This window comes from Salmo salar, chromosome ssa05 (assembly GCF_905237065.1).
Source record: "Salmo salar chromosome ssa05, Ssal_v3.1, whole genome shotgun sequence".
Taxonomy (NCBI): Eukaryota; Metazoa; Chordata; class Actinopteri; order Salmoniformes; family Salmonidae; genus Salmo; species Salmo salar.
In genome coordinates, this window is record NC_059446.1 from 40,157,375 (window position 1) to 40,229,463 (window position 72,089).

Below are 72,089 nucleotides of genomic sequence, written 5' to 3' on the forward strand. Positions count from 1 at the left end.
ACGTTTCGACAGCGAAGCTGTCTTCATCAGGGTATCATCACAAACACTGCGAGATGAGTCATTTATATAGTGTCAAGACACACAGGTGTTTGTAATCATGGCCAAGTATGGCCTAATATCATTGGTTAACTCAAATATAAAAAAAAAATGGCATACAAAGAACATACAAAAAGACAAACAAATGGATAGCATACGATCATAGCATTTGTAGTCTAAAGTGTATCTAACAAACAATTACAATGGCAAAATCACAATAATACGTATCTCAGAGCACCGTAGCACCATTAGGTGCAAAAACTTGACTGGCGGCTCCGGGCAGTCGGGCCGCTCTGGCGGCTCCGGCCAGTCGGGCCGCTCTGGCGGCTCCGGGCAGTCGGGCGGCTCTGGTGGCTCCTGACTGGCGGGCGGCTCTGGCGACTCCTGACTGGCGGGCGGCTCTGGCGACTCCTGACTGGCGGGCGGCTCTGGCGACTCTTGACTGGCGGGCGGCTCTGGCGACTTGACTGGCGGGCGGCTCTGGTGACTCTTGACTGGCGGGCGGCTCTGGTGGCTCCTGACTGGCGGGCGGCTCTGGCGACTCCTGACTGGCGGGCGGCTCTGGCGACTCCTGACTGGCGGGCGGCTCTGGCGACTCTTGACTGGCGGCGGCTCTGGCGACTTGACTGGCGGGCGGCTCTGGCGACTCTTGACTGGCGGGCGGCTCTGGCGACTCTTGACTGGCGGGCGGCTCTGGCGACTCTTGACTGGCGGGCGGCTCTGGCGACTCTTGACTGGCGGGCGGCTCTGGCGACTCTTGACTGGCGGGCGGCTCTGGCGACTCTTGACTGGCGGGCAGCTCTGGCGACTCTTGACTGGCGGGCAGCTCTGGTGACTCTTGACTGGCGGGCAGCTCTGGTGACTCTTGACTGGCGGGCAGCTCTGGCGACTCTTGACTGGTGAGGCTGGGCTGACGCACTAGACGCCTGATGCGTGGGGCTGGTACTGGACGTGCCAGCGTGGAGACACGCACCTCCATGCTAGTGCGTTTAGCGGGAAACACCGGACCGTAGAGGCGCACTGGCGGTCTTGAGCGCAGGGTTGGCATCACCCCTTCCGGCTCGATGCTCACCTCGCCCTGGCACATGTGGGGCACTGGTACAGGGCGGACTGGGCTGTGCGTACGTATAGGGAAGATAGTGCGCACCTCAGCGAAACATGGCGCCCTCCACCTCATACGCTCCTCCATGTAATCACGGGTAGCTGGCTTACGGCTCCTCCTTGGCCTAGCCAAACTACCCGTGTGCCCCCCCAATTTTTTTTATTGGGGGTGCCTCTCCGGCTTCCTCGCCAGCCGTGTTCCAGCATAATGTTCACTCCCTTTACCTGCTGCCTCCGCTCTCCTGGCTGCCTCCACCTGTTCGTTGCGCTCTCTCTCCTCATAGAATCGCCTCTCCGCTCTCGCCGCTTCAATCTCCCACTGCGGGAGGCGATAATCCCCAGCCTGAGTCCATGGTCCCTCTCCGTCCAGGATTCGCTCCCACGTCCATTGGTCCATCACGTTGAACTCCTGTGGCTCCTTCCTCTTCCGCTGCTTGGTCCTTTTGTGGTGGGTAGTTCTGTAACAAGCGTCGTCAAAAATGGACCAAGGCGCAGCAGGTATGTGGATACTCATATTTTTTTATTTAAAAAAAAGGAGTAAAGTATCCACTGGACAAAAACAATAAAGACGACAGCAACAGTCTTGCAGGCACATACAACGCAGTGCAAGGACAACTACCCACAACCCCAAAGAAAAACACACACTCCTATATAGGACTCCCAATCAAAGGCAACTCAACACACCTGCCTTCAATTGGGAGTCCCAATCACCAACACAACCATTCACACACACAAAACCCCCTGCCACATCCTGACCAAAACTAACACAATTACGCCCTCTGCTGGTCAGGACGTGACACCGTTATACTTACAGACACCATTCAAACAGTTTTATGAACTTCAGAGTGTTTTCTATCCAAATGTAACGGCTGTCTATGGAAGAAGTGGACCAAAATGCGGCGGAGTTAGGGTTCGTCATATTTAATGTCATGAACACTATGCATTTACAAAAACAACAAAAACTGACAGCCAACACAGTCCTGTCAGGTGCAACCACATTGACAAGCACAATTACCCACGAAACACAAAGGAAACGTAGGCAACTTATGTGTGACTCCCAATCAACCACAACCCTCTACAGCTGTGCTTGATTGGAAGTCACACGGCCAAAATCAATGAAACAATAAAAAACACACACTCAAAAAAACAAATGTTCCCACACACAGGGGAGAAAATACATACGGCGTCCAACAACGTCGACACGAACACAAGCCGTCTCACAAGAAACAATCATTAATCCCGCACGAACAGGAGCGGGCCAGCTAAACTAAATAGCCCCTCTAATGGCTAATTGACCACAGGTGTCACAAAATAAAAAAAGGGAAAAGCAAAAGGGAATCGGTGGCAGCTAATAGGCCGGTGACGACGACCGCCGAGCGCCACCCGAGCAGGAGGGGGCGCCACCGTCGGTGGGAATCGTGACACCAAATCTACTAATAATATGCATATTCTAGTTTCTGGGCCAGAGTAGTAACCTGTTCAAATTGGATACGTTTTTCATCCGGCCGTGAAAATACTGCCCCCTAGTCCAGACAGGATCGGCAATGGAGAAGGTGGAAAACTTCAAGTTCCTCGGCGTACACATCTTTGACAAGCTGAAATGGTCCACCCACACATACAGTGTGGTTAAGAAGGAGCAACAGTGCCTCTTCAACCCCAGGACGCTGAAGAAATTTGGCTTGGCACCTAAAACAAACTTTTACTGATGAACAATTGAGAGCATCTTGTCAGACTTGTCGGGCATCTTGTCGGGCTGCATCACTGCCCCGAACTGCCGGAGTGGCCAGACTGCCCCGAACTGCCGGAGTGGCCAGACTGCCCCGAACTGCCAGACTGCCCAGACTGTCCCGAGTTGCCAGACTGCCCAGACTGTCCCGAGTTGCCAGACTGCCCAGACTGTCCCAAACTACCAGACTGGCCCGACTGCCCCCCGGCGATGCCAGACTGGCCCGACTGCCCCTCGGCGATGCCAGAGTGGCCCGACAGCCTGGAACGGCCGGAACCAGAGCCACCTCCAGATATAGCTGGGTTGGGGAGGGGGGGTGTAGCACAGTGCCGTCGTTGACGGCAGCCACCCTCCCTTCCCTCCCTTTAGTAGAGGGGAATTTTGTTTTTGTTGTTTGGGGTTGTTTTTTTGTTTTTTTCTTCGTTTTAAGGTGCTTCCGGGGTTAGCACCTTTAAGGGGGGGTTACTGTCACGTCCTGGCCAGTATAAAGGTTAATTAGTATTGTAGTTTGGTCAGGACGTGGCAGAGGGTATTTGTTTTATGTGGTTCAGGGTGGTGTGTTTTGTAAAAAGGGTGTTTGATTTAGTAATTCCGGGTTTTGGTTTATGTTTAGGTATTTCTATGTGGAGTCTAGTGAGTGTATGTCTATGTTTGATTAATTGGGGTTGGGACTCTCAGTTGAAGGCAGGTGTTGTCTATCTGCCTTTGATTGAGAGTCCCATATAGTAGGGTGTGTTTGTGTTTGCTTTTGTGGGTGATTGTTCTGTGTTTCGCCTTGTGCCTTACCAGACTGTTTTTGTTGATCGTTCGTGTTTTGTTATTTTTGGCTTTCGAAGACTTTAGAAAGGCAGGGCAGGATGGATTTAGGTTTGTAACAGTTTGGGTCTAGAGTGTCTCCCCCTTTGAGTGTCTCCCCCTCTTTCCAATCTTTAGGAATCTCAGATGATACGAAAGAGAGGTTGAACAGACTAGTAATAGTGGTTGCAACAATGGCGGTGGATAATTTTAGGAAGAGAGGGTCCAGATTGTCTAGCCCATCTGATTTGTAGGGATCCAGATTTTGCAGCTCTTTCAGATCATCAGCTGTCTGGATTTGGGTGAAGGAGAAGCGGGGGAGGGGGGGGGAGGGGGGCTTGGTCCAGTTGCTTCGGGGGGGTGCAGAGCTGTGTGCCGGGGTTGGGGTAGGCAGGTGGAAAGCATGGCCAGCCGTAGAGAAATGCTTATTGAAATTCTCTAATACTTCCAAAGTTGTGGCAAAATGGCTTAAGGACAACAAAGTCAAGGTATTGGAGTGGCCATCACAAAGCCCTGACCTCAATCCTATAGAAAATTTGTGGGCAGAACTGAAAAAGCGTGTGCAAGCAAGGAGGCCTGCTAAGCTGACTCAGTTACACCAGCTCTGTCAGGAGGAATGGGCCAAAATTCAGCCAACTTATTGTGGGAAGCTTGTGGAAGGCTATCCGAAACGTTTGACCCAAGTTAAACAATTTAAAGGCAATGCTACCAAATACTAATTGAGTGTATGTAAACTTCTGACCCACTGGGAATGTGATGAAAGAAATAAAAGCTGAAATAAATCATTGTCTTTACTAATATTCTGACATTTCACATTCTTAAAATAAAATGGTGATCCTAATTGACCTAAACCAGGGAATTTTTACTCGGATTAAATGTCAGGAATTGTGAAAAACTGAGTTTAAATATATTTGGTGTATATAAACTTCTGACTTCAACTGTATATCTCAGGTTGGATGTCAGCCCACCACCTCGACGTCAACCTCGAAAAAATGGAACTGATCTTCCTCCCGGGGAAGGCCTGCTGCTCAAAGACCTTTCATCACCTCTCATCACGGTTGACAACTCCACAGTTTTGCCCTCCCAGAGTGCAAAGAACCTTGGCGTGACACTGGACAACACCTTGTCATTCTCTGCAAACATCAAAGCAATGACTCACTCCTGCATATTCATGCTCTACAACATCCGTAGGGTACAACCCTACATCACACAGGAAGAGGTGAAGGTTCTAATCCTTGTACTTGTCATCTCCCATCTGGACTACTGCAACTCTCTGTTGGCTGGGCTCCCTGCTTGTACCATCAAACTCCTGCAACTTATCAAGAACGCGGCAGCCCACCTGGTTTTCAACCTTCCCAAGTTCTCCCATGTCACCCCGCTCCTCCCTCCGCACACTTCACTAGCTTCCAGTCGAAGCTCGCATCCATAAAAGACCATGGTGCTTGCCTACGAATCAGCAAGAGGAATCTCCCCTCCCTACCTTCAAGCTATGCTCAAACCCTGCACACCAACCCGAGCAATCTGTTCTGCCACCTCTGATCTCTTGGCCCTCCCACCCCTATAGGAGGTAGCTCTCACTCAGCCCAGTACAAGCACTTCTCTGTCCTGGTAGCCCAATGGTGGAACCAGCTTCCCCCTAAAGCTAGAAGAGCAGAGTCCCTGCCAATCTTCCGAAAGCACCTGAAAACCTACCTCTTCAATGACCATCTTAAATAAATCCCCCTCCTCACCTACGTCTACATGACGTGTACATGTCACGTGACGTGAACGCGTCGGCAAATTTTGATGACTTAGAAAAACTTGGCTGCATTGACAGTCAATGTTAATTCATAGCAGTATCCTATGGCGCTATGAAGACGTTAGATGACTTGGTGAGAGGTATCAGTAGCTTCACTCAGCTTAATTTTGGCATGAATCACTCTCCATACGAGATAGCCAAACAGCGCCCATCTGTCTTACTATATGTAGTACAATGTATCTGATCCTGACTGGCCAGAAATACACAGAAAACATTTTTTTTACGCAACATGCAACAATTTCGATGATTTTACTGGGTTACAGTTCATATTAGGAAATCAATCAATGAAAATAAAGTCATTAGGCCCTATTCTATACATTTCACATGGCAGGGAATACAAATATGCATCTGTTGGCCACAGACACCTTAAACAAAAAAGTAGGGGCATGGATCAGAAAGCCAGTCAGTATCTGGTGTGACCACCATTTGCCTCGTGCAGCACGACACATCTCCTTCGCATAGAGTTGATCAGGCTGTTGATTGTGGCCTGTGGAATGTTGTCCCACTTCTCTTCAATGGATGTGCGAAGTTACTGGATATTTGCGGGAAGTGGAAAATGCTGTCGTACATGTCAATCCAGAGCATCCCAAACATGCTCAATGGTTGTCATATCTGGTGAGTATGCAGGCCATGGAAGAATTGGGCCATTTTCAGCTTCCAGGAATTGTGTACAGATCCTTGTGACATGGTGCCGTGCATCATGAAACTGAAACTGAACTGAAACATGAGGTGATGGCGGCGGATGAATGGCATGACAATGGGCCACAGAATCTCATCATGGTATCTCTGTGCATTCAAATTGCCATCGATAAAATGCAATTGTGTTCGTTGTCCGTAGCTTATCCCATACCATAACCCCACCGCCACCATGGGGCACTCTGTTCACAACGTTGACATCAGCAAAATGCTAGCCCACACGACGCCTTACACACTTCTCTGGCAACAGCTCTAGTGGACATTCCTGCAGTCAGCATGCCAATTCAAATCAAATCACATTTTATTGGTCACATACACATGTGGAGCAGATGTTATTGCGGGTGTAGCAAAATGCATAATAAAAAAATAAATAAATAAAGCATGCTCTCTCAACTTGAGACATCTGTGTCATTGTGTTGTGACAAAACTGCACATTTTGGAGTGACCTTATTTGTCCCCAGCACAAGGTGCACCTGTGTAATGACCATGCTGTTTAATCAGTTTCTTGATATGCCACACCTGTCAGGTGGATGGATTATCTTGGCATAGGAGAAATGCTCACTAACAGAAATTTAAACAAATTTGGAACCTTAACCTTATGTATGGAACATTTTGGGGAACTTTTATTTCAGCTCATGAAACATGGGACCAACACTTTACATGTTGCGTTTATATACTGCTCAAAAAAATAAAAGGAACACTTAAACAACACATCCTAGATCTGAATGAAAGAAATAATCTTATTAAATACTTTTTTCTTTACATAGTTGAATGTGCTGACAACAGAATCACACAAAAATAATCAATGGAAATCCAATTTATCAACCCATGGAGGTCTGGATTTTGAGTCACACTCAAAATTAAAGTGGAAAACCACACTACAGGTTGATCCAACTTTGATGTAATGTCCTTAAAACAAGTCAAAATGAGGCCCAGTAGTGTGTGTGGCCTCCACGTGCCTGTATGACATCCCTACAACGCGTGGGCATGCTCCTGATGAGGTGGCGGATGATCTCCTAAAGGGTTCTCCTCCCAGACCTGGACTAAAGCATCCGCCAACTCCTGGACAGTCTGTGGTGCAACGTGGCGTTGGTGGATGGAGCGAGACATGATGTCCCAGATGTGCTCAATTGGATTCAGGTCTGGGGAACGGGCGGGCCAGTCCACAGCATCAATGCCTTTCTCTTGCAGGAACTGCTGACACACTCCAGCCACATGAGGTCTAGCATTGTCTTGCATTAGCAGGAACCCAGGGCCAACCGCACCAGCATATGGTCTCACAAGGGGTCTGAGGATCTCATCTCGGTACCTAATGTCAATCAGTGTTGCTTCCTAAGTGGACAGTTTGATTTCACAGAAGTGTGATTGACTTGGAGTTACATTGTGTTGTTTAAGTGTTCCCTTTATTTTTTTGAGCAGTGTATATTTGTTCAGTGTAGTATGACATGCCATACTGTTTTTGTCCAGACAGCATGAGATACATTGTCTACACATTCTGACACAGTGGGGCGCTGTTTTTCACTTGATCAGATGCTGTATCTGAGATTGATGCATCTTTCTGTCAGTGCGCGTCTTGGTCAAATACAGTATCAATATTTCTGTATTTTATATGGACGGGCAAGGAGTTATGGTAGGGTGGGCCCGCCCTGCACTTTGCCATTATGGGGTATTGTGTGTAGATGACTGAGGAAAATAATCTATTTAATCCATTTTGAATTCAGGCTGTACTGCAACAAAATGTGACATAAGTCAAGGGGTATGAATATTTTCTGAAGGCACTGTACAACTCTTTCATAAAATACGGTATATGTTTTAACTTGTTTTCTTTTGGAAGGCAGATAAGGGGTTTTTATCAAAAGCAATCATGTGAAAACACAGACTCCTACTTATTACTCCACGTGTTTAACCTACGTCACTTCTGTTTTGAGCAGACTTTTTGCCAGAACCAGGCACCAGGCTCACGCCTGGGAGGCAGCCCGATTTCAAATAGAATGTAATCAACGCTCACCCGATTCAATCCCATCAATATCAACACAGGAAGTAAACCAGTAATTCAAGCCCAATATGCTGATAGGTTGCATGATCTCAAATCAAGCAAACAACCTAGTGTATGAAGAACATAGCCATCTGCTGTATAGTTCAGCCCACCCCCTCATTATGAGTAGGATTAGTGTTCATGATTTGCTCATTATAAAGAACAATGAATGGTACAGCCAAGAGTAATTAAAGTTGAGACATGAATCCTGTGACGTCATAACAGTTTGATTGACAGCTGTTGATTCTTGAACACACCCCTGAAGTTTCACATAAACATTAAACCAAAGCCAAAGATGTGTATAACTAAACCAAGATAGACCACACCCTGTCGTTTCCAATGGCAACAAATTAGTCATAGTGGGCAGAACAAGAAAGGAGGTGGGAAGAGCCAAGCACGACCTAGCGAGATCCTATTTGCCTGTTCTAGCAAATATCTGCATATTTCCGTCAGGGAACGCCTACTCTGTGAAGTGCGCGTCTGCATTAACTCAATTCGCCTTTGCACTACTTGTAAACAACGCACTTTTTAAAAACTTTGGCAAAGGGAAAAGTCTACAAAACCTAGTCCACTCTGTTCAAAACAGATTGTAGTGTTGGGAACACAAAACTATATTGAGATCAAATGTTTCATCGATTAGAAAATTTGCAGAATGTCGGCCAAAATCAAGCTCTTTCCAACTTCTCCCACTGCTGGCCACTGGGCTTCCTCTCACTACCAAATTTGGTAGTGAGTGGAAACGCCAAGCGGAGGCTTCACATTTATATATCCGGTGAAATATCTGTCACATTGTTCCATCTGCGCCAAAGCCGTCCTGGTTCAACCGCAGATGGTGCGGTCCATCCAAGAGCTAACCAATAGCATCAAGCGTTGTTATCACACAGAGAGAAAAAAACCTGACAGTCGCCATGATGCTTGTTTGCTCCTTGTGATACAGCAGCGGAAACGGGAAAGTAGAAACAAAAGAGAGCACACACTCGCCCTCGCGATACAGATTGGTATGCGTTTGCAGGTAAAATCAACACAAGCGACAAGTTGCTTTGGGTGAAACAGATCCACAACTCAATTGTTTTCAATTATTGCTGCATAGGTGTTTCATAAAGTGCCACTTATGCATATATGAAGTCGGACAGGTTCGAAAAATATAGATACCTAGCTTAGCTAGCCAACATTAGCTTTCAGCGGTGTTTTCCATTAGGAATAGCCAGCATAGTTACGCTAGCTAGTTAGCCATAAGTGAGCTAGTTAGTTGCTACTCTGTCAGCCTAGCGTGTTATGGTCAGTTACATCTAGAATAATATGCAACCGTTAATATCTTCTCAATTCATTGGTTAGGTAACTATATCAGCTAACTATAATTCTCACGAAGTTATTTTGTAGCGGACGGCCGTTCGTTGGCTAATTTGCTAGTTAGCCCCTAACAGTAGCTAAAATTCTAAGCTATCTAGCTAAGTCCATTTTTCCTGACCCGATGCCGGCCTCAACGCGCCACCCAATTGTCTAACTAGCCGGTCAGTTTGTGTTCTCTAACTATTTAGTGGTGATTATTCCTCTGTGAGGCCTGTTGTGTAGAACTAACGTTAGTTGGCTGGCTAACTAGATAACCGAGCTGTTGCAATGAGTATTATAAGTTGAACTTTATTGATTTCCCTCGCTACTAAGTTGTAAAGCAATGCATTCTCATTGAACCGGATTTATTTCTGCAGTTAGTATCAGCAGTTAGCCAATAATATGGCCAAATCTTTGAGCCTCATTTCCAGAAGTTGTCAGAATCAAGCGAAGCCCTCTTGAAAAGTTACGTTCCTCTTTGCATGTTTGTAAAGTACCTATAAACCTGATAAAGAAGAGTCACTTTCAAAATGTCAGTTTTGTGCAATGGATATTTAATTGCGTTTGACATGCATGTTATCAGTGGATAGATATAATGTTCAGTTACTAAAAAAGCTTTTCCCCAGTGTTACAGCAGGAATGCCCAAGGAAAAATATGAACCGCCAGACCCCAGGCGGATGTACACTATCATGTCAACTGAGGAGGCAGCCAATGGAAAGAAGTCTTACTGGGCTGAGCTGGAAATCACAGGTGAGCATTGCACAGGCCCAGTGGCTGTGGAGGGGTGCTGTTCTCATATTAGGACTCAGCAAGTGAGGATGCTCTAGTCTAGGCCAGTTTATCAACCATTTTTGTTCAGTGACCAGCATTCTAGTGCTTAGAGGATAAGGTCCACTGTTTTATTAGCCTGTATATTGGTTTGACTGGCAACTCCAGCATGATTGTTTACTCATGTATTAGATAGAAACAAACCTGTATCTGCTTTGCATGAAAAGCCACCACAGAGACATGACTCAACTGTGTGTTTATCTACCCCTCCACATCTCTCTCTCTCCAGGTAATGTCAGGAGCCTGAGCCCATCTCTGTGGACTCTGACCCACCTCACTGCCCTACATATCGCTGACAACTGTCTGTCACGCATCCCACCCGACATTGCCAAACTACACAACCTGTTATACCTGGATCTGTCTTCCAATAAGATCAGGAGCCTGCCGGCAGAGCTCGGCCACATGGTGTCTCTCAGGTGAGCCGCTGGGAACCGCACTTCCCAGTATTCTCTTTGTTCTAAACTTGTCACTAGTTGGTGCCTGAGAATAACCGTTGCTTGTTGGGCTCACAGAGCATTTACTTTTGCCTGTATAGATCACTGGTCAATGTGTTAATTGTTTATGGGAAAGTTGAGGAAGGGGCTGTATTGTCACAGGGGCTAGTCTCTGACACTTGCGTTTCCCTGTGTCCGTCCTCAACAGGGAGCTGCTTTTAAATAACAACCAGTTGCGGGTTCTGCCATTCGAATTGGGGAAACTGTTTCAGTTACAAACACTGGGGTTGAAAGGTGAGTGTGGCTTATCGTCTTGGTAACCATTCCATCCTGGAGACCCCATTGTAGATCCCGTTGTATTTAAAAAAAAAAAAAAAATGTCATTCAACGTTGTCTTCGTTCCTGTTCCTATCAGGAAATCCACTTGCACAAGAAATTATGAGCCTGTACCAGGAGCATGATGGCACGAGGAAACTGCTGAACTACCTGTTGGACAATCTGGCAGGTTCAATCAAATGCAGTAAGTCACCCTCTGTCTCTCACATAACGTTTTAGCAAAAATTACTAATGGCTAACATGGACAACTCCTCCTGTCCCCAGCCCCCACAGAGCAGCCCCCGTCCCGGTCGTGGATCGCACTCCAGGAGCCGGACCAGACGAGACCTTCTGGTGAGAGACCAGCAGACAGTCCCTGTATACACGCGCACACACACGGGCTGTTTTCCTAAAGAAATTAAATCCGCTAAGTGTTTTGTTTCCTTGCCGCGATACTGTTAAATTCCTGGCCCTAAAATAAGAATACAGTGAATAAGGTTCTATATCCTATGTCTCTCCCTCCCTGTCCTCCCTCTCAGCGTTGTTCTCAGTGATGTGCTACAATGTGCTGTGTGATAAGTACGCCACGCGCCAGCTCTATGGCTACTGCCCTTCCTGGGCCCTCAACTGGGAGTACAGGAAGAAGTCCATCATGCAGGAGATCATGAACTGCAACGCTGATATCATCAACCTACAGGTATGTGGGTAAACCTCGACCCAGTGGTAAACAACTCCTGTCGCAGTCATTTTGGTTTCTCTCTGGCAAGTCATTGATCAATGAACCTGATTTCCCTGGTACATGTTTTGGGTACATTAAGTCATCTGTCCACTTTAATGTATGGATTTTGATTTATTTTCCACAGGAAGTGGAGACGGAGCAGTACTACCAGTATTTCCTGCCAGAGCTGAAGGAGCAGGGCTACGAGGGCTTCTTCAGCCCAAAGTCTCGAGCCAGAACCATGCATGAGTCAGACCGCAAACATGTGGACGGGTGTGCAGTTTTCTACAGGACAGAAAAGTGAGTGCACCGAGGAGCACTGTCAATGCTTTCTTTTCTTTTTTCTCCACACAATGCTCAATGTCAGACACTAGCTAAGTTTCCATCCAAATGGTGACAGATTTTCAAGTAAATATTCTAAAATGTGCATAAAAACAATATGCACGTTTTCCCACGAGTGGTGTTTCCATCAACTGACTTGTTGCTAATAAAAGTCTGTGTATGATGACGTAAAAAACACTTGCAGTTAAGTTCCCACGTACCGAAAACCCAAAAAAAACAATCGAAGTTAAATTTAACTCTACAGATGGTTTTGTAACAAACTGTTGTGGTGATATAAATATAGCAAACTTGACCAATCTGGTTTTGGCGCATGCTCGCTCGACAACAGTTTGCTGATAAAGTGGATAGCTTATGTGGATGAGCAAGATCATTTTATTTGATAATTGGCAGCCAATTACAGATCATGTCACCAGCGTTCAAATAGCCTACCCTAGATATTTAGCCTATTGGAGATTTGCATGATCACCGTGCACTTAACCTCTATGGGCTAGGTGGGACGCTAGCGTGCCACCCGTGGTGCACTCCATCAACAGCAGGTGCATTTCAAGAGCGGCAAATTTGAATCCAAATAAATGTCAAAATTCAAATTTTTCAAACATACAACTATTTTACACCCTTTGAAAGATAAACATCTCCTTAATCTAACCACGTTTTACGATTTCAAAAAGGTTTTACGGCGAAAGCATAAATTTAGAGTATGTTAGGACAGTACATTTACAAGAGTTGTGTGTAATGTTTTGTCAATTCAAAGACAGGGTCACCAAAACCATAAAACCAGCTAAAATGATGCACTAACCTTTTACAATCTCCATCAGATGACACTCCTAGGACATTATGTTAGACAATGCATGCATTTTTAGTTCTATCAAGTTCATATTTATATCCAAAAACAGCGTTTTACTATGGCATTGATGTTGAGGAAATCGTTTCCCTCCAATAACCGGCAGTCAAGTCAGCGTCACAAATTAAATAATTAAAATGAGAAAACATTGGTAAAATATTATATTGTCATTTAAAGAATTATAGATTTACATCTCTTGAACGCAATCAACTTGCCAGATTTAAAAATAACCTTACTGGGAAATCACACTTTGCAATAATCTGAGCACTGCGCCCAGAAAAATACGCGTTGCGATACAGACTAGACGTCATGTTGGGGAGATCTAAAATCGAAAATACTATGTAAATAATCCATTACCTTTGATTCTCTTCATCAGATGTCACTTCCAGGTATCACAGGTCCATAACGAATGTAGTTTTGTTCAAAAAAGCTCATCATTTATGTCCAAAAATCTCCGTCTTGTTAGCACATGATCTAAGCCAGCCGGACTTCTCGTCATGAACGAGGGGAAAAAATATATTTACGTTCGTTCAAACATGTCAAACGTTGTATAGCATAAATCATTAGGGCCTTTTTTAACCAGAACATGAATAATATTCAAGGTGGACGAATGCATACTCTTTTATAACGTATTGGAACGAGGGTACCCAACATGAACTCGCGCGCCAGGTGTCTAATGGGCCATCATCGTTCCATGGCTCTTGTTCGGTCAGATCTCCCTCCAGAAGACTCAAAACACTTTGTAAAGGCTGGTGACATCTAGTGGAAGCAATAGGAAGTGCCAAAATATTCCTCAGCCCCTGTGTTTTTCAATGGGATAGGTTTAAAGGTAATACAACACATCAGGTATCCACTTCCTGTCAGAAAATGTCTCAGGGTTTTGCCTGCCAAATGAGTTCTGTTATACTCAGACACCATTCAAACAGTTTTAGAAAATTTAGGGTGTTTTCTATCCATATGTAATAAGTATATGCATATTCTAGTTACTGGGTAGGAGTGGTAACCAGATTAAATCGGGTAAGTTTTTTTTTATCCAGCCGTGTCAATACTGCCCCCTAGCCCTAACAGGTTAACCGCCATGTGAAGTTCATCATAATTGATTTCATCTGCCTAATAAACCTAATGCTTTTCCACATTGTGGTGGTAGGTGTTTCTGCCACCATATCTCACATAATGAATTTTAATAACACAAACATCCCACCATGTCAAACGAACAAATTGTCAGTTGACAATTCTAAAATTGTACTGATGTTTCCTGTTTCCATCAGCCCTGTTGTGATTTTTTTTTTTTTATGCGTCAGGTAATTCATCCGCATGAAATGGTTGGATGGAAACCTGGTTACTTATCACATCTTGCTTCGTCTGTTTCTCTGCCCATCTCTCTTCCCCCTTGCCTTCTTCCCTCAGGTTCGGTGTGGTGCAGAAACACACGGTAGAGTTTAACCAGCTGGCCATGGCTAACTCTGAAGGCTCTGAGGCCATGCTCAACAGGGTTATGACCAAGGACAACATCGGAGTGGCCGTACTGCTGGAGGTCCGCAAGGAAATGATGGAGGAATCCTGTGAGTGTTATGTCCCTTTTCAAACCATAGACCCTACACCTAGTTATGGCCCTCTCCCTTTTCTCACCCTAGACCAGTGATGGGCAACTTTTGATGGGGGTGGGCCACAAATCTGAAGTCATCATGAGGGGTCGCAGTGGCAAGCGGGACTTTGAACCCACATCATACCCACACATGCAGTCAGAGCCAGCCCTAGCATTTTGGGGCCCCTAAGTTAACTTTTGTTGGGGGGGGGGCACCCACCCACCCACCTTGCTAGCAAAACATTTTAGCGGCCCCCGTCCTGACATTTCCAGCAGTTCTACACATTTTGTCATGGGGTGGAGAGAAATGTTTGCAGTGATATGAGTGACTTAACTAAATCAATGTGGGCCCCCTGGTCAGTAATTTGACCATGATAACTACACGTTTAGATGGCTGCCTAAACTAATTTAACAATCTAAATATTTTTTTGCTGACATGGGCTAATTGAGTGACTGACATAACAAGAGGAACTGCTGATGCACAACCAAATTTCAAAATTGCACCTTGTTTTCTACTATTCTACTATTCTAACTCCCAACATTAGGTTGAGACCCCGACTGAGTTCCAAAAAATTGAGATATATACATACATACAGTACCAGATAAAAGTTTGGAAACCTACTCATTCAAGGGTTTTTATTTTCATTATTTTCTACATTGTAGAATAACAGTGAAGACAACACTTTGAAATAACACATGGAAACATGTAGTAACCAAAAAAATGTTAAACAAATCTAAATATATTTTACATTTGAGGTTCTTCAAAGTAGCCACCCTTTGCCTTGATGACAGTTTTGCACACTGTTGGCACTCTCTCAACCAGCTTCACGAGGAATGCTTTTCCAACAGACTTGAAGGAATTCCCGCATATGCTGAGCACTTTTCCTTGACTCTGCGGTCCAACTCATCCCAAACCATCTCAATTGGGTTGTCGGGTGTTTGTGGAGGCCAGGTCAAATAGTAAAAAGAAAGAAACCCTTGAATGAGTAGGTGTGTGTGTAATATAAACACAACCATTTTGATAAGTTAAAGTTCATATAAGGAAATCATTCAACTGAAATAAATTCATTAGGCCCTAATCTATGGATTTCACATGACTGGGCAGCAGAGTATGTGAGCGAGGAGCGTGCCCGATTTTGACTGGAGTGGGGGGAGAGATTTCTGAAGGCTGGAGCATCAGCCTTCTTGCCCGCTCCAGTAACGCTCACTTCACGAGCAAGAGGCATGCCCGCCCCAGCATTCATTTGTAGTCTACTTGTGCTCCTAATAGCCCATTGCTTTAGCTACAGTCATGGAGTTCGCTAAATATTTTCATAAAGAAACTGACAAAATGCTAAGTCAAGGTGACTTACAAAGCTGAGGAGTGAGTGCGGTGATGTAGTGTCCACTGTTATGTGTAAGGCTTGGATGACACCTGCTGGTATGGTACTAAACTGTTAAGTTACAGACTGGATGCCATTGTTCTACATGTGGGATATGGAAGTTGTTACACACTGGTTACATGAAACATCCGCAACTAAAGAATCATTGTTGAATATAAAAAGACACTTATCCCAAAAGCTTGATGGTGTACTTACTACGTGCACATGCTAAAATAAAGGAATGAGGTGGTTAGATAAATGTCATTGTATCAAAGTACACTGCTCAAAAAAATAAAGGGAACACTTAAACAACACAATGTAACTCCAAGTCAATCACACTTCTGTGAAATCAAACTGTCCACTTAGGAAGCAACACTGATTGACAATAAATTTCACATGCTGTTGTGCAAATGGAATAGACAACAGGTGTAAATTATAGGCAATTAGCAAGACACCCCCAATAAAGGAGTGGTTCTGCAGGTGGGGACCACAGACCACTTCTCAGTTCCTATGCTTCCTGGCTGATGTTTTGGTCACTTTTGAATGCTGGCGGTGCTTTCACTCTAGTGGTAGCATGAGACGGAGTCTACAACCCACACAAGTGGCTCAGGTAGTGCAGCTCATCCAGGATGGCACATCAATGTGAGCTGTGGCAAGAAGGTTTGCTGTGTCTGTCAGCGTTGTGTCCAGAGCATGGAGGCGCTACCATGAGACAGGTCAGTACATCAGGAGACGTGGAGAAGGCCGTAGGAGGGCAACAACCCAGCAGCAGGACCGCTACCTCCGCCTTTGTGCAAGGAGGAGCAGGAGGAGCACTGCCAGAGCCCTGCAAAATCAAATCAAATCAAATCAAATTTATTTTTATATAGCCCTTCGTACATCAGCTGATATTCTCAAAGTGCTGTACAGAAACCCAGCCTAAAACCCCAAACAGCAAGCAAAGCATGTGAAAGAAGCACGGTGGCTAGGAAAAACTCCCTAGGAAAAACTCCCTAGAAAGGCCAAAAACCTAGGAAGAAACCTAGAGAGGAACCAGGCTATGAGGGGTGGCCAGTCCTCTTCTGGCTGTGCAGGGTGGATATTAAAACAGAACATGGTCAAAATGTTAAAATGTTAAAATGTTCATAAATGACCAGCATGGTCAAATAATAATAATCATAGTAGTTGTCGAGGGTGCAACAAGCACGTCCGGTGAACAGGTCAGGGTTCCATAGCCGCAGGCAGAACAGTTGAAACTGGAGCAGCAGCACGGCCAGGTGGACTGGGGACAGCAAGGAGTCATCATACCAGGTAGTCCTGAGGCATGGTCCTAGGGCTCAGGTCCTCCGAGAGAAAGACAGAAAGAGAGAAAGAGAGAATTAGAGAGAGCATATTTAAATACACACAGGACACCGGATAAGACAAGAGAAATACTCCAGATGTAACAGACTGACCCTAGCCCCCGACACATAAACTACTGCAGCATAAATACTGGAGGCTGAGACAGGAGGGATCAGAAGACACTGTGGCCCCATCCGATGATACCCCGGACAGGGCCAAACAGGCAGGATATAACCCCACCCACTTTGCCAAAGCACAGCCCCCACACCACTAGAGGGATGTCTCCAACCACCAACTTACCGTCCTAAGACAAGGCCGAGTATAGCCCACAACGATCTCCGCCATGGCACAACCCAAGGGGGGGCGCCAACCCAGACAGGAAGACCACGTCAGTGACTCAACCCACTCAAGTGACGCACCCCTCCCATGGACGGCATGGAAGAACACCAGTAGGCCAGTGACTCAGCCTCTGTAAAAGGGTTAGAGGCAGAGAATCCCAGTGGAAAGAGGGGAACCGGCAAGGCAGAGACAGCAAGGGCGGTTCGTTGCTCCAGCCTTTCCGTTCACCTTCACACTCCTGGGCCAGACTATACTTAATCATAGGACCTACTGAAGAGATAAGTCTTCAGTAAAGACTTAAAGGTTGAGACTGAGTCTGCGTCTCTCACATTGGTAGGCAGACCATTCCATAAAAATGGAGCTCTATAGGAGAAAGCCCTACCTCCAGCCGTTTGCTTAGAAATTCTAGGGACAATTAGGAGGCCTGCGTCTTGTGACCGTAGCGTACGTGTAGGTATGTACGGCAGGACCAAATCGGAAAGATAGGTAGGAGCAAGCCCATGTAATGCTTTGTAGGTTAGCAGTAAAACCTTGAAATCAGCCCTTGCCTTAACAGGAAGCCAAGGAAGCCCTCCATGTGCTCGCCAGAGGTAGCCTGACTGCCATTAGGTACCAAGATGAGATCCTCAGACCCCTCCAGCAGGCCACAAATGTGCATGTGTCTGCTCAAACGGTCAGAAACAGACTCCATGGGGGTGGTATGAGGGCCCGACATCCACAGGTGGGGGTTGTGCTTACAGCCCAACACCGTGCAGGACGTTTGGCATTTGCCAGAGAACACCAAGATTGGCAAATTCGCCACTGGCGCCCTTTGCTCTTCACAGATGAAAGCAGGTTCACACTGAGCACGTGACAGACGTCATAGAGTCTGGAGACGCCGTGGAGAACGTTCTGCTGCCTGCAACATCCTCCAGCATGACCGGTTTGGTTGTGGGTCAGTCATGGTGTGGGGTGGCATTTCTTTGGGGGGCTGCACAGCCCTCCATGTGCTCGCCAGAGGTAGCCTGACTGCCATTAGGTACCAAGATGAGATCCTCAGACCCCTTGTGAGACCATATGCTGGTGTGGTTGGCCCTGGGTTCCTCCTAATGCAAGACAATGCTGGACCTCATGTGGCTGGAGTGTGTCAGCAGTTCCTGCAAGAGGATGGCATTGATGCTATGGACTGGCCCGCCCGTTCCCCAGACCTGAATCCAATTGAGCACATCTGGGACATCATGTCTCGCTCCATCCACCAACGCCACGTTGCACCACAGACTGTCCAGGAGTTGGCGGATGCTTTAGTCCAGTTCTGGGAGAAGATCCCTCAGGAGACCATCCGCCACCTCATCAGGAGCATGCCCAGGCGTTGTAGGGAGGTCATACAGGCACGTGGAGGCCACACACACTACTGAGCCTCATTTTGACTTGTTTTAAGGACATTACATCAGTTGGATCAGCCTGTAGTGTGGTTTTCCACTTTAATTTTGTGTGACTCCAAATCCAGACCTCCATGGGTTGATAAATTGGATTTCCATTGATTATTTTTGTGTGATTTTGTTGTCAGCATATTCAACTATGTAAAGACAAAAGTAGTTAATAAGATTATTTCTTTCATTCAGATCTAGGGTGTGTTGTTTAAGTGTTCCCTTTATTTTTTTGAGCAGTATATTTATAATTAAAAAAAGTCTGATCTCTTACTTTTTGTTATATTATCAATACAGTGGGCCATAATTAGGTTTTTGCCCGATAGGCCTGGAATATTCCCACATTCAAGGAGCTTTCTGTTTTGATTGAGTTATTTTGCCTAAAAACAATTTAGGTCTACCTAATAGAAAAACACAAAAACTCTGCCTAGCCTGGCAAGAGTGGCCAAAAGGGTGTTTAGCGTCCCCAGTGGCTCTGCAAGTGTGGAGAGGATATTCTCCGCTGCTGGCCGGCTCTCGCATGAGCCTAAAGCCACGGGCTGGCCAAGCTCGTGATTCTGAAATTGAATTCAAAGGCACTAATAAGTAATTTGTATTTAATTCTAAGTAAGTCACAGCCTATGTGCGATTTACGGACTTATGACTTCATAAAACAAAATGTTTAAATGCTTTGTGGTTTATGTCCCTACCATAATTGAAATGATATAGCCTAAATTAATTTTCATTCCTCCTTAGGCTCCCTTTCTGGCTCCTGACCTATTTAAAGTGTATATGCTGTTTAATGACATGTAGCCTTTTTGAAATTGTTAGTCTTACGTTCACCTTTTCATGTTTATTCTTTATTTTCATTCAAATCTATTATGGTATAGTTTCAATACATCAATCAATTGGTAGGTCCAGGTAGTCACAAAAATAAAATGGTTTTGGTTAAATTATTATTTTAATGAATGGTGCGAATTTGGGAGCAGGATTTTTTTTCTTCTGTAGGCCTGGAGCGGTTTTTAGCGGAGAGTAGGAAAGGACATGGAGCGCCTTGAGCAATGAGCGGCCAACTGCTGAACTTGACTCACATAATCTTCTGGGCAGGGGTGCAAGCATGGGGGGGGGGTCCTGAGAAGGCATAGACCCACCCACTTGGAAGCCAGGCCCACCCACTAGGGAGCCAGGCCCAGCTAATCAGCATGTTTTTCCCCACAGAAAGCTTTAATACATACAGAAATACTATTGAGCACCCCTTCCCCTTCAGACGATCCCGCAGGTGAAGAAGCCAGATGTGGAGGTCCTCGGCTGGAATGGTTACATGTGGTCTGCGGTTGTGAGGCCGGTTGGACATAGTGCCAAATTCTATGGTATAGAAATTAACATTAAATTCTATGCCAAAGGCTCTGGTGGACATTCCTGCAGTCAGCATGCCAATTCCACTCTCCCTCAACTTGAGACATGTGGCGTTGTGACAAAACTGTATATTTTAGTGGCCTTTTATTGTCCCCAGCACAAGGTGCACCTGTGTAATATCATGCTGTTTAATCTGCTTCTTGTCATACCACACCTGTCAGGTGGCTGGTTTATCTTGGTAAAGGAGAACTGCTCACTAACAGGAATGTAAACAGATTTGTTCAAAACATTTTGGGAGAAAAAGCCTTTTGTGCGTATGGAACATTTCTGCGGTCTTTTATTTTAGCCCATGAAACATGGGACCAACACTTTACAAGTTTCTATTTTTTAAATACATGGGCCTACAAAGGGGGGTTGCCCATCGCTGCCATAAATCCTAGACCTTGCTATGACACTATCCCATTCAGGGCTCAGCATATTTTTTTTTAGGATCCTAATTAGCTATTGCGAAAGCAGCAGCTACACTTCCTGGGGTCATCATAAAACATGATATGATGCATAACAATAATAAACAAGAACAGCTCGCGGACAGAGCTACATACATTTTTAAAACAGCGCACAGCCTACATATCGATACATGCACACTAAATATCTAGGTATCTACGTTAAAGTAAACACGCTTTGGAAATGCATAACGCCATCTAACGAGTTATCAAATAACGTTACCGGTATAAGCAGTTCTTAGCCAGCCAGCTAAAGTTAGTTATTTTAGCCTGCTTGCTAGCCAACCACCACAGTCGACATATATCTAAGTAGTAAGCTAGAGAACAACTAGTCTAGCACTGGCAGGAACCCACAACACAACAAAAAGCCAGCAGATATAGTAGAGAGCAGAGACTTACCGATTGACAGCTGAGTTGGCCACCAAGTCAAGGGCCAAGGAGAGGCCTTCAGTGGGAGAGGTCGATTCACTGGCTGAGGGAGTCCGCTGTTCCAATAGTGATATAGTGAGGTAAATCCACATTGAATTTACCAAGTTTATCGCCATCGCTGCTGATACTTGTACCTGTAGGTTGGTAGAAAATGGAGGTTGAAGGCTTCAGTCACGCTCGGCACAGTACCTGCCTGGTTTGTCAGTCTCATTCCGAATTCTACCTTCCACTGGTTATACTAAGCCATCAAAGTCGTACAGTAGATATGCGCATGGTTCCCACACTCCAATCTGCTTGCTTCAACCAGACAAACTGGTCCCACTTCAAATGAGTAGTAACCCCATCCTTGTGGGTTTTAGTGTACTAGCTTCGACAGGCAGAAAACCACTACAACGCTCACTCGCTCGACTAACACTTTCAAACGCACAGGAAACAAGGAGATGCAGTTTTTTGCATGAATTTATGTTTTTTACTTTGTGGATGTACATAGTAGCTCACCAGCGCCAACACTTGGTTTGGAGTGTAATTGCATGTTAGCTGCTAGCCATGCTAACGTTAGCCAGCTGGAACTACCTAGGTAGCACTGGTTCTCCATATGACGTTGATAAATAGTGTCTTGTGTGTAGTTCCGAACATAACTTAATAAATATGTAAAATGCTAAAACACAACTGTGTAGTTAGTTGTAGTCATGATCTACTTACCTATAGCTAAGTCTTTGACCAGTTACTTTGAGTAAAAACTCATGCTTCCTACCATTTTTAAAGTCAAATGTTTTATGTTACGGTCCCCACTACATCAAGAAATACTTACATACATGTAATTTTGTGCCTTCGAAGCCTCTCATTGGCCAATGTATAGCATCAGCAATCCAGAGTTTATATACATACTCTTCCGTTCAAAAGTTTGGGGTCACTTAGAAATGTCCTTGTTTTCGAAAGAAAGGACAGTTGAAAACTTGTGCTGATTTAAAGAAGCAATAAAACTGGCCTCTAGACTAGTTAAGTATCTGGAGCATTAGCATTTGTGGGTTCGATTACAGGCTGAAAATGGCCAGAAATACAGACCTTCCTTCTGAAACTCGGCAGTCTATTCTTTTTCTGGGAAATGAAGGCTATGTCATGTGAGAAATTACCAAGAAACTGAAGATCTCGTACAACGCTGAGCACTACTCCCTTCACAGAACAGTGCAAACTGGCCCTAACCAGAACAGAAAAAGAGTGGGAGGCCCCGATGCACAACTGAGCAAGAGGACAAGTACATTAGTGTCTAGTTTGAGAAACAGACACCTGGCAGCTTCATTAAATAGTACCTGCAAAACACCAGTCTCAACGTCAACAGTGAAGAGGTGATTCTGGGATGCTGGCCTTCTAGGCAGAGTTGCAAAGAAAAAGCCATATCTCAGACTGGCCAATAAAAAAAGATTAAGATGGGCAAAAGAACACAGACACTGGACAGAGGAACTCTGCCTAGAAGGCCAGCATCCCGGTGTCGTCTCTTCACTCTTCAATGCTGATGCTCCAGATACTGGACACTTAAAAAAAAAATATTTAAAAAACAAGGACGTTTCTAACTGACCCCAAACTTTTGAATGGTAGTGTAATTCATTTACATTTATGATACAGTATCTACCAGTAAATGCTAAGGCAACAGTGCAAACTATGTATTTAGAAAGTTTGGTCTGAAGTCTTGGTTAAGTCTTCGGACAATTCAATTATGCTCTGAGAGAATACAATTTTTCTAGACTTTCCCAAAACACTTTCCCAATTTAAATGTTGACTGCAAAGTAGATCTAACTGGCAGAGTTGTATCATGATGATTTAGGTCAGCATTTGTTTTGCATACTCTGCCATCACATGCATGTCACTCTTCATTGTGCAGTAGGCTACAGAAACACAGAAAGCCAAACAACGATCTCTCAGTAGGTGGCAATTGAATTAAAGGGCACCTACACCCTCCCCCAAAGGTATCCCGATGTGGTGTAAGCATTGTGGACATCCATTGGGAAAATGTTTCTTTTTAAGTGTTATTTTTTATATTTTTTTTAATAAAAACTAGGGGAACATGGAAAACCAAAACTGGGGAAAACAGTATTTAGCAAAAGATTAAACTGATTTCTTAGGGCCCTAAAACTGTCGACTGACTGTTTAAAATCGTAAAAAATAACACCCTTTTTTGAGATTAAGTGCATAAATGTTTTCCAACAATGTAGATATATTGTCAAGTTAAAATGTTATTGCGTATGCTAGTGATGTACCGATATTACATTTTTGGCCCAATATCCGATATTTTCCTTGCCCCCCAAAAAACTGATACCGAAAACAGATATTTACAATTTTTGCGGCCTTTTTAAGCATTCTAGTACCGTTAAATAGTTAACAAACAAAGCGGTCTAAGGCACTGTGATACAGCCTGGATTCGAACCAGGGACTGCATCGCCGTGCAAGAGGCGTCACTGCAGTCCCTGGTTCGAATCCAGGCTGTATCACATCCGGCCGTGATTGGGATTTCCATAGGGCGGTGCACAGTTGGCCCAGTGTTGTCGGAGTTTGGCCGGGGTGGGCCATCATCGTAATTAAGTTTGTTCTTAACTGACTTGCCTAGTTCAAGGTTACACATACACACACTGACCAATAAGTTATTTTGTTGGCATTTACATATTTAAAAAAATTAAAAAATATCACCTTTATTTAACCAGGTAAGCCAGTTGAGAACAAGCTCTTATTTACAACTGCGACCTGGCCAAGATAAAGCAAAGCAATGCGATTTTAAAAACAGTTACACACAAACAAACGTACAGTCAATAACACAAAAGAAAAATTGAAATACATGCATACATAGAAAAGAGTCGACCCGAGAATTGAACTCTGGCCATAGACTGTCAGTCCGGACAACAGGTCATCCGATTTGACACACTGAACTCTATCTGAGAAGTAGGTAGTGAAGCAGGCGAGGCAGTCATTAGAGAAACCAAGACTGTTGAGTCTGCCGATAAGAATGTGGTGATTGACAGAATCGAAAGCCTTGGCCAGATCAATGAAGACAGCTGCACAGTACTGTCTTTTATCAATGGCGGTTATGATATTTAGGACCTTGAGCGTGGCTGAGGTGCACCCATGACCAGCTTGGAAACCAGATTGCATAGTGGAGAAGGTACGGTGGGATTCGAAATGGTCGGTGATCTGTTTATTAACTTGGCTTTCGAAGATTTTAGAAAGATAGGGCAGGATGGATATAGGTCATAATAGTTTGGGTCTAGAATGTCTCCCCTTTTGAAGAGGGGATGACCGCGGCAGCTTTCCAATCTTTGGGGATCTCAGACGATACGAGAGGTTGAACAGGCTAGTAATAGGGGTTGCAACAATTTTGGCGGATCATTTTAGGAAGAGAGGGTCCAGATTGTCTAGCCCAGCTGATTTGTAGGGATCCAGATTTTGCTGCTGTTTCAGAACATCAGCTGTCTGGATTTGGGTGAAGGAGAAGCGGGGGGGGGGGGGGTTGGGCAAGTTGCTGCAGAGGGTGCTGAGATGTTGGCCAGGGTAGGGGTAGCCAGGTGGAAAGCATGGCCAGCTGTGGAAAAATGCTTATTGAAATGATTGTAGATTTATTGGTGGTGACAGTGTTACTTATCCTCATGTCAGTGGGCAGCTAGGAGGTGCTGCTCTTTTTCTCCATGGACTTTACAGTGTCCCAAAACTTTTTGGAATTAGTGCTACAGGAAGCAAATTTCTGTTTGAAAAAGCTAGCCTTAGCTTTCCTAATTGACTGTGTGTATTGGTTCCTGACTTCCCTGAAAAGTTGTGTATCGCGGGGGCTATTCGATGCTAATGCAGAACGCCACAGGATGTCTTTGTGCTGGTCAAGGGCCGTCAAGTCTGGGCTGAACCAAGGGCTATATCTGTTCTTAGTTCTACATATTTTGAATGGGTTATGCTTATTTAAGATGGAGAGGAAAGCACTTTTGATGAGCAACCAGGCATCCTCTACTGACGGGATGAGGTCAGTATCCTTCCAGGATACCCGGGCCAGGTCGATTTAGAAAGGCCTGCTCACTGAAGTGTTTTAGGGAGTGTTTGACAGGAGGGGTGGTCGTTTGATGGCAGGCAATGAGGCGGTGATCGCTGAGATCCTGGTTGAAGACAGCAGAGGTGTATTTAGAGGGCAGGTTGGTCAGGATGATATCTAAGAGGGTGCCCATGGTTAGGGATTTAGGGTTGTGCCTGGTAGGTTAGAGATGGATGGCCGGCGATCAATTCATATATGGTGTCCAGAGCACAACTGGGGGCCGAGGGGGGTCTATAACAAGCAGCAGCGGTGAGAGACTTGCTTCTGGAAAGGTGGATTTTTAAAAGTAGAAGCTCAAATTGTTTGGGCACAGACCTGGATAGCCTGCAGAGTTCTGTCATACTATCTCTGCAGTATATTGCAACTCCGCCCCCTTTGGCAGTTCTATCTTGTCAGAAAATGTTATAGTGAGGGATGGAAATTTCACGGTTTTTGGTGGCCTCCAGGTTGGCGGAGTGTGCTAAAGCAGTGAATAAAACAAACTTAGGGAGGAGGAGGCTTCTAATGTTAACATGCATGAAACCAATGCTTTTACGGTTACAGAAGTCAACAAATGAAAGTGCCTGTGTAATGGGAGTGATGCTGGGGGCTGCAGTGCCTGTGTTAACATATGCCCCCATTACCAGTAAAACATAATCAAAACCTATTTCTTTCACTTACTTGCTCTGCTGTTTGTTCAGTCGTTTCATTCTCAACCAGGATTTCATGTCAAGCAGTGAAGTTTCAGCTCTCTGTGGCCTCTCTTCCTCGGTGCGCACTGTCACTGTGTCAGTTTCCATCTTGTCTAGCTGTGTTTGTAACATTTCATGTAACCCTGTTTCTTGTCTGCATCAAAGTAGCGGTCCTTGTACATAGCATCGAGCATGGTGACTACACCGTAAAAAGAGAGTGCCACCGAATCGCTTTGTTGAGCAGGCGTTTCAATGCCATGACAGAGGGTGTCTCATGTGCTGCAGGCGCAGTTGATGAGCTTATTTCTCGAGTCAGTTGTTTGAATGGAGATGGCTAGTGTGTTCATGTTACGAAATCCTAGACGACCTACTGTGCTGTCAGACTCGGCATGCTCATGGGGCTGATATTGCTGGTCCAAATGTCAGTTGTGAAGCTAATGTTAAAAAAAAATTAAAAAAAAATGATACCAGTGACGCTATTAATGTGTAACTCCGGTAGGGCAACATCTGAAAGGTAGCGCCCTTGGAAGTGTGTACCGGTGCTTAACCAGTAGGAAAAAGCCAACATCACCCACGACAGAGAAAGGTTGATTGTCAAGGGAAATTAATTCCATTATCTTGTCATAAATGGATTTTGCCTTCGAGTTGTCTCGCTGAAATTCTTTTAAATGACTGCTCGACTTGACTGCTTGATCCACACAGCAGATATTGTGGGCTAGGTTAGGAATGCGGTGTTGCCCGTGTAGCGCAAAATTTTACGTGGCTTCATTAGGTCATGTAGCTTTGACATCGGTTTTGCACATCGGCGTTAAACTAGACATAGGGCCGATGTTGCCATTTTTAGCAAATAGTTTCTGATTCCGATAAGTTCACCGATATATCGTGCATCCCTAGTATGGAGGGTAGGTTATTATAGGCTACTTGATCATCCTGCAAAATTGAGAAAATGACCTGATATAAAAATTATGAGCATATCATGTGCTTTCCTGTGAGATCTTGTCCCGGCCCAGTATTTTCTTCATTTGTGCCAGTAGCTTTCAGTTGCCACTAGCCCAATTTTGCCACTGGCACATTTAACTGAATGTCAAGCCCTGACATTTGTCACCCTAGCCCCTGCACCTGGCTTTTGTCTGGTTCTTATTCATTTGGTATTCGTAGAACTGAAAGGACTGAACATGTTTAGTAATATGGTGGGTGAATAATTTGGTGGATATCCACATGGCTTAGAAATGGTCTCTCCCAATCGGTTTTCAAGGGTGTACCACAGCACCTTATCTTCATCTCACTTTAAACCTAGAACTTCAAAAGGGCTGTTGCTGCACTTTTCTGGCATGAGTGTCCCATGGCTGTGCTCTGCCTTTTTTAAAGGGCAATCAGCAGTTTCTACATCCATTTTTGGACTTATAAATGAATGATATATTCCTCAAGAATCAATGGGTACATGAGCTTAGTTCAAGTGTTGTACCCCATCAGAAGCCAAAAATAAAAACAACATGTGAAGTGTTGGTCCCATGTTTAATGAGCTGAAATTAAAAAATCCCAGAAATGTTCCATACTCTCAAAGCTTATTTCTCAAATGTTGTGCACACATCTGTTTACATCCCTGTTAGTGAGGATTTCTCCTTTGCCAAGATAATCCATCCATCTGACAGATGTGGCATAGAATCTGATTAAACAGCATGATCATTACACAGGTGCACATTGTACTGGGAACAATAAAAGGCCACTCTATACTGTACAGTTTGGTCACACGACACAATGCCACATATGTCTAAAGATTGGAGGGAGCATGCAATTGGCATGCTGACTGCAGTAGTGTCTACCAGAGCTGTCAGAAAATGTTATGTTAATTTCTCTACCATAAGCCACACCAAACGTTGCTTTAGATTTTGGCAGCATGTCCAACCGGCCTCACAACCGCCGACCATGTGTATGGCGTCGTGTGGGCGAGCGGTTTTCTGATATCAAAGTTGGGAAGTGCCCAGTGGTGGTGGGGTTATGGTATGGGCAGGCAGGCATAAGCTACGGACAATGAACACAATTGCATTTTGTCGATGGCAATTTGAAATGCACAGCGATACCGTGACGGGATCCTGAGGCCCATTGTTGTGCCGTTTATCCACTGTCATCACCTCATGTTTCAGCATGATAATGCACGGCCCCATGTCGCAAGGATCTGTAGACAATTCCCGGAAATTGAAAATGTCCCAGTTCTTCCATGGCCTGCATACTCACCAGATGTATCACACGTTGAGCATGTTTGAGATGCTCCGGGTTGACGTGTACAACAGCATGTCCCAGTTTCCATCAATATCCAGCAACTTTGCACAGCCATTGAAGGAGAGTGGGACAACATTCCACAGGCCACAATCAACAGCCTAATCAACTCGATGCGAAGATGTCGCACTGCATGTCGCATTTATATTTTTGTTCAGTGTATTGTCAACAAAGTAAATGTTATAAGGAAAACTATAGCCTCAGCATGGTTAAACTATAATCTTGGTATCATGGATGGCAGTACTTGCATCCATGGCTCTGTTTTATGATTTAAGACATGTTCCATTTATCTAGCTTTTTCCCAAAACAGTGGTGGTGACTTTTTTGTTTCTACTGCTTATTGACCATTTAAAGTAACCCCAACACATTTATTTTTCTCTCCCTTCTCTCCAGCGGGGAAGTCTCTGCACGGCATGGAGAAACAGCTCCTCCTTGTGGCTAACGCCCACATGCACTGGGACCCGGAGTACTCCGATGTCAAGCTGGTCCAGACCATGATGTTCCTGTCTGAGGTGAAGAACATTGTGGACAAGGCCACTCGCAGCCTCAAACTCTCCTCTGTCTCTGGGGAGACCAATGGCATCCCTCTTGTTCTCTGTGCCGACCTCAACTCTCTACCAGACTCTGGTGAGTAGCTGGGTTAGAAGGTGTTAGATTCTAATTCTGAGTAAAAACTCACCAGACACTATGAAAGCTCAAACCAAGTTTATTCTTCCCATTGGGTCAATACAGCTGCATTAGACAAAGACATGTTCACAATAGTTGTGGTATATGAACCCCACTTTGGGTGGAGTTTCCTCCTTCTCCCTAAACATTGTATCTTAGTTTCCTGCCAGCAATGAAGTGATACTGGCAATAAACTTTTCTTTCTCCCTTAACGTGTCCTGTCTTCGACCCTCTTCATCACTAATCCATGGCCCCCTATCAATGCTGCCACGTGATCGTTTTCCCTGCACTCAGCACATTCCAACCTTAGTTGTACACACCGTATACCTTCCTCCTACAGATAACCATTAACTTCTGGTGTAGACCCTCTAAACCTAAGCACTCAATAGGATACCTGATAATTAACCCTATCCCAAGTTTAGGAGTTAGTACCCAGAATCCATCAAAGGGAAAGGTATAAGCGATAAATATAGTGATGGGCCCACTAGCTGCCTGCTTGGCTTGGTGATGGTTACTTTGAATGAAGGAATTAACAGACACTTATGGGTTGTGTTCGGTAGGGAAAACGTTTTGCAATGGAAAAGGAACATCTGTCGTCATTGGACAAGTTTAGGTAGCACATTCCCCTATACTGAACAGGACTCATGTAAACCCCTACTGTCCCCTTCTCTCCAGGTGTGGTGGAGTACCTGAGTCAGGGTGGAGTGGACTGCACCCACAAGGACTTCAAGGAGCTTCGCTACCTTGACAGCCTCACCAACTTCAACTGCAATGGCAAGAATGGCAACTCCACGTCCAACTCCAGGATCACCCACGGCTTCAAGTTGAAGAGCGCCTACGAGGACAGCCTGATGCCTTACACCAACTACACCTTTGACTTCAAGGTGAGGGAGCGGCACAAACACAGGCAGACCTGAAGCAATGTCGCTGACACCGTCTTCTGACAGTGCTACAGATTGCTGTTTGTTCTTGTCCTGATTAATCAGGAAATCCTATTTTTACGACATTGAAATTGACCCATCGTCTTTTCCGCAGCATTACACCTGCTTTGCAAAGGTTTCATGTACTCTGACATTTTGTCCAGTGTGTCTAATTGTTAGGCTTGATGTTCTCTGCCTCAGTCATCAGCTTTTCCGTTAGCCGAAAATTTACTTTTGTACTGATTTAAAATAAGTATTATCTCTAAATTACATTCAGCAATGCACGGAAGTTGGTTCAGGTTGTTTGTCTTTCAAACGCATCATCTCTCTACTCTTCCTGTCTGCAGACTTGCAGTATTGTATCAACTAATACCGGCCCACAAGTATTCAGTTATTGAGCAATAGTTTTGCTAATTTACAGAAATGTCATACAGGTCTACCGAGGTGGTTGAGTAGTTGGCTTAGAAATGCTGAAACATTTGCAAAGCTAGCTAGATAGCTACTGTGCCAAGGAATGGATCGCAGACAAGTGGAAAAAGACATTGACACTAAAATGGAGGATATTGCCAACCAGATGACAAATGAAGATGTGCAAGGAGCCAACGCTCACTTTGTAGGGTATCATTCCTGCTTGTTTAGCTCAATCATTGCAGTCAATTTGGCAGTCGGCACTGGGCATTCCTTAAAAAGCAGTATCCTGCACGTAACAACATTCAAACCGTTTTTTATTTGATGGCCGGTTTGCCCTCGTAATTAAAATCTGTTTTGTGAACGCTGTCACTCATCTCTGTCTTCTCTCTCTTGTGCTCTCTTTCTCCTCAGGGTGTGATTGACTACATCTTCTACTCCAAGCCTCAGATCAATGTGCTCGGCATCCTGGGTCCCCTGGACTCCAACTGGCTCCATGAGAACAATATCAGCGGCTGCCCGCACCCCCACATCCCCTCTGACCACTTCTCCCTGTTTGCCCAGCTGGAGCTGCTGCTGCCCTGCACTCTGCCCCAGGGCCAGGCCAACAACCAGGTCAACGGCATCCACCTGCCTGGAGGACGCAGGTAGTGATGAGACAACCCCATTCCAGGGATGCTGTATGCTATAGCAGTGTGCAGCCTCTAGCCCTCCAGCTCTTCTCTCGTTGTCACTTGGAGGAAAGAAGACAAGACGGAATACACAACCAACCTGTAAAATAAGAATCAGCCGTACAGTGAGGTCTGGCCAACAGGGATTTCTGTTATATATTTTTATTTTCCTCATTGTCGTTTTCCATTTTGTTTTCATTTAGAAATTGTCAATCCTGTCTGTTGTGTTTTGGATTCCTACCCCCCCGTCATACTTACACATAATGCTTTTGTAACTCTTTAACAGATAGAAAGGATGCTAGCTTCGAATATCACCATATCCCCTCTGGCCCCCGTATAGCTATTTAGATCTTTAGCAATATCACCTGACTCTTGTTGTCTTTGACATGACCTGTGCAGTCTTGAACAATGGCACAAGAAATACCTTGTATCACTCGAGAGCTGTGGACACCCTTCACAAGGCAAGGAGAGAAAGGACACCATTTCTAAAGCTTACAGCTGATAGTCTGTCCTATACCAATCTTAAACCAGCAAAAATGGCAGAAACAGAAATGTCTGTCTCAGCCAAGGCTAAGAGTGGGCCTTGTCTTTTCTCTCCCCACTGAGATCGATGTGACGGTATATCTATCTTCCATATAAGGCATAATATGGTGTGCCACTCCTCCTTTCTGTGCTATAGGGCCAATCTCTCTGTGGGTCCAAAATTGTGGTGCTCACCTGGTGCTTAGTGGTGCTCACCAGTCCATTACTATTGAGTAATAGAACCTAGTCAGTTGTCTCCCTCTCCAAGTGGTGCAATAGGAACTAACCCCACTGGTGCATGTAGACTGTCACTGCTGAGGGGCAATTCCACGGTAACTGACACTGACTCCGATTTGTAACTTTAAAATGTATGTCAAACAAAAACCAATGATTGCAAAGTTAAACAAACATACGACTCTATGCACAAGGACTACTTTTTAACAATTTCCACTGAATTTGACAAAAACACATTTAATTGGAACCGTGCAGGTGCAAAGTTTGGTAACAGAATGACGGTTTGTGCCATCGTTCTGTTACCAACTTTTCATCTCCACTGTTCATCAAGTAAATGTTTTTGTTCAATCTTCTGTGGGAATTGTTGAAAGTAGTCCTTGTGTGTAGAGAGGGTTTGTTTGACATATGTTTTTAAAGTGAAAAATCTGGCTCTCTGTTCCTGTGGAATTGCCTTGAGGTGTTTTTAGATGTTGATGATTATTATCCTTTTAGGAAAGGATGACTGCAACCACCAAATACACTTGTCTTGACCTGTTGTATGGAAGCAAGTAAGCTCTAGTTAGCGGAGGCTTGTTGGCATGCCGGTCAGGCATAGTGCTAAAGAAATGTATCTGTATCCTCTGGATTGGAACAGATTTGAATGATTTTAAGTAGTTGAATAACATGTAATTAGTGGCCAGCTACCATCCCCTTTTGCACACTGTTTTTCCTCTGCATGCGTACGTGACAGAGTCATTGACTTATTCTTGTTAATAGGACTTCATTTGGACCAGGGAAGTGCAACTCCAGTCCTTGGGGGCCGGAGTGGTGTCACACTTTTTCACCATCTTTAGCCAACACAGCTGATTTTAAACTAATTGTGTTTTAAACTATCATGATTAGTTGATTATAGGAGTTGGGTGTGATAGCTTGGGCAAAATTGTGACTGCAATCAGGCCCCCCCGAGGACTGGAGTTGCCCATCCCTGATTTGGACCATATACCACCTTTTGTAATGGGGTAGGGGATTTTGGCTGAGGGGCAAGGCAACGGAGGAAATTCTCAACTAAACATTTTTCAGATTTGTTACTTTTTAAAGAGGGAGGGCAATAGCTGATGTACAGGAGTTTAAACCAGCAATCCTCTCACTGTCACACACGTGGACATACGCAGAGATCTTGTAGCACTGTCTCTTGAGGCCAGTAGTGATTTCTTTCCCTCAGCCATAAATTCCGTACTCTACAGCAGTGGGTTTTTTTCACAAGTGTTTGTACAGAATATAAATCTAGATTGTCTTTACACGATTGTATATGAGTCACAAAAGACCTGTTTTCTGGCAGGGTTTTTTTGTACTATGAATGAGTAAATTATGATCCAATTTGAAGAAAAAAAAGACAGGATTGTATTGTAAACTATGGCAATTTTTTTTTATCCAGTAAATGTTAAGATGAAATTGAAATGACCAGCTTGTACAAAAGACTTAAGGGGTTGTTCCAGCCGTTCGCTGCCACTACTTTGCACTCCCGCCCTAGGTTAACTGTTTTTATGTATCAGTATTGCTTGTTTTCCTGTTATGATTTGAGAACATGTTTCTCAAATTGTAAATAAATCTACTGACTAAATATGATGCATCTTCAAATCCATTCTATTAACAAGCCATTGGTCCATACTGCTGCCAGCCTGCCACCAACTGACCCATTCATCCACTCACAGTTCAGACTAAAGTAAGGTTAGGTCTCCAATTACACCCTATTCACTGTAGTGCACTACTTTTGGCCAGTCCCATGTGGCTCTGTTCAAAAGTGCACTATATAGGAAATAGGTTGTCATTTCAGATTGATCCTATGAGGGATTTTTTTGTTGTTGCTTCACGCACATCCAGTATCCCACAATTAGTGTTGTACAACCGGAACATTGTGCCTCACCGTAGCCATTTTGTTGTCTTGCACTATTTACAATTGGCGAACTCCGGAACAACCTCTTCTCCATTTATTTTTTAAATACTGTCCAGACATTTGATGTCCTTTGGGGTTTTTGTTATCGTTTTGTATTTTCTTTCTTTTTTTTGTATGAGCTGTGACAATGTTATGTGTATATACTCCTTGTTGAGCGATCTAGTAATCCGGTATGGAATATTTGTCAAGCTTTAGTTTTTTTCACTGGGGCAAAGTGAAGACCTCTTCTGAACCCCCTTCCAGAATGTTTTGCACCCCTCCGTGTACTTTAGCTCAGCTCTTAGAACCCCTTGATAGTCCCTTATCACCATAGTCACCTAGCCTGTCTTGCCCCTCCACCACTGAATTCTGAATCTAGAAAAGCATGTTCCCCTATACCTAGCCCTATGTCCAACCCCCTAGACACTTAACAGTCAAGTGTATTACTTTAGTCCTTTTAACCCCGCTACTGAAGCCCCTGTGCGGTTCCATCTCCTCTGCCGTACCATCTGTGAGGTGGCCCAGACAGACATTCTGAAATATGTCCGTGATGACTGACTATATATTGCAACTGTCACATTTTAAACAGGAAATGGAATGATCACGCTCCCCCCCCCTTTCCCACATTTATTATTGAATAAATTAAAATCACCTTTTTAAAGTAAATATGATGCTTTTGCCACTGTGCTAAAGTTAGAATTTTATGAATTTTTACAGAGGGGAAAGGTTGAAATGGGAAATATACATTTAGTCCTAGTTCAAAAGCTTTTTTTCTGTCCTTACTTTCCCCCCTTGATATATTTTATTTGTTTTGAACAGAAACAAATGTCCAGTTTGATACCCCTGAATTGCTGGTAGTATTGTAGTAGATTTAAAGACTTAGATTTTTTTGTAAAGTGTGAATAAAAGATGTATCTCATGTTTCCTTCCTAAAACTTTGAATTGTGTTGTGTATATCCTATGATTGCTACATTTTCATTTTTACTCATTGCTTTTCCATACCTTACCCCACCTTTCCATCAACCAAATGATTATTTATTTTAGTAGAAATGATAGTTAATGTTTTAATGATAAAACAATGACTTGGTCAACTTTGGGTCACTGTAAAAATGGACGCAGAATGCTTATCGAATGAAGATTCCTAAGCGGAGTAGTGTAACTCCAAACGTGAATATTTAAACTTTTTCTCTGCCGCTGTATTTGGGATGTCGCTTAGGCTAGCAGATGTATACTATTGTCTTAGGCCAGGATAGCCTTGTCTTATTAGCCGATTCAGTTCTAGACAGCACTATTGTTGACTGCTGTGAAACCAACATGAATGTAAAACGAAGCAAAAAACTTTCTGCTGGTAGCTAGACTGAGGGTTATACTACAAAGCAGGATCAATGAGTTCGCCAGCTAACTTTGATTAATAACTACATTTTCTGGGTCATTTAAAGATGCAATCAAACTTTGGTGTAGTTTTGAGTGGTGCTCACGATCCAAAAGTGGCCCCAGTTTTGTGTACTAAGTCATCCATTTCATATAAACTGCAAGTTTGTGTGGTATGTAACGAATCCAATTCATACTATGTTAGGAATTTTTGCTTAAGAGCCTGGCGTGCATCTTTTAAGGAGACTAAACTTAGATATTTGTTTTTGGTTGTTGAGTCAATGAGACCATGCCCATTTTCAAGCCTGTCGGTCAAAAAAAAAAGTTATTTCAGAAAATGTAGGCAAGTTAGCTGGCTAACTCATTGATGCTGAGAGGTATACTACATAAGATTAGCTTGAAATGAGAAGGACCTAGTTGACTCGACAACCAAAAACACAAGTTCATTCTTAATGAACCAGAAAATGTGTGGTTATTTCTGGTTGTTAGTCAAAGTTAGACAGCTAACTCATTAATTCTGCTTTCTTGTATACCCCTCTGCTTTGTAGTCTGGTCCTGTGGTGATTTGAGTACTATTTGGTCCTTGCTACTGTTCTTGTGCTTCATAGTGGCTAAACGGAGTAGTTACTCTGGTCCCCTTCTAACCTTCACTTTGTGAACCCCCTCGCACCCCCCCAAACATTGGTTTCTATGATCGGATCAAGGAGGGAGAATCACACTGCTTGACGTGTCACCATTTGCTTCAGTTAGATAGTGATCACTGTTGAACTCGGTTTACTTTTTCACTTTTGCATTGTGTTTCTGTTTTCTCTGTATAGGACTTTCTCTGACTGCACTCCCTGTCAAGGTGCACACTGAAGCTGCTTTCTGTGTCCAAGTGTAGAGCACCCTCTAACCTTAATGTGTGTCAAACTCATTCTGACTTCTGGTTTTTGCTCTTCCCTTGTAATTGATTGAATTAAGGTCACTAATTGGTAAGGAACTCTCCTCACCTGGTTGTCTAAGTCTTAATGCAAAGGGAAAAACCAGCAGACACTAGGCCCTTCGTGGAATGATTTGACGCCCCTGTTCTTTACAGTACATACACATCCCATCCAAAGACCACTGTCATGACTTGGCTCTTTGCCTTTTCCAACAGCCTTTTATACATTTATTTTTACAACCATAACAGTAATTTGTCTGTCAAAAAGATTTTGGCTTGCAACAGTGCATCTTATTTCAGACCGGTCATTTCCATTCCCCAGAAACTTTACAGTATTACCCTCAAAATCATTAAGAAAATGTTTTTGAAAATATTTTTGGGGGAAGCTAACTAATCCACTACTTTTTTCAGTCACCCATTTTTCCACTGCTTTTCCCGTAAGACTGAGTGCAATTACAGCAGATTCCACCTCACTAACAATCACCCCATTCACGCATCTCTCTCTCTCTTCTGCCTCCATGTCTCCATCTTGAATAGGCCTCACCCTCCTCCCTGCTGATAGTGATAGACAATCCTGATCATCAATAAACTATCTGTAGCCAGCTGAGTACATACTATATTGATGTGTCACTGTATTGTACATACACAGGACCAACTACTTGTTTACCATTCACGGAATACCAGCAAAAACACTTGCACAACATTCAAAGAATTTTCATCAACAGAGAAGAAAATCAAGGCAGCTGTTTTTAAAATTATACAAACTGTTAAGTGAATGGTAAACAAGGCTTTTCAGTTTTCTTCTTAAGCCGTCTTCGTGGTTTGACTGTCTTTGGACTAGTTTTCTGTTTATAACACCTTTGGCTTGTTTTCTTTAGTTCTACCTATCTATTTTCCTACTTCTGGTTGAAAATAAATTCTATATCTGTTTCAATTGGTCTCCTCTGATTCTTTGCAGTGGAACTTGCATAATATGGTTGTCAATACATGCTATATGTGTTCACTGTGTCCGCCTCCTTTTTCACAGTTTGGAGTATGTTTAATGTAATCATAGATGTTTATATTTAAATAAATACAAAATCTAGCCTTGCGAAGCTGAGGTTCATTGTTAGTAATCAGAGATTTGATCGGTTATCCAGATATATTTATCTACCTGTATTTTATTATTTTACAGGTAGAAGACAGACTCCGTGGCAGACGATTATTGCAGCCTGGTGTCCCAGCGTGGATTGAAGACAACTAAGTAGGTAAGTATTATAATTATGACCAGAAGGTGGCACTATAAGATCAAAACACAGTTGTGCTTAGAAAGTAACAGTGTCCTGTGTTTTTTGATCACTGTCTGACACCTGTTGTGGTACATTTACATGTTATAGGGGTGTTCATTGAAACATATACACTGTACAAAACATTAGGAACACCTGCTCTTTCTGTGACCTAAACCAGGGATGTCACTCATTTGACGGAGGGCTGAGTGTGTGCGGTTTTTATTTTTTTCCTTTCAATTAAGACCTAGACAACCAGGTGAGGGGAGTTCCTTACTAATTAGTGACTTAATTCATCTGTTGAGTACAAGGGTGGAGTAAAACTCAGCCCTCCATGAATTGAGTTTGACACGTGACCTAGACTGACCAGTTGAATCCAGGTGAAAGCTATGATCCCTTATTGATGTCACCTGTTAAATCCACTTCCGTCAGTCTAGATGAAGGGGAGGAGACATGTTTAAGAAGGATTATTAAGCCTTTAGACATGGATTGTGTATGTGTGCCGTTCATAGGGTGAATGGGTAAGACAAAAGATTTTAAGTGCCTTTGAACGGGGTATGGCAGTAAGTGCCAGGCACACCGGTTTGAGTGTGTCAAGAACTGCTTGTGGATCAAGAATGGTCCACCACCGAAAGGACATCCAGCCAGCTTGACACAACTGTGAGAAGCATTGGCATCAACATGGGCCAGCGTCCCTATGGAACGCTTTCGACACCTTGTAGAGTCCATGCCCTGACAAATTGAGGCTGTTCTGAGGGCATAAGGGTGTGCAACTTAATATTAGGAAGGTGTTCCTAATGTTTTGTACACTCAGTGTATAACATTTGTAATGCAGTAAAATCAAACATTCTGAGGGTGTTGATGGCTGAGGTAGGGCTGGTGTGTGCTTATTAAATTAGACTTGGTTAGGGTCAAACGACCGCAGACACCTTAGAATCAAAAACAGACAATGAGTAGAGCTCGCCTCACATCCAGAACAAACCCTGAAGAGGTGGTTATTGATGTGGTTATTATTGATGAGGTGCTTAAAAACCTCTTAACCTGATCTGACTCTTTTTTTCAATTTTCGCCTAAAATGTCATACCCAAATCTAACCGCCTGCAGCTCAGGACCTGAAGCAAGGATGTGCGCATTCTTGATACCATTTGAAAGGGAACTTTGAAGTTTGTGGGAATGTGAAATGAATGTAGGAGAAAATAACACATTAAATCTGGTAAAAGATAAATCAAATATATCTTTATTTTGTGCCATCTTTGAAATGCAAGAGAAAGGCCATAATGTATTATTCTAGCCCAGGCACAATTTAGAGTTTGGCCACTAGATGGCAGCAGTGTATGTGCAAAGTTTTAGACCGTTCCAATGAACCATTGCATATCTGTTCAGAATGTTGTATCAAGACTGCCCAAATGTGCCTAATTGGTTTATTAATTCATTTTTAAGTTCACAATTGTGCACTCAAACAATGGCATATTATTATTTCAGTGTAATAGCTACTGTCCAGTGCAGTTAGATTAACAAGAATTTAAGCTTTCTGCCCATATCAGATATGTCTATGTCCTGGGAAATGTTTTGGTTACGTACAACCTCATGCTAATAACATTAGCCTACTTTAGCTCAACCGTCCCACGGAGGACACAGCGATCCCGTAGAGGAGTAACTGTCCAGTGAAAATCTAACTTTTAAATGCTTATCTGTTGACTCATACCCAAATAATGTTGTTGACCCGTCCTATACTGGCTGAGCTAGCCAATCAGCTGTTCACTTGTCATTAATATTTTTATTGACTGGTATACGCCCACACCATTCTGTTGTTGGGGTATGCCCACATATAAGATGTTGCTGCAGTGGATAGCAGCTGTCTTAGGGGCTCCTGACCAATTCTGCTATTTTGTGTTGTTTTATGCTGATCTTAACTTTTTTGGTACATAATGTCTCTGCCATCATTTCCTATGACCAAATAACGCGTCTGGACATATGAACAGCGATCACTAACCTCGATTTGGATGAAAATGTCTACTTCATTGAGTCGGCAGCTCTGGACGTTCTGTTTACTCCGGACCAGGCCCTGATCCCGAGACACGAAAGAGGAAGCTGCGGCGAAAGAGAGGCATGCGAGGTGGCATCCTGATGAAACTACGTCGGCAAGCAAATAGGGTGTCATTGCCCTCTGTTCTATTGGCGAAGGTGCAGTCACTGGATAACAAACTGGATGAGCTCCATTCAAGACTATTTTATCAACAGGACCTGTTTCTCAGAGTTGTGGCTGAACATGGACATGTATAATAAACAACTCGCAGATTTTTCTATGCATCGTCAAGACCGGACAGCAGACTCGGGTAAGAAGAACGGAAGAGGTGTGTACCACTGGGCACAGACGTCAATTCAACATTTATTCCACGTTGGTTCAACGTAATTTCACCCCAGAGGGGTGTCTCTTTGTTAACAACATCTGGTGCGAGATCCCAAGTTTTTGCTCACCCGAGTTGGAATACCTTATGATAAACTGCAGACCATACTATTTACCAAGAGAGTTTTCATCTATATTTTTCATAGCTGTCTATTTACCACCAAAAACCGATGCTGGCAGTAAGACCGCACTCAACGAGCTGTATAGGGCATAAAAAAATGCATATTCAGAGGCAGTGTTTTTCGTGGCCTGTGATTTTAATGCAGCAAAACTGAAATCTTTTTTTACCAGCATGTCACCTGTGCAACCAGAGGCGATAACTCTAGATTAGGATTACCCAAACTCGATCCTGTTTTGGTTTTTGCCCTAGAATTACACAGCTGATTCAAATAATCAAAGCTTAATGATCAGTTGGTTATTTGAATTAGCTGTATAGTGCTAGGGCAAAAAACTAAACTTGCACCCAGGGAGGCCCTAGGACTGAGTTTGGGAAACCCTGCTCTAGGTCACCTTTACTCCACACACAGAAACAGATACAAGGCTCGCAAATCAGAGAATAACTCTATCCTCCTGCTTCCTGCTTAGATGCAAAAACTCAAACAGGAATTCCTAGTGATGTGCTCAATACGGAAGTGGTCCGATGAAGCAGATGCTAAACTACAGGACTGTTTTGCTAGCACAGACTGAAATATGTTCCGGGATTCATCCGATAACATTGAGGACATCAGTCACTGGCTTCATTAATATACTTAACAAAAATGTAAACGTAACATCCGGTTTCAAAGATGAACTCTTACAGTTCATTTAAGGAAATCAGTCAATTGAAATGAATTTATTAAGCCCTAATCTATGGAATTCACATGACTGGGACCTACAGATATGCTTCTGTTGGTCACAGATCTCTTAAAAAAAAAAGTATGGACGGGGATTAGAAAACCATTTAGTATCTGCTGTGGCCATTATTTGCCTCATGCAGCGCGACACATATTGTTCTCGTAGAGTTGATCAGGCTGTTGATTGTGTCCAGTGTAATGTTGTCCCACTCCTCTTCAATGGCTGTGCAAAGTTGCTGGATATTGGTGGGAACTGGAACACGCTGTCGTAAATTCGATCCAGAGCATCCCAAACATGCTCAATGGGTGAGATGTCTGAGTATGCAGGCCATGGAAGAACTGGGACATTTTCAGCTTCCAGGAATTGTGAGCAGATCCTTGTGACATGGGGCGGCGGATGAATGGCATGACAATGGGCCTCATGATCTCGTCACGGTATCTCTGTGCATTCAAATTGCCATCGATAAAATGCAACTGTGTTCGTTGTCCATAGCTTATGCCTGCCCATACCATAACCCCACTGCCACCATGGGGCACTCTGTTCACATTGTTGACATCAGCAAACCGCTTGCCCACACGATGCCATACATGTGGCTGGTTGGCTTATGGTAGAGAAATTAACATTCAATTCTCTGGCAACAGCTCTGGTGTAAATTCCTGTGGTCAGCCTGCCAATTGCACACTCCTTCAAAACTTGCACATATTAGTGGACTTTTATTGCCCCCAGCACAAGTTGCACCTGTGTAATGATCATGCTGTTTAATCAGCTTCTTGATATGCCACACCTGTCAGGTGGATGGATTATCTTGGCAAAGGATAAATGCTCACTAAAAGGGATGTAAACAAATTTGTCCATAAAATGTGAAAGAAATATGCTTTTTGTGCATATGAAATGGGGATGTTTTATGGGGATGTTTTATTTTAGCTCATGAAACATGGGACCAACACTTTACATGTTGCGGTTATATTTTTGTTCAGTGTAAGTGCATCAGCGACGTCATCCCCACAGTGATCATACGTACATACCCCAACCAGAAGCCATGGATAACAGACAGCATCCGCACTGAGCTAAAGGCTAGAGCTGCCGATTTCAAGGAGCGGGACACTAATCCAGACCCTTATAAGAAATCCTGCTACGACCTCAGACAAGCCATCAAACAGTCAAATTGTCAAATCCTGCTACGCTGGCTCTAATGCTCGACGGATGTGGCAGGGCTTGCAAACTGTCATGGATTACAAAGGGAAACCCATCAGGATGGCTGAGTGATCTCGATCTCCGTTGCCAATGTGAGGAAAACCTTTAAACAGGTTAACATTCGCAAGGTCTCAGGGCCAGACGGAATAACGGGACATGTACTCAGAGCAGACATTTCAATTTTACCCTGACCCGGTCTGTAATACCAACTTGTTTCAAGCAGACGACCATAGTCCCCGTTCCCAAGAACGCCAAGGTAACATGCCTAAATTACTATCGCCCTGTAGTACTCACACCTATAGCCATGAAATGCTTTGAAAGGCTGGTCATGCCTAACATCAACACCATCATCCCAGACACCCTGGATCCACTCCAATTCACATACCACCTCAACAGATCCACAGATGGCACAATCTCTATTGCACTCCACATTGCCCTCACCCACCTGCACAAAAAGAATACCTATGTAAGAATGCTGTTCAATGACTACAGCTCAGCATTCAACACCATAGCGCTTCACCAAGCTCAGGATCCTGGGACTGAACACCTCCCTCTGCAACTGGATCCTTGACTTCCTGACAGGCCATCCCCCAGGCAGTGAGGGTAGGCAACAACACATCAGCCAAGCAGACCATCAACACGGGAGCCCCTCAGGGATGTGCTCCTCTACATCAATGGGACTGTAGTGGAGCGGTTCGAGAGCTTCAAGTTCCTCAGTGTCCACATCACTAAGGAATTAACATGGTCCACACACACCCACACAGTTGTGAAGAGGGCACGACAAGGCCTCTTCCCCCTCAGGCGGCTGAAAAGATTTGGTATGAGCCCTCAGATCTTTAAAAAGTTATACAGCTGCACCGTTGAGAGCATCTTGACTAGCTGCATCACCGCTTGATACGACAACGGCAAGGCACCCGACCGCAAGGCGCTATAGAGGGTGGTTAGTATGGCCCAGTACATCAATGGGGCCGAGCTCCCTGCCATCCAGGGCCTCTATACCAGGTGGTATACACACACAACATACACACATGCATACTGACACCACACACCCACCCACACCATTTCACACTCATCACAAACGCTGCTGCTATTTTCTATTATATATCCTGTTGCCTAGTCATTTTACTCTTACTTATATGTACATAGCTAATTTCCTCTTGTCACTGCACTTCGACTTGGTACTGGTACTCCCTGTATATAGCCATGTTAATGTTACTCGTTATTCATTATTCACTGTGTATTTATTCGTGTCACAATCTTTTTCTCTGACTCTATATTGTTGGAAAAGGACCCATGAGTAAGTGTTTTACTGTTAGTCTACACCTGTTGTTTATGAAGCATGTGACAAATGAAATGATTTGATTTGATTTTGACCATTCAAACACAGAAAAGCTCTTTTTAACATAATTAATAAAAAAACAATTTTAAGGAAAACTGCAGTATTTCACTCATATTGTAATTAATTATATACAATATTTCATAGAAATCTGGAAACACTGAACAGCTACTTTAAAAAGGCATTTTGAGCAACACACACACAAACTATGGCCCTCAGGATTTTAAGTTTTGAAACACACTGCTCTTTTAGCCAAAGAGCCTACCTGCATGGCACCATAAGGTGTTAAAACACAATGGAAATTAGGAGGGAAATGCATCCAGCAACATCACAGGTACAATATATAGTTTCTTACTCGGTACCACACATCTGGTAAAAATGGTAACTCCTCTCAAGTTGTCTGAGTCATTCTTATATTTCAGCAGTTTATTGAGTTCTGGTGTATTTATTAAGCTCCAGCTTACATAGCTGTGAGGTTATTCTCACTTGGAGTTTAGCAGCAAGACTTCATCAATTATTCTGCTCAAATTACCTGTGAAAGAACACATTTTTCACTTGTATTAGACTGCTCTCGTTCTCATCTTTTCTGATTCAATGGAGTTAATGTGTTGAAAATGAGGCTGTTGAAAAGGTTGGGTCAGGATATCAAAAAATACGTTTTTCTTCTTGTTTTAGGTGAACCTTTTTTCGTTAATGTGTAATTTGATGTTGGGTGTGTGTGAGGGTATGGGTGGGAGTGTGTGTATGTCTGGCTGCCTGTGTGTGTGTTTGTATCTGTGTGTATGTGATCCTCCCCAGTTGACTCCAGTGCTGGCGGTCTGTCAGTGTTGTGTTGACGTGGCAGTCCAGAAGCCTGTAAAGCGCTTGCAGATGTCGCTTCTCTACTCCTCCTCATCCTCCTCCCTTTTTCCCCTCTTAACAAAATAAACTCTACGTGACCAACAGTTCACATGGGGATCAGTAAACATGCCTGCCTCGTGCACTCTGTTTTTTGTGCCATGTCACTGTGTGCGTACGTGTGCATGCGCATTTGTTCTTGCTTGCATGTGTGTGTTCTTGGCTTGCATGTGTGTGTATGCTCTTGCTTGCATGTGCGTGCTTGTGTATGTTTGGGTCCTAATGTAGCGTCTCTACACAGTGGAGAGGAGAGGAACCCTGGCTAAGTGCCTGTGTGCGTATGGAATTATAGTTCCCAACTTCCCATGTAGTAATGTGGAATTCACAGAAGAAATATGAACCCATTGTTGATATGATCAATGGTAGATTTGTTAGCAGGTATTCTGACCTCAAAAGTTAGCATAACTGCTATCTAATGTTTCGACTTGCTGTCGCCAAATTATAACTTTACAATGACTTTTGCACGTGTTAAAAGAGGTATGTGGAAGGAGTGACACCTGAACTTTTGTAGGCCTGTGAACTATCAAACGTGTGGTGTGTGTCAACTCCTGTTAAAGCTGGGGTGTGGGCCCTATACCATTTATTACAGAGAAAGGGGAGAAGCATGAGTTATGACCAACAACGTATATAAACCCTGCTTAGCTGACACGCTGTCTTGGCCAATAAGAGCCTTGAAGCCACTAGGCCGCCATTATCATACACCTCTTTCGGGGCTTTGAGTAATGGAAGAGAATCAGAGAAAACGATATCCCTACATTAAAATAGCCAACTTGTCAATAATGCCACGATGTGCGGCATATGCAGCCAGCACCAATTCAAGGGATGTGGGAAAGCATTTTATATGTAAGTATGGAAATTATTTGTCTAGAAAATTTACTTTTGGGTCTATTTTGAGAGACAGACTGCTTCTGGCAGCTTGTGGTACCAAAGCTAGCTTACTTAAGCAATAAGTCAGATTCAAGCAATACTTAAGCAATAAGGCACAATAAGGTCAACGTTCACAAGGCAGCAGTGCCAGACGGATTACCTGGACGTGTACTCCGAGCATGCGCTGAACAACTGGCAAGTGTCTTCACTGACATTTTCAACCTCTCCCTGTCTGAGTCTGTAATACCAACATGTTTTAAGCAGACCACCGTAGTCCCTGTGCCCAAGAACCCTAAGGTAACCTGCCTAAATGACCTCCGACCCATAGCACTCACGTCTGTAGCCATGAAATGCTTTGAAAGGCCGGTCATGGCTCACATCAACAACATTATCCCAGAAACCCTAGACCCTCTCCAATTTGCATACTGCACCTCCAGATCCACAGATGATGCAGTCTTTATTGTACTCCACACTTCCCTTTCACACCTCTCACATATGTGAGAATGCTATTCATTGCCTACACAATAGTGCCATCAAAGGACCCTGGGACTAAACACCTCCCTCTGCAACTGGATCTTGGACTTCCTGACGGGCCACCCCCAGGTGGTAAGGGTAGGTAACAACACATCCGCAACGCTAATCCTCAACATGGAGGCCCCTCAGGGGTGTGTGCTCAGTGCCCTCTTGTACTCCTGTTCACTCATGACTGCACGGCCAGGCACGACTCCCAACACCATAAGGTTTGTTGATGACACAACAGTGGCCTGATCACCGACAACGATGAGACAGCCTATAGGGAGGAGGTCAGAGACCTGACCGTGTGGTGCAAGGACAACAACCTCTCCCTGAACGTGATCAAGACAAAGGAGATGATTGTCGACTACAGGAAAAGGAGGACTGAGCACACGCCCATTCTCATTGACGGGGCTGTAGTGGAGCAGGTTGAGAGCTTCAAGTTCCTTGGCGTCCACATCACCAACAAACTAACATGGTCCAAGCACAACAAGACAGTCGTGAAGAGGGCACGACAAAACCTATTCTCCCTCAGGAGACTGAAAATATTTGGCATGGGTCCTCAGATCCTCAGGTTTTACAGCTGCACAATCGAGTGCATCACTGCCTGGTATGGCAACTGACTGTAGTGCGTGCGGCCCAGTACATCACCGGGGCCAAGCTTCCTGCCATCCAGGACCACTATACCAGGCGGTGTCAGAGGAAGGCCCTAAAAATTGTCAAAGACTCCAGCCACCCTAGTCATAGACTGTTCTCTCTGCGGTACCGAAGCACCAAGTCTAGGTTCAAGAGGCTCCTAAATAGCTTTTACCACCAAGCCATAAGACTCCTAAACAGCTAATCAAATGGCTACCCAGACTACCTACATGTACATATTACCTCGACAATTACCCCGCACATTGACTCTGTACCCCTTGTATATAGCCCTGCTATTGTTATTTACTGCTGCTCTTTAATAATTTGTTATTCTTATCTCTTACTTTTTTTATGTATCTTATTAAAACTGCATTGTTGGTTAAGGGCTTGTAAATAAGAATTTCACTGTAAGGTTGTATTCGGCGCATGTGACAAATACAATTTTTGATTTGATTTGATACAACCCTTAGCTTGGTTTATTTGCCATATACCACAACCCCCCGAGATGTCTTATTGCTATTTTAAACTGCTTACTAAAATAATTAGAAACATAAAAAATACTGTTTTGTCATACCCGTGCTATACAGTCTGATATACTACGGCTGTCTGCCAGTCCCCATTCAGGGCTCGAACCACCCAGTTGATTAAACTGGGTTCGAGCCCTGAATGCTGATTGACTGGGTACGTGTGTTTGTGTGTGTGCATGCCTGTGCATGTGGGTGTGAACACACATGCGCACATATTTTTGTGTGTGCCGTGCGCAAGGCACATAATCCAAGCTCCATATTTCCACATGAAACACATAAAATTTAAGTAGAGCCGTGATAAAATCACACATGCACACACACACACACATACCAGGGTTTCCTGTAGCCGGTAATTGCCAGCTTTTGGCAAATAAATAAATCATTTAAAGCCGATAAATAAAATTGCTGCCGGCCAAATTGACCGGGAGAAAAAACAATCCCATTTCAAAATAAGGCTTTTCATTCATTGTTGGAAAGATCAGTTGATGTAAATACATTTGACGGTCTATAAGTTATGCATTTTGAAAACACATACTTATTTGTTTGAAACTTGAACATTTTACTTAATGTTATGAAACATCTTACTTTTCTTCAAAGTATCCTCTGCAAAATCCGACTATAGAAACGAGAAGGCAATTACTTTATAAAGACTTCCTCATATGCCATTGAAATCAGCATTTCTTTCCTGTTCTATTGGTTTTCATATCAACTTCCTTTCATTGTCCAGAAGCCAAAGGCACAATCCTAGTCATGTTAGCAAACCATCCAAGTTGTATCTTTAGATTCCCCGTCTTTCTAAGTTTTTAACAGAGATTTTCATCTCTGTCACGTACAGAACCGCTCGCATCAGGTCCACTGTTTAAAATAGTTTTCCTGCGAATTGCATTTTGGCAATTTTGAAAATGACGTTTTATAGGCTGCTTCATTACAGGAGTTGCATGTTCTGTTAAGATGAATTACCATAATTAAATTGTGATTTCGGTCATTCTGAGCACCACGGGTGGATGCCCTAATGAGTTATGCACATAGGTCCGGTAAATTTCTCAAATGGCCGGTAATTTAAAGTATTTCCGGTCAGCACACACACACACACACACACACACACACACAGCAGTGTGTCTGTATCTATATATTTTCTGTTAGGTAATGGAGCAGGTCTCAGAGGGCATGCTTCTCTATTTATCAGAGGAACTAATGAGTGTCAGGCTGATCTAAAGGTCTGCGTATTAAATGATAAGTCATCATCAGCCTCAGCCACACTGCTCACCTCATACTGTACCAGCCTAATCCTCTACCTACAGCCACACACACACACAAGTGCACACATTCATGCATACACATACGCAAACATACAAGAACATTTATGTGCATGCACACACACACACGTACACACACGCATGCACGCAGCCAGACATACACACGCGCCCAGGCATGGACGCACAGGGATTACTCATTGTCAACGGGGCGGGGAGAATAATCGCTCTTCACCGAAAACGTGGAATTAGACATGAAGTGCGGGCTTAGCTGTCTAGATTTCCCCTGAACTACAAGAGGAGAGGGGAGTAGGAGTGGAGGGTTGCATCTGGAGGGGTAACCTAACGCTACCGAGACGGCTGGGTTCACAGCCCTCGTCTCTCCTCGGGGAGCTGTCGCTGTCGCCTCGCTGCGCCTCACCATGACAGCCAAGTGATAGTCCCTCTCTCTCTCTCCTATCTAGGCGATGGCCGTGCTAATTGTAGTTGGGTCTGGGAGCGGACGGCCGGGTGGCGTGTCCGCGGGTCACAGGCTCCAGAGTCGCCTGGGCGGGCGGATGACAGGTCCTACATTCCTCACAGACTAATGAGTGTGAGGGTAGACGAATAGAGCCAAAATGGAGAGAGAGAGAGAGAGAGAGACACACAGAGACCGAGAGATTAGGGGAAATGGTAGAGAGAGACTGGAAGATTCAGAAGAGAAAGCCCTTTGGCCACATGTTAAGCTGTTGGTTTCTCTCTCACACACAACACAACATACTTTACTTTCTGGGCCCTGCTCCCAATCTTCCCACCAGAGACTCTTTTTGACTCCACCATACAGCCATATGACTGGGAGAGAGAGAGAGGTTAAACTGTGGCCACTCTCTCTGGCCTAGGTTGTTGTTCTGGGAGCTAGCTATGTGGTAAGTATTGGAGCGGGTTAGGCTACACTTCACTCACTTCAGTTCAATAGGCTGTTGGCTGGGGTGAGCCTTTGTTTACACCTGTTTTTATTCTGTAGTATTTATAAAGGTATGGAGCAGTCTAAGGCAGATTTATTATACTGCAGCCATGGAGATTGCTGTAGTAATTGGTTGGGGTCCTACTTTTGCTTAAACCATGGTTTAAACCATTGGCCTAAAATGGCTAGCTGCTAGCTTTTTTTTTCATAGGCCAACCTGGCACAATAAGCCACAATGTTGAAGACGGTCAGCTGAGCAGATAAATATATCCAGTAACAAATTCAGTCTCAGCCAAATAAAATTGTGCATGTAGTCGGTGATCCAACACTTTTTCACTAAAGAATCCTTACCAGAACTCCACTGGCACATTGATACTCAAAGGACAAATGGGGTCATCATTTTTCCTTTGACACGTGGACCTCATTGTTGTATTGTGTTGAGAATGAAAGTGCAGTTATCGCCTTAAAAATGAAGATTAAGAATGAATTTAACAAGGATAATAATGAGCTAGGCTTACGTCTTTCTTCAGCTATCTTCGAAAACACCGTGCTATGGCCTAATAATGGTTCAGCATATGTAGGTTATGCCTACAACGTTTTATATGCGCTTTTATAATCATTATCTTAGCCTACCTTGTCACACGTGTAACAAAGTGTAAATTGACTGGTCTGGCTAGGTTCACCAAGTGTCCAGTAGAGGGCGCAGCTACTCCAGGAATCCACTAAGGTGCAGCCTAGCCTCATCCTGGCTTCACAATTTATGGAGCCGATGCAGTAGAATACACTTAATCTGATCGTGCTTTCCTGTCAATTTTATAAGACATTCGGATCAACAATAGAGGTATTGTCATGGACATATTATTAACTGTTAGGCTATCGTGTCCAAGAATAGTGTTGATATAGGCAAGCCTACTATAGGTTGAACGTTGCCCGCATTCGCACCAGATAGTGTCCTCCTTGCTATAACCTATTGCAAATGGGACTTTAGTGTAGCCTATTTGGGATTTGAACTCACAGCCACCATATGCCCACACCGTGGAGTAGATCACTCTAGTGGATCACACAACCACTCCGGGCTAGCAGTAGTAGGTAAATTACTGCTATTTGATAACGCCACGAAAGTCATCACCTTTGCCTTGTACAATGTCTGAGTACAAAGTTACATGTCATATAATCCTCCTGCTTTTTTCAGTGAAAGTACATGGCTATGTGTTAAATAGATGAGCAAAACCCCTTTTGTCAGTAGCCTAGCCAAGGAAGCATCATGCAAAAATATATTGGCACACTCCACTTAGACCATGGGGATCAAATTAAACCAAGCAGTTGGATGGTTTAACAATCTGCTTCTGGTGGCCAAACTGTTGAACAAATGCGATTGGATGGTGGCCTCTGAGGTCTCTGATAGGTTGATTCATTATTTCAGCTGGCCGTCCTCAGCATCGTGAATAATTTGGACAGGTTGGCCTATGAGAAAAAGCTAAGCATCTAGCCTTTCTAGACCAACGGTCTAAGCAAAAGTTCACGAGTATGGCCTGTTGGGTTTCTAAAGCATTCAGAGATGTTTTTCATCTCGCTCTGCTAGGATACACCACACTGAGTGGAGGGGCTTTCTGCTGCCGCCTTGGTGTGTGTTTGTGTGCACCTGCACTGTGTTTCTGCGTGTGTGTAGTACATACTGTGTGCATTTGTTTACGTGTATATTTGGAGTGACAGCAGCTCACATTACTATTACCATGATTAAAGACCATAAATCGCATTGAAACCTTACTCGTGTCTGCCAAGGCCTCCGTGACCCCGCTCACTCTACTTCATTCAGTGACACAACCCAGTAATCTGCCTTTATTATGGATCCAGTCAGAGCTGCTCCCAGGTCAGTCGTTTATCCTTCTCTGAGGTTCACAGGTTCAGCCTGACGTTCAGACAGTATCATACAACCCAAATGGCACACCTATTACCCTTATAGTGCAGTACTTTTGCCCAGAGCCCTATAGGTCAAAAGTATATAGGCAATAGGGTGTCATTTGGGTTGTATTAAGGCCACCTGTCCTGAACTTATTACCTTGTCCTCTTCCTCCTGTGCCACTCCAACATTGATCGTCTTAATATTTCTATATTTCTTAATTCCATTATTTTACTTTTAGATTTGTGTGTATTGTTGTGAAGTGATAGATATTACTGCACTGTTGGAGCTAGGATCACAAGCATTTCGCTACACCTGCAACAACATCTGCTAAATATGTGTATGTGACCAATAAAATGTGATTTGAAAGTGTCTAATGCTCCACTGTAAGTTAGATTCATGGCTGCTCTTCTGTCTGTCTGTACGACCGTAGGCTACACATCAATGTGTCAGTAAAACTAGTAGGCTCGTGATTTGGTTAATAGTGTGTGGTAATGAACTTTTGAACATTAGTCTAGTTGCGTCTGTCTTCCTTGGTTGTGTATGAACACACACCACGATGTGAATTGTGTGTTTGCGTGGGAGTGTGCGTCTGTGATCGCGTGTAAACAACAGCATATTCCTAATCTGGCTCCGAGCAGGAACACAGAACACTCCAGTCAATCAGCTGCAGCACTAACTCACTACAGATCCTTCGTCAGGATGGACAGAGGGGTGAAGATGGAGGGAGGGACGACACCATATGTGCATGGCGGATGTTATGAGCATACCTTCGTAGTAACGCATGAAGACACATTATCAGAACACCATGTCCTGACTTCATTCTGGGGTTATTGGGGCTGGAGCTGGGGTAGTGTGTGGGTCAGTGGGGATTCTGACAGTGGAATAACAACACTAGAAGTGAGGATACTGAGATGTTCCTCTGTGTTAGTCTGCAGTGGACGGATAGGAGGATGTTTTTCAGTTTGAACAATCAGCCATAGGCTGGAATTCACTGAAGCCATACAGAAGCAGGCGACATGTTCTCCTCAGAACATGATAACAGTTTCGATGGGAAGTAAAGAGCTTTTGGAGGGGAATGAGGTGGGTTTGAGTAAGGATGTGTGAGTTTGAGGGTGTTGGATAGTGTGTGTGTGTGTGTGTGTGTGTGTGTGTGTGTGTGTGTGTGTGTGTGTGTGTGTGTGTGTGTGTGTGTGTGTGTGTGTGTGTGTGTGCGCGTGTCTATGTTTGAGGGTCTGTGTTGTATAATGTTTGTGCGTGTGTCTGAGAGTGAGGGGGTGTCTGTCTGTCTGTCTGTCTGTCTGCCTGAGGGTATCGACCAGTAATGGGCTGAGGCTGGAAACAGGGTTACTGACAGCTGCTTCTGTGCTCACTTATTTAAGCAATAAGGCACAAGAGGCAGTGCTGTATAATGAATACAGTCACAGGTAAATGGCGTTGTTCGGCCCGACGCGATAGCAAAAGGCCAGTGAAACATTCGGACAGGCAGACAGTGAGGCATTAACCCCCGCTGTTCCAAACGAAATGGCTGGAAGCAAGGGGAAATAATGTGCGATAAATGCAAGAGATTCAGACAGCAACATGAACATGAAGTTCTTATGGATTCTTAGGAAAATTCAAATTTTCAGATGGAACTGTTAGCAGGCATAGGTGTGTCTGTGGTGGCCAATACAGTATGGCTTGGAACGCTGCTCGTCCAATCAGCGTCCAGGATCCAAACAAACATTTTTATAATTAAGCAGCAAGGCCCGAGGAGATTTGGTATATGGCTCCTGAGGTGCTTTATTGATATTATAAACTGGTTACCAACATAATTAGAGCAGTAAAAATAACTTTTGTCATACCCATTGAATATGGTCTGATATACCACGGCTGTCAGCCAATCAGCATTCAGGGCTCGAACCACCCAGTTTATAATTCATTTTTTTGCCTTTACATTCCATTCCATTCAATTCTCATTACTATAACTCCAATATATCAAGGCAAGTGTGTGTAAGGACAGATGGATGTACAGACTCCTCCTTTTTTGTATCTGAATGTGTGTGTGTGTGTGTGTGTGTGTGTGTGTGTGTGGAAGGGGAAACTTGTTGAGGTGCATATGTGCACTCATGTGCACTCATGCGTGTTCTGTGTGCGTCACACAGACGCTGACACACCTGGTTGGGGTCAAATGAAACTCACAACACCATCACATCCCTCTGTTGTTTTCCCCAAGTCTCTTCACAACGAGCGTGAGCTGAAAGCAAAGAGCTTACATCCTTTCTCGTTGATTGACAGAGGTTATTTAATGCCAGTTGACAATCCTGGGCATCGCTGCCAGTTTTGTGACTGACAAGACATGTGTGGTTCTCAACAACTGTATTTCGTTAATGCATTCTTTAACCAACTATTTTATTAGGGGATGCTAAACAAAAAGGCGGGGCCCTTTAACCCTGAATGGAAGAAACAACGTGAATAAGATTATGGAATCTGCATGGCTGCCTATAATAACTTTCCATATTATCTTTGTCTTTCATTGTCTTTATTAGGCTCTTTGTCACACAAGGCCTTATCAATGTTGCCTTGTCGGTATTGTATGGGTATTATGTTATTATCGTCACCTACCCCTTGACTTTATCCAGATTTTGTTGGGTTACAGCCTTATTCTAAAATTGATGAAATAATACAAATGTATCCTCATCAATCTACACACAGTACCACATAATGGCAAAGCAAAAACAGGTTTGGAATTTAAAAAATACATATTTTTAAAAATACCTTATTTACGTAAGTATTCAGACCCTTTGCTCTGAGACTCGAAATGGAGCTCAGGTGCATCCTGTTTCCATTGATCATCCTTGAGATGTTTCTACAACTTGATTGTAATCCACCTGTGGTAAATTCAACCAAGCCATGAGGTCGAAAGAATTGTCCGTAGAGCTCCGAGACAGGATTGTGTCAATGCACAGATCTGGGGTAGGGTACCAAAACATTTCTGCAGCATTGAAGGTCCCTGAGAACACAGTGGCCTCCATCATTCTTAAATGAAAGAAGGTTGGAACCACCAAGACTCTTCCTAGAGCTGGCTGCCCAGACAAACTGAGCAATTGGGGAAGAAGAACCCAGGGAGGTGACCAAGAAACTAATGGTCACTCTGACAGAGCTCCAGAGTTCCTCTGTGGAGATGGGAGAATCCAGAAGGATAACCATCTCTACAGCACTCCAACAATCAGGCCTTTATGGTAGAGTGGCCAGACAGAAGCCACTCCTCAGTAAAAGGCACATGCCAGCCCGTTTGGAGTTTGCCAAAAGGCACCTAAAGGATTCTCAGACCATGAGAAACAAGATTTTCTGGTATGATGAAACCAAGATTGGACTCTATGGCCTGAATGCCAAGCGTCACATCTTGAGGAAACCTGGCACCAGCCCTACGGTGAAGCGTAATGGTGGCAGCATAATGCTGTCAGGATGTTTTTCATCGGCAGGGACTGGGAGACTAGTCAGGATTGAGGGAAAGATGAACGGAGCAAAGTACAGAGAGATCCTTGATGAAAACCTGCTCCAGAGTGCTCAGGACCTCAGACTGGGGACAAAGTTCACCTTCCAACAGGACCAAGACCCTGAGCACACAGCCAAGACAACGCAGGAGTAGCTTGGGGACAAGTCTCTGAATGTCCTTGAGTGGCCGAGCCAGAGCCAGGACTTGAACCCGATCAAACATCTCTGGATAGACCTGAAAATAGCAGTGCAGTGACGCTCCCCATCCAACCTGACAGAGCTTGAAATGATCTGCAGAGAAGAATGGGAGAAACTCCCCAAATACAGGTGTGCCAAGCTTGTAGTGTCATACCCAAGAGGACTCAAGGCTGTAATCGCTGCCAAAGGTGCTTCAGCAAAGTACTGAGTAAAGGGTTGAATAGTATGTTATTGTGATATTTCATTTTTATATATTTTTTTATACATTTGCAACAAATTCAAAAACCTGTTTATGTTTTGTCATTATGGGGTTTTGTGTGTAGCCATTTTAAAATAAGGTTGTAACGTAACAAAATGGGGAAAAGGGTCTGAATACTTTCAGAAGGCACTGTAGGTGACGATAAAGACATAATAACGTTATGACCCATACAATACCGACAAGGCAACATTGATAAGGCCTTGCGTGACAAAGAGCCGAACCAATCATCATAAATATAGAGAACCAAAAACAAACAAAGATTATATGGAAAGTTGTTATAGGCAGCCATGCAGTTTCCATCCTATTCACGTTGTTTCTTCCATTCAGAGTTAAAGGGCTCATCTTTTTTGTTTAGCATCCCCTGACAAAATAGTTGGTTAAAGAATGCATCAACATTGCAATGAAAAACGAGCGAGAAAGAGATAGCTGAGGAAGAAAGATAATGATGCAGCTGGCGTGTGAGCCCGCAAGGATGCTGGGAAAGCGCTTTTGTGTCCCGAGGTGGAGATCACGTGTATTCTATTGTCATGGTGACCGAGGTCATGCGTTCTGGTAACAGAAGCTCACACTGTTTTGATTAGGGTGATTCTGTTTTCTTCACTCTCATGTGCTTTGTCTGTCTGTCCCAGGGTTTCCATTAGCCGGTAATTGCCGGCTTTTGACCCACCCCAAAAAATTTAAGCAGATAAATAAAATTGTTGTCTGCCAATTTGACCTGGAGAAAAACAATGGTAGGCAGGCTATCAGCGCATCACCCACCACTTTACAATGTGATCTGGAGGCAGTATGCATTTTGAAAACATACTTAACTGTTTGAAACCTGAATGTTTTACTTCATATTATGAGGCATGTCTTGCTTGAAAATCCGACAATAGAAGGACGGAGGCAATTATTTCCAAGTTTGTGGAAGCATACAATTTATCCTACCATTTCTACTGATTTGGGTGTCAGTTATGATTTTCATATGTGCATTTTTGTGGAACGGTTTCATTTCAATCAATAATAACGTTTTTGTTTCTCAAAGTCATTGTCACGTGGTTAATCATAAAAATCATAATTAAAATGATAAAAAAATATAAAAGCAAAAATTCTAGTTACGCTAGACCACCAGCCTCTGCCATATGGACAATGTGATCATTGGTGGCTAAATAGCCTAAATAAGCTCATGGAATTCAGAGATGGCCAATGCAGCCGTTGGCCTATAACCTCCACTGTCAACTATAGTAAAAATACATAAAGCCGACAAATAAAAACTGCAGAAAATATAACCTACTGATAGATTCTGGTTCTTTCAATCACATCTCTCTACTCAGCCTGTCTTGACTTGAGCTATAGCTAGTGCAGTGCAACATTGTATCAAATCAATCACCGGATCATACAGGAAGCTGTCTCTAGCGAACTTGCAATATTGTATCAACTAGTCTATTCCAGGCCATCAGAGTTTCCAGCACCACTGCGCTCTGGACAGACAGCTGTTTTTGAGAAAGGTATTTTATGATGTTTCCACTGGGTATATGGGATCGTCAGATGATATTTTGATCTTTCACACTGAGGCTTGGTGACTATCGAGGGGGTGATTGTTGTAAAGAGTTTTCAAACAGGCCTACTGTGAGGAATTATTAGGCTATCATTCACAAGAAAAACAGACTTAGTTGACTTAGTTTGTGAAGTGAACAAAAAATGACTGCGAAGCTCAGCTTATTAGTGGTGGATGTGGTGACTAAGACACTCAGAAGTCAAGCATCTCCAAGTGGGCTTTCCTACGTTTGTGAGCAGCAGGCCAGGTAGGCTACTTCTATGCGTGCTCAGGCTCTTGCACTTCCTCAACATTAACAAGACAGAGAAACCAGACCCATGCGTATTGCTCCCATGGAGCACTCCAAGCAAAAGACAATTAAAAAAATCGCTGATACATTAACTACTGGTGACATATGTAATGGGGAATTGATCAAAGCAAACAATTAATATGAAGCAATGAATGTGCAAGAATTGGCAGGAGACAGCTGAGTGGATTCTGGAGCTGAGACATATTCTGGATAGAGACAAGCCTGTAGGCTATCTTTGCCACACACCTCTATAGTCTGTCTTCGCCACACACCCCTCCCCTTCTTGTCTCAACATTTTAAATTATACTTAAGACACATTATCTCCACACATATTTGAGATGCTTTTCACTGACAGCTGCAACTCAATAATCAGTTAGGCCTTTTGCCAAATGTGCTGCCTTTAAAAGACTTCTTCATATGCCATTTCTCTCCTGTTCTATTGGTTTTCATATCGACTTTCTTTCGTTGTCCAGAAGCCAACTGCACAATCCTAGTCATATTAGCAACCCATCCAAGTTGTTGCATCTTTAGATACACCCTCTTTCTAAGTTTCTAACAGAGATTTTCATCTCTGTCATATAGCCTACCGCTCGAATCAGGTGCACTGTTTAGAATAGTGTTTTCCCTTTTTCACACTAATTGCATTTTGGCAAATGTTTGAAAACTATGTACTATTGGCTGCTTCATTACAGGAGTTGCATGTTTTGTTAAGCTGAATTACCATAATCAAATTGTGATTTATTTTATTTTGAGCACCGTGGGTGGGCACCTTAATGGCTTACACACCCATTGCATATACACCACCGTTCAAAAATTTGGGGGTCACTTAGAAATGTCCTTGTTAGAAAGAAAATAAATTTTTGGTCCATTAAAATAACATGAAATTGATCAGAAATACAGTGTAGACATTGTTAATGTTGTAAATGACTATTGTAGCTGGAAACGGCAGATTTTTTATGGAATATCTACATAGGCGTGCAGAGGCCCATTATCAGCAACCATCACTCCTGTGTTCCAATGGCACGTTGTGTTAGCTAATCCAAGTTTATCATTTTAAGAGGCAAATTGATCATTAGAAAACCATCAGCATTTGTGGGTTCGATGGCCTCCAGGATGCTGGCCTTCTAGGCAGAGTTACAAAGAAAAAGCCAGATCTCAGACTTGCCAATAAAAATAAAAGATTAAGATGGGCAAAAGAACACAGACACTGGACAGAGGAACTCTGCTTAGAAGGCCAGCATCCCGGAGTCGCCTCTTCACTGTTGATGTTGAGACTGGTGTTTTGCGGGTACTATTTAATGACGCTGCCAGTTGAGGACTTGTGAGGCGTCTGTTTCTCAAACTAGACACTCTAATGTACTTGTCCTCGTGCTCAGTTGTGCACCAAGGCTCCCCACTCCTCTTTCAATTCTGGTTAGAGCCAGTTTGCGTTGTTCTGTGAAGGGAGTAGTACACAGCATTGTACAAGATTTTCAATTCTTGGCAATTTCTCTGAACAAGAATAGACTGACAAGTTTCAGAAGAAAGTTATTTGTTTCTGGCCATTTTGAGCCTGTAATCGAACCCACAAATGCTGATGTTCCAGATACTCAACTAGTCTAAAGAAGGCCAGTTTTATTGCTTCTTTAATGAGAACAACAGTTTTCAGCTGTGCTAACATAATTGCAAAAGGGTTTTGTAATGATCAATTAGCCTTTTAAAATGATAAACTTGGATTAGCTAACACAACGTGCCATTGGAACACAGGAGTGATGGTTGCTGATAATGGGCCTCTGTACGCCTATGTAGAGACAATAGTCATTTACAACATTAACAATGTCTGCACTGTATTTCTGATCAATTTGATGGTTTTGTTAATGGACAAAAAATTTGCTTTTCTTTCAAAAACAAGGGCATTTCTAAGTGACCCCAAACTGTAGTGTATGTGTCCGATAAATTTCTCAAATAGTGAGTAAATTAAAATCTTTCTGGTCACATTGTTTGGCCATATTCTTATGGAAACCCTGGTCTGTCTGTCTGTCTGCTATCTGCCCGTCTATTTTACAGTGTATATGTTTGTTTGTGTCTGTCTGTCTATCCATCTGTCTGCCGACTGATCAAGTCTTTGTAGTGTGGTAAGTTTGGCGTCAGTTGTGGCCCTCAGACCCATGTGTCTGTGTGTAAGAAATGTGAACCCTGCACACACAGACACACAGAGCATCAGTGGGACTACACTGCTGCTGTGGTGAAACCTCTTTTTACACGTGCACGTGAATGACCACCTGTAACAGAGGTAAACCGTAGGAACCAAAGCAAACTATGGAATTCATACAGCATTCTTTCTCACTTCCTAATGTACGTTGTTATGAACAGTGTACTCTATGATGTTACAAGTGATGAAAGAGGACAGTAGATGTGTGTTGCGTAACCACCCAGCACTCTTTGAACTGCCTCCCACTGTTACACAACTGAGAAAGGGTTACACCTGCGCGGCTCTCGCTAACCAGACCGGCTGACACCTGAGCAGCGTTGGTTGTTAGAACCCATTCTAATGGTTTGGCCCGAGTGTGTCACCCCTTCCAATCTTAGGCTCGCTGGCCACCGGGCCCCCAGCAGAAATGTCAGCGAGCATTGCAATCCCTCACTCCTCTCATATTATGACCTCCAAAAAGTTGAAAGGGAGACATGGAGCGAGCGCCCGGCGCGGAGAGGGTGATGGATGGCTTAAAGCAGCCCTAATAGTGTTTCTGCGCTACAATCAGCTGTCTGACTGATGTTTGTGGCTTCTGTGTCCATCACGCAGCGAGTGTACAGTTCTGATGTGGGTTTCCCTGAGAGAGGGAGGGATGGAGAGAGGTGGAGGGAGAGGGAAAGGGGGAAATAGAGTTACATTTACTGGTTGACAATTCACCTCGGCTGTGTCAAGTTCTTCTGTCAGACAGACATGCCTGTCTCATTTCCCCTGCTCTGATAATGATCCTTGTGAACATGTCATGTCTCCTTAATGCTGCAATACGAAATGACTGGACTACTCCTCTGAATACACATAACACCATCTCCACACCTGTTCCATTAACTCTCTGTAGTCACAGGTTCTACATACTGGCTTTATGTGCTAAATAACCGTCTATACAGTATAGTATGGATTTAAAACACACAAACAAAGCTATACTTTCCTACAGTCTTCCATTTACACAAAAGGCTCTAAGTATGCATGTGTCTCTCCATCCCCACCCACTCTTGATCTATACCCCGGCCACGATCTTTGATATATATTTCAGGCCTGTTAGACTCTGTGTCCAGAATAGTGAGAGCATTTAGAAACTTGGTACTCTTGTCTCGTAAATCCACAGCAACTTTGTTAATAAATGATTGCGTGACGCTGTGCTGTGCAGGGTTGAGCCGCGGACCTGAAGGTTTGGGAGGAGACCTTTTACACCTGGGAGGAGATCTGCTTTACACCTGTAATATAAATTCAGTGTGAATGGAAGAGGGTAGCTGGTGGACACCTGGGTACCTCTATGTAGCAGTAACATGGTTCTGTTTAATGGAGTTTAAATGGCTTTTGAAACACATCGCTGCTGGATGAGGTTATTTAACCCATCATGTGGTGACTTAACCCTTCATTAGATGACTTAACACTTTATGATAAACTTAGCCCCTTCAATTGATTTGAGCAACTGGAGAAGTACAGTGGGAAGAAAAAGTATGTCAACCCTTTAGAATTACCTGGATTTCTGCATAAATTGGTCATACATTTTTTATCTGATCTTCATCTAAGTCACAGCAATAGACAAACACAGTCTGTTTAAACTAATAACACAAACAATTATAATTTTTCATGTCTTTATTGAACACACCGTGTAAACATTCACAGTGCAGGTTGGAAAAAGTATGTGAACCATTGGATTTAATAACAGGTTGATCCTCCTTTGGCAGCAATAACCTCAACCAAACGTTTTCTGTAGTTGCGGATCAGACCTGCAGAACGGCCAGGAGGAATTTTGGACCATTCCTCTTTATAAAACTGTTTCAGATCCACAATATTCTTGGGATGTCTGGTGGGAAGCACTCTCTTGAGGTCATGCCACAGCATCGCATTCGGGTTGAGGTCAGGACTGACTGGGCCACTCCAGAAGGCATATTTTCTTCTGTTCAAGCCATTCTGTTGTTCTGTCTTTTGGGTTGTTGTCCTGTTGCATCACCTAACTTCTGTTGAGCTTCAATTGGCAGATAGCCTTACATTCTCCTGCAAAATGATAAACTTGGTAATACATTTTTCCAACGATGATAGCAAGCTGTCCAGGCCCTGAGGCAGCAAAGCAGCCCTTAACCATGATGCTCCCTCCACCACACTTTACAGTTGGGATGAGGTTTTGATGTTGGTTGTGCTGTGCCTTTTTTTCTCCACACATAGTGTTCCTTCCAAACAACACAACTTTAGTTTCATCTGTCCACAGAATATTTTTCCAGTAGCGCTGTGGAACATTCAGGAGCTCTTTTGCGAACTTCAGACGTGCAGCAATGTTTTTTTTTGACAGAAGTGGCTTCTTCCGTGGTGTCCTCCCATGAACACCATTCTTGTTAGTGATTTACGTATTGTAGACTCGTCAATAGATATGTTAGCATCTTCCAGAGATTTCAGTAAGTCTTTAGCTGACACTCTAGGATTCTTCTTAACCTCATTGAGCATTCTGTGCTGTGCTCTTGCGGTCATCTTTGCAGGACGGCCACTCCTAGGGAGTGGAACTGACTTTTAGAGATACTTTTGTACCCTTTACAGATTCATGCAAGGCAACAATTCTTAATCTTAGCTCTTCTGAGATCTCTTTTGTTCGAGGCATGGTTCACATCAGGCAATGCTTCTTGTGAATAGCAAACTCAAATTTGGGAGTGTTTTTAATGGGGCAGGGCAGCTCTAAACAAATCTCCAACCTCGTCTCATTGATTCGACTCCAGGTTAGTTAACTCCTGACTCCAATTCGCTTTTGGAGAAGTCATTAGCCTAAGGGATCACATACTTTTTCCAACCTACACTGTGAATGTTTAAATTATGTATTCAATATAGACAAGAAAAATACAACAATTTGTGTGTTATTAGTTTAAGCACACTGTGTTTGTGTGTTGTATTTTACTTAGATGAAGTTCAGATCAAATTGTATGTCAAATTTATGCAGAAATCCAGGTAATTCCAAAGGGTTCATATACTTTTTCTTGCCACTGTACTTTATTATTATAATCATCATCATGATTTTGCCCCACTGGACACAGTCAAGCTCAACGTAACAGTCACAGCTACAGAAGACGTACATATGACCTTCATAAGCCCTTTATAATGCTTTAATAAAAAAATACCTGTTTCAGATTTTCATGTTTTTATGTTAGCTCTTTTTATCTACTCTCATCCTCCGACCAATGTTTTGGACTTTTGGAAAACTTGTTGTGACATGTTTTTCTGGAAACTATTCCGATGCCTTAGAATTTCCGTTGTGTTGTTGGTTTCCTCAGACATTTATTAGGTAGAACATCATTATCTGTGTTTAAGTAAAAACAACATCTCCCCCACATTCTCTGTAAAAGTCTCTTTCCACACACTAATGCACGCACACACACACGCACACCATGCAAACTGCCCGTAAATAGTTATATTTTACAATATAATTGAATATTTTAATAAAAGTCCTTAATTTTGTATCAGTAACTCCTACATAAATTTACTAGAGCACCCTGGTAGAATGACATCACCTCATTTTGCTCACTTGGAGCCATGTTCCATGGCTCTTTGGAATAATTACAAAGCTATCAAAGTAATTTTTTCCATGTTAGGGTACACTTCCATAACGTAAGGAAGTTATCATTCCTTAGAGAGAGGCTGGTATTTCCAGTCTAAATCTCCATCCAATTCCACTCTCCGAAGAGTGATGAAGTGCTGTAGCTAGCTCAGCTCCGTGTTTTCTAGATGTTTGGTAGCACTCTCCTGAGAGTATAGCTTAGTTAAGTATCTGGCCAGGCCAACAGTGTTGTCAAATTTAATTTTAATATAGGACGGAATGTCTGCACAGGATATTTCATTATAAAAAGCTGCCATGTTAATCTGTGCTGATGTGGTAAGAGGTTTGAATATGAGTTATTCTAGCCTCTGCTGGCTGAACAGAGCATGTTTGTTATCTGTGAGAGAACAATCCGGATTCTTATCTTAACGATGTTGCCTAAAATGTAGCTAGGTTTTGTCGTGCTGTAACGACTTTGTCAGTAAGAAAAGCCTGAAGTTTTCTCACACCTTGCTAACCATTTATTTGTGTGAATACATTGAACCTGCAGAGATAAATCTATGATAAAATAAAATGAAATTGGGGAGAATGTGTCATTAAAATGTAGGATCTTTAAGGTGCTAGCACTGTCTGACCTGCAACACACACACACACGGCTTTGCTGCTTCCCGCCAGTTCCTATGGAAACATGCATACAGAAAGTGAACATACGATACTGTTCAAGTACAGGTATGTTTGTAAATGAGAGATCCTTGGATCAGCTATGTATCTTACAAAACGCACACATACTATTCAAGAACTGCACAGTACTATATCAAGATTGGCGGTTTAAAGGGGCAGTCCACAGTCACTGTTTCAGTAAAAAGCTGAGGGATGGGGCTGGAGAAATACAACCACTCAAATTCATAGTCAGAGCTATGGATCCAAGGACTGACCATCCATGATATCAACATTATAGTTTTAACAATGTTTTGAGGCTATAAAGTGTTTGTTTACATTTACTTTGTTTTCAGACATTGGTGTAAAACAAGTGTATACACTGAGTGCACAAAACATTAAGAACACCTTCCTAATATTGAGTTGCACCCCCTTTTACCCTCAGAACAGCCTAAATCCATTGGGGCATGGACGCTACAAGGTGTCAAGCATTTCAGAGGGATGCTGGCCTATGTTGACTCCAATGCTTCCCACAGTTATGTTAAGTTAGCTGGATGTCCTTTGGATGGTGGACCATTCTTGATACACACAGGAAACTGTTGAGCATGAAAACCCCTGCAGCACTGCAGTTCTTGACACATTCAAACCGGTGCGCCTGCCATCTACTACCATACTCCGTTCAAAGACACTTAAATCTTTTGTCTTGCCCATTCACCCTTTGAATGGCACATATACACAATCCTTGTCTCAAGGCTTAAAAATCCTTCTTTAACCTGTGTCCTACCTTTGATCTACACTGATTGAAGTGGATTTAACAAGTGACATCAATTAGGGATCATAACTTTCACCTTGATTCACCTGGTCAGTCTTTGTCATGGAAAGTGTAATGTTTTGTACACTCAATATATATTTATATTTTGATGGGGTACGAAAGTTGAACTAAGCTCATGAGGCATTTATACGTTCTATTCTTCAAGAATCAATGGTTACAAGCCCTTTTGGGTAAACTCCCTCTTTACCTCTGTAGTCTGGTCTTCTTCACCACCAGCAGTTACCAAACCCGGTCTGCTAGGTGGTTGCTACTTAAAGTCCCCAGAACATTCACAGAATTAGGCAAAACTACCTTCTCTTCTTGTGCACCAGACACATGGAATAATCTACAGTCCATGCTTCATCTAGATATGTTAGTGCCACTGAATGAATTAAAAATATTGATGGGAGACTGTTAGAGTTTTTTTAAAAGCTGGATCATGTTGTTGTATTGTATTGTTGTATGTTTTAATGATGTAATGTATTGATTGTTGCTGCCTTCTTGGCCAGGTCTCCCTTGAAAAAGAGACTCTGGGTCTCAATGGGCTTTTCCTGGTTAAATAAAGGTAAAAAAACAATACATATCGTTCATTTATAAATCCAAAAATGGATGTAACAACTGCAGATTACCCCTTTAATCTTAGGTTTATATAATGCACATGTACTCATATTGATCATATTTGTTTGAATATGTGTCTGGGACATGTGCAGTCCATGTATGCTGGTATATGTGCTGCGTGTTTGCTGCAGACACAGACAGAGACACAAACACACAGACATAATCCAATCAGGTCGTTTAACAGGCCAGACTGACGAAGACAGACTTCACTCCAACCGCAAGTATGAGCAATAACTTAAGAATAACTCAAACAACTCACAACAGTTACACTTTCAAATGGCTAAACAATAAGGAACGGTAGGGATGAGATTACCTCTTTCGTGCTACAAAACACCTGACACAGATTTGTAAGTAACCGGCATGATCAACATTTGAGAAAGATTTATCTAGAACATAAATCTTGAGTCTGAAGGTCGCTGCCTCAAGAACACTCACACGTATTGTGTACACTCTGTACCTTTTCCCTATCCTGGTGCACCAGCAGCAACTAAAGCACACCATACAGGTAAGATTTATTTACAGTATGTGCCATAATGTTAGTGTGCTGTGCATAAACCCAAACACCCCATCTACCAATTAAAAGTGAACCACAAGCTTAACATGGCTGCAGCTGAGATTTATCTCTTCATACACAATATGTCTGGTACTCATGTTGGGTAGGAGTCTCCTCCATGTCCCTTAGCACAATCAGAAAGGCTTGCTGTAAATGAGTTATTCTTCTTATTTTTTTAAACATACATTCCACACCTTATGTGAAGCCACACAGAGCAAATTCCCAAGTCCCCCTTGGCAGCATCCCCCCCCAGCCATCCCCTCCCCCTCAGAACAAAAACAATATCAACAGAAAGGAAAACAACTGAATTAATTTGTTTATGTTTTTAACTCATCTGTCATGGGGAGATTTGTTAGGTTTTCTCCTCATCAACGTTATTTGGAATTGATCGTTCACAGACTAGGTGTTGATTTAGTGATAGAGTGATTATTCATACTGGTGTGTTCTCTACTTCTCAGACACACTTAATCAGTCGGAGACACTTAAAAAGAGACACATCTGCATGGCAAACCACTGACCTGTTTGTCTTCTCTCTCTTCTCCCCACCTCTTTTTAGTCGTTATTTTTTCACTCTGTCTACTCACAGCTTCTCAGTGGTCATAACAAGCAGGGGATTAAGTCTCTGTGTGTCTCTGTCTACTGTGTGTGCGCATGAGTGAGTGTGTATATGTCTGTCTGTTTGTGTCGTGTCTAATGCCTCCCCTACTGTGTGCAAACATGGATTCATTATCAAAATGCCAGTGTTCAAGACTGGCCTGTGAACTACAGTTTCATGTTCTCACTCTCTCTTTCCTTTCTTTCTTTCTCTCTCCCTCGCTCTCTCTCTTTTTCTCTGTCTGTCTCTCTCTCACTGCCTGATATATATAGAGTGAGGTCTGGATATTTTTTTAGGCTTAACCTTTATTTAATTAGGCAAGTCAGTAAAGAACAAATTATTATTTACAATGACGGCCTACCCCAGGCCAAACCCAGACGAAACTGGGACAATTGTGCACCACCTATGGGACTCCTATGGGACTCCCAATCACGACCAGATGTGATACAGCCTGGATTCGACCCAGGGACTGTAGTGACAACTCTTGCACTGAGATGCAGTGCCTTAGAGTGCTGCGCCACTCAGGAGCCCCTTATTGGATCGTTTGATAAAGATGGGCAAAAAAGAATATAAAATAAATCAAATGTTGATTTTGTGGTCAGTTAACCATTTCTTTGTGGATTTTGATGTGGGCTTGGGGTTATTGTCTTTCTGGCAGAGGCAACCAGGTTTTGGGCTCAAATGTCCTGGTACTTGGTAAAGTACATGATGCCTTTTACCTTAAGAAGGGCCCCAGGACCATTGGAAGCAAAATAGCAGTACAACATCAAAGATCCACCACCGTATTCTACAGTAGGGATGAGGTATGCTTTGTTCATTTCGAAAGCCAAACCCATCATTGACGTGCGTGGCCAAAGAGCTCTATTTTCCTGTCATCTGACCATAGCACCGCCTGGAGTTTGCAAAACGGCATTGGCACTTGGATTGGAACCGGTGCTATGGCCATGTTCTCCAATCTCATAAAACATTTTAGAAAAAGGCTCAGTGTTGTTGTCCTCATAAGGGGAGGATGCTAGAGTATTGAAAACAGGGGATCCAATGATTTTGACACCTATCTCTTTTTGATTTTTTTGTTATTGCTTGTTAAACAAAATCTCTTTCTCTGAGCAATTGTATTAGTGTGAAATAATAATGTAAAAAAAAAGTACAATATAGCTCAGTATTTATATTATTTCTTTTATACAGTCTTTTTTTGCTCGTCATTATCAAGGGATCCAATAATTCTGAACCCTACTGTATATGGACTCATGCTCACACAGACACACTCTGGAAGCTTTACTGTTTATAACTGCTTATGTCTGCTTTTGTCAACAGACAGAGGAAGCTTGGCGTTCTCTCGTCATTGCACTCTGTCTCTCCCTCTATTTATTTCTCTCTAGCTATTTCTCTCTGTTACTCTCTCTCTTCATCCCTCTCTCCATCTCTCTTTCTCTCTCCCCCCTCTCTCTCTCTCTCCAGCCATGAAGTGTGTTTGTGTCGTTGCTTGGCGTGGACACCCACACATATGGAAGTGCTCAGGAGCTGATATGGACCATATGTTATCCAGGCTCAGGCTTTGTGTCCGTGGCACATACACAGACAGACAGACAGACAGACAGACAGCACTAGCTACCACACCATGTCATTAGTGGGAGAGAGACAGCCAGAAGCCACGAAGAGAAGGAGGGAACAAAGGGATGAGGAGAGATATAATTAGGTTAAAAAAGAAAGGAGGAAGGAATGTGTATAAGAGAGAAAGAGAAGGGTGGTGTGTTGCTGTGCAGGACACTGTGTCCTCGTGAGTTCTCAGTGCTCTGGCCCATGCTTGGGTTTCTCTGTGGTGATGCAAGCCGTATACTTGGCAGACCGACGAGCAGACATTCTCACGCTTGAACGTGTGTTTAGGGTTTGTTTTGTTCAGGCTCTATGGGGACTATAAGTTATTAAAATATGCTTTCGGTCAATTAAGTTCAGGCTGACCCTCTGGGTGTAACAAGTGTGCAAATTCCATTTACATCATCAACTGTAAAAAGAGTCAGAATACATGTTGAAATGGCAATGTTCTTATGTACGTATCAAAGCAATGATGTGGTATTGAACAGGAATGCTATAGTACAAAGCAACAAGAACCAGAGTTGATTTGAAATGGAATCGTCTTACTCTGGTAATACAATCTACTCAGAAGTTCCCGAGTTCTGAGAACCAACCCAGACAGATTTTCCCTCACTCTATTTTGGTTGTTGTTGTCATAACCTGTCATAGCCTGTCATAGACTGTCATAGTCTTGCCATCAGATTGACCCTGGTTGCCACATTCAGTTATTTCAGTCACCCTTATAAAAGACATCACCAGAACCAAACTCTGCTTTCAACATTGAGAAACGTTGGTGCCTGTAAAATCGTTTTATCACTGTCTGTTTGATTACTATAGACTGAAAAGCCACAGACACAGATGGTAGAATCATAATGGTGGACACAGATGCTGAACCACTATGACTGCCACTGCCCCTGATACATCCAGACCCCAAATAGTTTTTCCTGGACACTGTGGACAGTGGCTAAGACTAGGTTGTGGTTAGAATCATTGGTTTTGTGTGTCCGGCAGGACACAAGGGAATTTTAAGTGGCTTTATGTGGGTCACAGTCAACATAAGTATGGGTACTAGTGACCAAGAGGGCCACACCCAACATTCTGTCTCTAGTGGACAATAACCTGACATCTTATGGTCTCTGCAATCTTGTATTACTTCAAAAGTGAATGCTTGGTGGTTCAAACTCCCAAAGTTTACTTTGGTGCATAATACATGTTTCTATCAACTTGGTTGAATATCAGTCTCATGTGTTTTGTTTGTTGACCACCTTTTACTCATTTTATGCAGCTGTAACTAGATATTAACGTGCCTGTCATCTGGATAACACCGCACCCCTAACTCAATTATTACAGGTCATTTGTATCGAGTTAAATTTACCGAGCCTCAACCTGACTGAACAGAGAGCCATCTTCACACACGCACACACACACACACACACACACACACACACACACACACACACACACACACACACACACACACACACACACACACACACACACACACACACACACACACACACACACACACATCATAATAGAAGTTCTGGGTAATATAATAGCAGAAAGCATAATGCATGCACAGGAAAGCCCTGAGTTGATCTCGTTTGCCATGTAATGAGGTTCGTGCCTGTAGCCCGTGTTCATCAGTCAATAGAGATGATGGGAGAGGAGAAATGGGTTATATAATTAGAGAGGAACACTTTTCACTGATGCACATTGACACAGGACAGGGAGAAAGAGAGGGAAGAAAGAGGTGGATGTGGGAAAAAGAGAGCTGAAAGACCGAGGAGGACAAAAAATAGAGAGAGAGAAGGGAGGGAAAGGAGAGTAAAAACAGAGGAACAAAAATAAGAGAAATAGAATGAAGATTGAGAGTGACAGAGAAAGACAGAGAAACACTGTATGAGAGACAAAGCGAGACAGAGATAGAGAGGCAGAGCGAGAGAGACAGACAGAGGGGTGAGTGAGAGAGCTTGTTTGCTCAGGCATTGATCCACGACACCTGGCTCCACGCCTTCCATTTACCAATTTGTGTCTTCCCCTCGCTCCCTGACTCTCTCCCTCTCTCTCCTCCCCTCTTCCCCCTCTCCACTGACTTGTTCGGCGGGAACAAACAGCGTCGCTCGGGAACACCGGACCCCTGGTTGCTGAGCAACAGCACACTGAATTGATGGAGTGGAGGCAACTTCAGAGGGCTCCGTGAAGAGGCTATCTAGGCCGTTATTAGACCTGAGCCCCATAACCCCAGACACCCCACACACACATGCACGCACACACATCCGTACACACACGCATGCACACACACACACGTGCACATACGCATGCACGGGCAGGAACACACGTGTACACAAACACACCCTCACAGGTTAACAAAGGACCACACTGGTAACTATGAGTCTTTCTGTGCCAAAACAATACAATTATACCCCAACATGTAGAAAGTTACATGGTAAATAGCTATATGTAAGGCCTTTTTCTACACTGAACATCTGTATTCTATCTACAGTATTGTTTGTATCCTTACAGTTTGTACCTATATTTCACATTTCAGAACTATCAGTTCGGATTTCCGTCTCCCTGTTTCATTTCACCACCCTCTCTCCTCTTTTACGAGTTAAGGGGGATGACTTCATCTCTCCTCCTCCCTGGTTAAAGAGAGGGATAGCTGTGATAATAACAGACAGGATTATTAAAGGGGAAGTGGATTCACTGATCCGCTCTGCATTTCTGGCCTACTGTACACCACACCATCCAGAGATGTGCTGCCTGTGGACCTTCTCTTGTGGTTACTGTACCACGCTGTGGCATGAGTGTGTGTAAGTGTCTGTCTGCAAGCGTGAACGCACTCATGTGTGTTGCTTGTGTGTGTGTGTCAGGTTGAAACGTCTGTTCCTTTCCTGCACGGTGGTCTTGCGTGTGTGAGTTTTTCAGTGTGTCTTTGTGTGTGTGTTTGTCTTTGAATGTGTGTGAAGGGAAAACACACGTGCAGACAGGAACACAAAAAGCATGCACACACCCCACAGAGACTACCCCTTAAAAGTGGTTGCGGTCTGTATGGCTCGTTGGCAAAAGTAAAGAAAGGAGAAAGAGAAAACCCATAATTTAGCAATTGGTCACTGTCATGGGAGTGCTCAACAATCCTATCTTTGAGTTTAGTTGTAAAATGTGAAAATAGGATTTGGTTGGGTTGTCTTTTATATGCCTTCAAGTTTTGGATTGTAAGCTAAAGGGTGTTTTATAATATACCTGTATGATTCGGATCAGGGATTGTTTGATTCTCGATCTGTGCTAGAATGCATTTGACAAATCCTGGCCAAAGTAAACCCTGTCATTTGCCCGAGAGGTGGGTCTCGGATCCAGAACCAAAGTACTACCAGGTATGGTGACGAGGTAATGCAAGTCACGTGGCACTACTTCAATCTTACGGGGAGTATGTAGGACAGTGACCAGGTACAGGGATCATAGGTCATGGACAGGGATGTGAGATTAAGGATGTGTGCTATGGTGGTGAGGATGAGGGATCACGGTTATCAAGAACAGAGCAGACGTCTGACTCCCTGCATGGGACTGGGATAGTACTGTTCCACCTACAAGTATCTCTTCCACCCAGGGGTGAAGGTAAGGCGGTACGGTCTGGTACGGCTTCCCGGCAAAACAAATAGCGGGGGTATGGCCTACCGGTAAAACATGAGCCTATCACAATAATGAAAACAAAATATCAAGACGCTATGCTATTATACCATTAATTACCATGACTGTATGTCAAAGGCATGAAAAATGAGCGAATGGACTTGAAAACGGCTGGTAGGCCTATAGACTACATTCCAAAATACGATGTTGTTCGACGAGAACACTGAAGCACGCGCGCGGACAGCAGTTGATTCTGGGCTAATGACAATCGCCAAATGTCATTACACTTTTTGGTGTTCTGGGTAACAGATGTCTCTTTCCATTCACCACTGTTTGGAGGCCGGAAACATGTTGCGATTGGATAAACGTGCACGTGTAGCCTAGTAAAGAAAGTAGGTGTTGTTGAAATGATTGTTTGACAATCAGATGAAAACATCATGACTGGTTGTGTTATTGCCACAATAAAATGTAATACATTTTAAAAGTTCAATGACAAATCCTTATGACTAGGCCCACAGAGATCCTATTGAATTAATAGGGATTCTATATGTAATTATATGATTAGGCCCATACATTTTTTTGGGTGCATGAGTGTGCACACATAGGAGGTCTCATACCAGGAAGAAATGAAATCTAAATTCACCCCTGCCTCAACCATCACAGAGAGAGAAGGATAGGAAGGAAGGAGAATAGTTGGCCCACACTGTAATCACGAACGCTGATCTCATCAGCAGAGCTTCAAATCATAAAAGCTGACTTTGAGCACCGTGACAACCCTGTCCAGACGAGGGATCAGTGTGTGTGCCTGTGTCTGTGTCTCTGTGCCTTTGTGACCCAAAAGGTCCCTCATATGGACCCAGTCACTCAGCCCAGGCAGCTTATGTAAGGCCCTTGTGTTTAATCTTTATGAGGTAGGTAATACCTTTTCCAATATGAATGTGTTCCAGTCAATGACGTCTGCCTCCCAGGTATTTCACTACAGCCTAATACTCTAATACCTGGGATCCTCTTAGCAGGCCAGAGGTCGATTAACCATGATTAAAATGTTCACAGTAAAGGTTACGTACGTGTGAGTTGGGGGGGGGGGTGCATGTGTGTGTGTGTGCGCATCTGTGGGCATGTGTGCGTGTGCGTACATTCTTCTGTACAGAGGTCACATCTGTGTCAAATACCTGCTAAAACACAGATGTGACCTCTATAAAGACCTATATACAGGCATCTATACAGACATACACACAGGTCTCTATACAGACATCTATACAGACCCCTATACAGACCTACAGTTGAAGTCGGAAGTTTACGTACACTTTGGTTGGAGTCATTAAAACTAATTTTTCAACCACTCCACAAATTTCTTGTTAACAAAGTACAGTTTTGGCAAGTCGGTTAGGACATCTACTTTGTGCATGACACAAGTAATTTTTCCAACAATTCATTACAGATAAATTATTTCACTTATAATTCATTGTATCACAATTCCAGTGGGTCAGAAGTTTACATACACTAAATTGACTGTGCCTTTAAACAGCTTGGAAAATTCCAGAAAATTATGTCATGGCTTTCGAAGCTTCTGATAGGCTAATTGACATCATCTGAGTCAATTGGAGGTGTAGCTGTGAATGTATTTCAAGGCCTACATTCAAACTCAGTGCCTCTTTGCT

At 43.4% G+C, this 72,089-nt stretch overlaps 1 protein-coding gene across 1 annotated transcript; it reads left to right on the forward strand.

Annotated features, from left to right (window-relative positions):
* Positions 1–8,951: 8,951 nt before the first annotated feature.
* LOC106604834 (CCR4-NOT transcription complex subunit 6) lies at positions 8,952–34,552 on the forward strand. The gene is made up of 12 exons (XM_014199881.2): positions 8,952–9,199; positions 10,143–10,267; positions 10,575–10,761; positions 10,988–11,073; positions 11,195–11,299; positions 11,380–11,448; positions 11,634–11,791; positions 11,958–12,112; positions 14,403–14,557; positions 28,678–28,911; positions 29,626–29,834; positions 30,693–34,552. The coding sequence occupies exons 2-12, from the start codon at positions 10,156–10,158 to the stop codon at positions 30,927–30,929; spliced, it is 1,707 nt and encodes a 568-aa protein (XP_014055356.1). The 5' UTR covers positions 8,952–9,199; positions 10,143–10,155; the 3' UTR covers positions 30,930–34,552.
* The last annotated feature ends 37,537 nt before the right edge of the window (positions 34,553–72,089 follow it).

Coding starts and splice junctions, on each gene's coding strand:
- LOC106604834 (XM_014199881.2), top strand. CDS start 10,156: ATGCCCAAGGAAAAATATGAACCGCCAGACCCCAGGCGGATGTACACT. Junction 11,792..11,957: donor CTGATATCATCAACCTACAG/GTATGTGGGTAA, acceptor TATTTTCCACAG/GAAGTGGAGACGGAGCAGTA. Junction 29,835..30,692: donor ACTACACCTTTGACTTCAAG/GTGAGGGAGCGG, acceptor CTTTCTCCTCAG/GGTGTGATTGACTACATCTT.